The sequence below is a fragment of the Armigeres subalbatus genome, chromosome 2 (genome assembly GCF_024139115.2).
Source record: "Armigeres subalbatus isolate Guangzhou_Male chromosome 2, GZ_Asu_2, whole genome shotgun sequence".
In the NCBI taxonomy this organism is placed as follows: Eukaryota; Metazoa; Arthropoda; class Insecta; order Diptera; family Culicidae; genus Armigeres; species Armigeres subalbatus.
Window position 1 is genome coordinate 52656252 of NC_085140.1, and position 72089 is coordinate 52728340.

The 72089-nt window shown below is 39.0% G+C and overlaps 4 protein-coding genes and 2 long non-coding RNA genes across 9 annotated transcripts; 2 read left to right on the forward strand and 4 right to left on the reverse strand.

Annotated features, from left to right (window-relative positions):
• Window positions 1-2622: 2622 nt before the first annotated feature.
• Window positions 2623-12962, forward strand: LOC134214395 (uncharacterized). Its single transcript, XR_009979768.1, has 5 exons — window positions 2623-2776; window positions 2849-3279; window positions 3365-3592; window positions 3984-4182; window positions 12573-12962. It is a non-coding gene; the product is annotated as an uncharacterized LOC134214395 (long non-coding RNA).
• Window positions 12963-13564: 602 nt separating this feature from the next.
• LOC134208658 (uncharacterized) lies at window positions 13565-47012 on the forward strand. Its single transcript, XM_062684421.1, has 4 exons — window positions 13565-14204; window positions 15246-16312; window positions 46275-46407; window positions 46471-47012. Exons 1-4 carry the CDS (start codon window positions 13898-13900, stop codon window positions 46827-46829), a joined length of 1866 nt encoding a protein of 621 aa, XP_062540405.1. The 5' UTR covers window positions 13565-13897; the 3' UTR covers window positions 46830-47012.
• Window positions 27055-39067, reverse strand: LOC134214397 (uncharacterized). 4 transcript variants are annotated; one of them, XR_009979772.1, is made up of 3 exons: window positions 39005-39067; window positions 30403-30507; window positions 27055-27598 (listed from the first exon to the last, which is right to left on the reverse strand). XR_009979772.1 is itself a non-coding variant. In XM_062693776.1 (2 exons), the coding sequence occupies exons 1-2, from the start codon at window positions 29732-29734 to the stop codon at window positions 27555-27557; spliced, it is 798 nt and encodes a 265-aa protein (XP_062549760.1). In that variant the 5' UTR covers window positions 29735-29750; the 3' UTR covers window positions 27055-27554. The 4 variants fall into 4 exon arrangements, 1 of the variants encoding a protein (XP_062549760.1); XR_009979771.1 differs by lacking the exon at window positions 39005-39067 and adding an exon at window positions 30853-30968; XR_009979770.1 differs by lacking the exon at window positions 39005-39067 and having other exon boundaries at window positions 30403-30962.
• On the reverse strand, window positions 41259-41687 carry LOC134214396 (uncharacterized). Its single transcript, XR_009979769.1, has 3 exons — window positions 41567-41687; window positions 41419-41483; window positions 41259-41321 (listed from the first exon to the last, which is right to left on the reverse strand). It is a non-coding gene; the product is annotated as an uncharacterized LOC134214396 (long non-coding RNA).
• Window positions 46818-52278, reverse strand: LOC134208656 (enhanced level of genomic instability 1). The gene is made up of 4 exons (XM_062684420.1): window positions 51605-52278; window positions 50825-51522; window positions 47773-50168; window positions 46818-47418 (listed from the first exon to the last, which is right to left on the reverse strand). Exons 1-4 carry the CDS (start codon window positions 51939-51941, stop codon window positions 47103-47105), a joined length of 3747 nt encoding a protein of 1248 aa, XP_062540404.1. The 5' UTR covers window positions 51942-52278; the 3' UTR covers window positions 46818-47102.
• Window positions 52279-69386: 17108 nt separating this feature from the next.
• LOC134208979 (uncharacterized) lies at window positions 69387-70754 on the reverse strand. Its single transcript, XM_062684952.1, has one exon. It carries the CDS (start codon window positions 70752-70754, stop codon window positions 69387-69389), a length of 1368 nt encoding a protein of 455 aa, XP_062540936.1.
• Window positions 70755-72089: the final 1335 nt, after the last annotated feature.

Here is a 72089-nt window from a genome sequence, read left to right on the forward strand (position 1 = left end):
TTTGACGTTTGGCTTGTGTCGTTTGACATCGCAGCAATCATCATCATCGTGATTCAATCATTTTGATGATGGAAACTTATCGTTTTTGTGTCAAACGACACAAGCCAAACTTCAAACTGTTTCCACCCTACCAAAAACTGAGCTTGATTGTGGCGGCCATTAGCGCTCGTAAAATGCTGGATATATATAGCGATATATGTGGACAAACAATCAGAAGGAATACATTTTGGCTGTTACGCCCTTTTCAAATGTTGGTCTAGAACTGTCACTTTTAAGTTGAATTTGATTTTAATTCCCGAATCGGACCAAAGCCTAAACCGCCCTACACGGATAACTTCGTAAACTCATTTATGAGTAAAAATTTAACCATTTCTGGATCTTGTATTGAGCTGTCAGAAAATGGGGAAAATTTGACAACTTCAAGTGGGTGAAAAAACACCCATTTTGGGAATATTGACCGACATTAAAAACGTTTATTTGTAAACCCATAAATGGGTGAAAAAATACTTGTGAATTTTCGTATCGTATACGCTCTGCCATCAGTTGCATGTTGCGACATTGTAGAAGCTCAAAAAATCTTTGTGACCTGATAACCGCGGGAACCACGGATAAGCTTAAACGTAAGTAATTAAAATCTTTTTCAATTTAATATCATAAATCTTTACATTGTTTTTTGATTTATCAGGATCGAAACAGATGGAAGCAAGGATGAAAGCGAGAAGTACATCTTCAACCATACCACGATGAGAGATGTCTGGATTTTAATTAATAATATTGTATTTATAAACACATACATAATGTATAACAAAATAAATTAACAAGCTTGGGCATTTTATTTGTTATATTCTTCTTTAAACTGCAGAAAGTCCTGTTTTTATTATTTTCCATTCTAGCGCCATTCTCAAAAATGAGTGTTTTTTACCCATTTTCAAGAGAAATCGTTTTCTAAAAATGGGTAAAAATGCTACATTTTTTGACATATATTGCGTTTACTCATTTATGAGTAAAATGTGGTTTACTCATTAAATGAGTAGATCCACTTATTCCCGAAAATGCGTGAAAATTTACTCTTTAATGAGTTTACGAGGTTATCCGTGTACAGGGTTGTAAATATTCGGCAGCACTGGATGAAGGTGATGTTTTTTTATATCATTTTTTTATTTTCTTCCTGCTTTGAAATCAACCTCACATTCCCGGAGAGGCAGAAAAGTAAACAACAGAACTCACATCACCCACAGCGCCGCGAAGATGAAATTTACCACAGCAAAATGTACACATTCACCCAGCAAATTGAAAAAATTCACCACACGTTATAGATGACTTTACCCATTAATGGGTACTGTGTTATTGTTGATATTATTCCCACCGTGAAAAATTCACCCATTTTCTTGAAGTGCCACTACCCATTTTAATGAGTAGTGGCGCTTTTTGAAGAAAATGGGTGAATTTTTCACGGTGGGAATAATATCAACAATAACACAGTACCCATTAATGGGTAAAGTCATCTTACCGTGCACGCGTTTAAATGGGCCACTCACAGTCATACGGTAAGGCGCGAACTGAGCAGCATGTCAGAGCGACTTGTGAGTGGATGAATGCGAAATTGAATAGTCGGTGTTGGAAATGATTTTTCGGCTGCACCCAGTCGCATTCACTACGGCGGCGATGAAGGCGACAGCAGATTTTACTGAGATCCATGTTTTTCACTGCATTGACTGTGAAATATTTCTACCCTGTCGCCCTATAAAGCTCTCATAAGCGTCTGTGCAACAAACAACCGATTATAAATACTATAAACAGCTATAAACTATAGTCGGATGCAAAGTAGGCCGATCCAACCGACGAAAACCAACTAAGTCGAGGGGCACGGCTAAAAGGAATGCCTAGAGATGTCGCAAATTGAATTGCTGCTTACCGTTTTTAATTGCTTTTATAATTTTTGAGAAGAGTTTTGAAAACTTCTTCGTATGGTTTCCCGCGGAGATTTATTCGATTATCGTCTTTCTGCTTCTACTTCTTGATGCGACATCAAAGCGCCAATTTGAAATACACAGCAAAAAATAATGTAATATCCATCGACATAATCGAAGCAATGTACTAAATTTTCGATGTAACGTCGGAATTTGAATGCATATTATCATCCACTTCGTTGTAATATTACATCAGCTGGATATTACACTGAAATCAGATTCACCAAGTTCCATTGCATTGCAGCTGTGTAATATTCAAATGTTGAAATGGTGAATATTATTGTGCTTCCAGTTGAAAACCGAAGTGAGCTCTCGCGACGATTGAGTTTTTCCTTATTTCCTGATGTCGCAACTGCATCGCGACTAGTGCGCATCTATGCCACCGCCGTGCGCCATGATTCGCACTGGTCGCGACGTAGTTGCGACAAAAGGAAACGGGAGAAAACTCAATTGTCGCGGGAGCTCACTTCGGTTTTCAACTGGAAGTACAATACATAGAATTAGATGCAACCAGTTGATTCTAATAATTTTGTGTCATATTACACAAATTAAATGTAATATTGTGTTCGATGATGATATAATATTCAATCCAGCAACACTTCTCATTTTTCGTTTCTGCACTTTGAGGAACCGAAAGGTTCCATTTTGTTTCTGAAATTTTTGTTCGGTAGCAGAACAAAATTGTTTATATTATTGAAAAAAAATTGTTTATTTTATTGAAATTAAAGACACTGTAGCGTCTTTAATTGAAAACACTAATAGTAGTGAGTTTTTAAAAGCCCTTTGTGATATTTTCTGAAAAATGGGTAAGTATATTTTGGATATTTTGTGAATTTTGTATTTGGCAATGACATCTAACTTCCATTAACATCCTGTAGATCGAGATCGTATATTTGCGTCTGATCCTGTTTTACACCAATCCTTCCACCCGAGAAAAAGGAATCCACAGACAATAGTGCACATGAGAATTTGTAGCGCATCAGCTATTCCCGTTCAGGCGACTTAAAACCGTAAAACTACGCACAAGCTTCCGGACAAGGATTCAGAATTGGAGGAAGGTAAACCAGACATTGATCCACTACCTGCCAAACAACCTGTGGTCTCCCAAAAACACAGTAACTCAGGAAGAGGTCGTAGATGACGGGGAAACGCAAGAAACCGACAACAGTAAACTGACGATGGAAAGCAGATACATCCTAGGCGGCCGTAACGTTCATCGGGCTGACAATCCCGCGACAAGCTCGTTGATGGTACGTGGGCTATATTTCGTTCGATGTCACCCAGCAGTTAGGGGCCGTACATTAATTACGTAAGCATTTTTTTCGGGGTTTTTCAACCCCCCTCCCCCCCATGTAAGATTTCTCCCATACAAATTATTTTTTATTTATATGGAGCGTAAGAAACTGGCAGACCCCCCCTCCCCCCCTAAGTGCTTACGTAATTAGTGTACGACCCCTTAACGAGTACCCGCCCGGTTCTGGCCTGCCAAATCAATCTGAAGCAATGGCATTCGATAACATCAACTTCAAAGGGCAAAGTTTGAAGATTAGACCGCACGATTACCAGCTCATCCCTGCAGGGATGCCGAGGCATGACCCACTCCGCTCTGTCAGCCTTATCACGTGAGTACCCACTTTTTGGTGCAACAGGGTTGATTTCGTTGCAAATATTAAATAAACGTCGTTTAAATCGGCAAAAAAAAATTGATGAAAGGGGATTCAATGGATCCGGTTTGACAAGAAGGAATAGATTAAGTATATCAAAGGCTGAAAATGGAATTATTCTATACTTATTTTCTCTTGAGATCCGGAACTTGAGTTGAGTTTCGTAATAGCTGAAAGAACTGAGATCACCCTTCAGGCGAGATGATGCTTTTTGCTCGTTTGTCTTCCCAATAACTACCGTTTGTTTTTGTGTTAGCTTTAGACTTTATGTAAATTGTATTTCCGCTTGATATATTGCTAAAATAGTTGCAGTTTAATGTAAATATTTATAATGTTTCTTTAATTTTAGCATCGTTCTGGATGTTCCGCTATTCAGCTGCTGTCTGCTAGCCAGGCGTTGTTCGAACCGCTTCTCATCGCAGAACAGAACCAATCGGGTTTTATGAGGTCGAGGCAAGGACATCAATCAACATATTTGCGTTTTTGGCATGGCACTCAAACTGAGAACCAGCGGTTATTATTTGACCGCTGTGCCAGTGGGGCACTTGGTATGTAAGACATATTTTTTTTATAAATAAGTTATTATTCTAGTTATTACTAGATCTATAGAATTGAATTGGCATATTTCGTTGAATTGACTGTGTTTTTTGGCATGATCACCTTGTATTTTATATTTTACCATTTTGGGATTCCGAAGAGCTTAAAAAATCCCCGAAAGAGGTTTCGCAAGGAATATTTTTAAAATTTTGTAAGGAATCCTGCGAGTTCAAAACGAATCCTATCGGGATACCGCAAAGAATTTTATTATAATTCCGAAAGTAATCCTTTCATAATATTTTTAGGATTCATAAAGCTAATCGTTCTTATATTTAGAAGCGAGTCCTTATTTAATTCCGAAAGGATTTCTTTCGGGATTTCGAATCCTTTCGGAAACGCATAAAGCTTTTGTTCGGAATCCCACAAGGATGCCGTTCGAAATCTCACAAGGATTCCGAAAAGAATGTCAGAAGGATACCGTTTAGAATCTCGAGAATTTCATTTAAAAAATAACAGAAACATAGAAGGATTCCCTTTCGAAATATGTATCAAACGAAATCAAAGGTTCTTGTCAGAATTTCAAAATTTTGAGAATTTTGTTTTCACCAGTGGTTTTCGTTCGTAACATGAGGAAAATTTATTTCAGAATCGTTGAAGGATTCCTATCGGAATCAAAGTATTAGATTCCGTTCGGAATCAAAGTAAGTATCGGAATCACAGCAAGACCCGCAGAAGATTTTAGTTAGGAATCCCAATAGGAAGCGGTTTGGAATTGCATTCTCTTACTTTGTAGGGGTGATCGGGGCAATATGGGCCACCTAAGAAAATCGTTCCGAAAAGCGTTGAAAAACTCAAAAAAACACCGTTCAAATGTACTTGTACTAGAGAATTTTACCTTTCATATTACGTCGATGAATGACGAAAAATGCGTTTGGAAATTGTTGGAATGCACTTTTGAAAATGTATTGATGTCAATGTGTGTTCCCGACTATACGGGGCAATATGAGCCACCATTTGGGGCAGTATGGGCCACCCTTCCAAAACCTTTATTTAGGCGAAAAAAGTATAGTAATATGGAAGAATATGATATTCCTACAACAGTTGTGAGTATTCCATACCAAATAAAATGAAAAAACTGCACAACAGCGGACTGAACTGATTTGCCACTCTTCACCGTTTGAACAGCCACATTTCAATTGGTCAATGGTCATTTTTTATGTTTCTATCGCAGTAATGCGCTGTTGTAATTTTTCCGTAATGAATCTTACATCTATATATATTAAAATGAGTTAGTCTGTGTTCGTATCCGCATAACTCGAAAACGGCTGGACGGATTTTCTTCATTCCTTCGGCAAATATTTTCGTTATCGTTTCCGACGGGTTTATATGATATTTCCTAATAAGAAAATCACGAGTTAGGTTGAGTAAATCGTGAAAAACTAAAATTAGGATTCGTATGGAAATTTCATATGGCCAGTTCACAAGGCAGTTCGCATTTACGCCTACTATGCAGGACAGGTTTATATGATATTTCCTAAAGGGAAAATTACGAATAAGGTTGAGTAAATCGTGAAATACTAAAATTAAGATTCATATGGAAATTTCGCATGGGCATTTACGCCTACTATGCAGGACAACGTCTGCCGGGTCGTCTTGTATTTGAATACTGAAATTTGAACTTGTTCGCATTTTAAGGCCTGATATCTTGTTATATGCAGGAATGCCCATATTGCCCCATAGAGACTGGTTTGGGAAAAAAAAGCTTTATGATAAATTCAGATTTGTATCAATATAAACATGTGTGCACAATATTCAATTTTAATATATCTTTTGATTGTGGTGTATTTTTAACCTGTATCTTAATCAGTTTTGTGTCGAAACCTTATTTATAAACTTGAAATCTTATAATAATTTTGCTTATGCAGCGAAAATTTACATTTTCAAGTGTATTTTCATGCTTGAATTGAATTTTAATGCGGTTTTCACGTTGATGCATATGTGGGGCTTCCTCTTAAAGATCATAAAACTTTTACATGATAAAACTTGTCAATAAGCTCAAAATGAGGGTGGCTTATATTGCCCCGTATGTTCATATTGCCCCTATCTTTCTAATGTTCTAGCAATCGCTAGAACTGGAAATTCCTGGAAGTCCCTTCAAGAAGTCCTTCGGAATTTCTTCCAAGAATTCATCCGGAAGTTTCTCCAGGAATTCTGCTGGAAGTTGCAACAGGAGTTCCTCTAAAAATTCCTTAAGGAACTGCTCTGTAAGTTCCTCCAAGAATTCCCCTGGAAGTTCCTGCAGGAATTACACCGAAAGTTTCTGCAGGAATTGCTCCGGAAGTTCCTCCAGAAATTCCTTCGAAAGTTCCTCTAGGAATTGCTTCGAAAGTTTTCGGAGGAACTCGTCGTCCAAGAAATACTCCGGAAGTTCTTCCGGGAATTCCTTCGGAAGTTCTTCCAGGAATTCCTCCGGAAATTCTTCTAGGGATTCCTCCAGAGATTCCTTCGAAAGTTCCTTCAGGAATTCCTCTGAAAGCTCCTACAGGAATTTTTCCGGAAGTTCCTCCGGAAATTTCATCAGAACTTCCTCCGGAAATTTCTTCAAAACTTTCTCCGGAAGTTCGTTCGTGAACTCCTCCGAAAGTTTCTCCAGGAATTCCTCCGGAAGTTCCTCCAGGAATTCCTCCGGAAGTTCCTCCGGAAATTCCATCAAAACTTCCTCCGGGAATTCCTTCTAAACTTCCTCCGGAAGTTCGTTCGAGAATTCCTCCGAAATTTTCTCCAGGTATTCCTCCGGAAGTTCCTCTAGGAATTCCACTGGAAGTTCCTCCAGGAATTCCTCCGGAAGTTCCTCCAGGAATTCCTCCGGAAGTTCCTCCAGGAATTCCTCCGGAAGTTCCTCCAGGAATTCCCCCGGAAGTTCCTCCAGGAATTCCCCCGGAAATTCCTCCAGGAATTCCTCCGGAAGTTCCTCCAGGAATTCCCCCGGAAGTTCCTCCAGGAATTCCTCCGGAAGTTCCTCCATGAATTCCTCCGAAAGTTTCTCCAGGAATTCTTCTGGAAATTCCTCCAGGAGTTCCTCCAGGAGCTCCTCCAGGATTTCCTCCAGGATTTCCTCCAGGAATTCCTCCGGAAGCTCCTACAGGATTTTTTCCTGAAATTCCATCAAAACTTCCTCCGGAAATTCCATCAAAACTTCCTCCGGAAATTCCTTCAAAATTTCCTCCGGAAGTTCGTTCGAGAATTCCTCCGAAAGTTTCTCTAGGAATTGGATCCCCACGAATTCCTTCGAAAGTTCCTCCAGGAATTCCTTCAAAAGTTCCTCTAGAAATTCCTCCGAAAGTTTCTCCAGGAAACACTCCGGAAGTTCTTCCGGGAATTTATCTTGAAGTTCCTCCAGGAATTCCTCCGGAAGTTCCTCCAGGAATTCCTCCGAAAGTTCCTCTAGAAATTCCTACGAAAGTTTCTCCAGTAAACACTCCGGAAGTTCTTCCGGGAATTTCTCTTGAAGTTCCTCCAGGAATTCCTCCGAAAGTTCCTCCAGGAATTCCACCCGGATGTCTGCCCAGTAATTCCTCAGGAATGTTCTTCTAGAAATGCCTTTAAAAGTTCCTCCAGGAATTCCTCCTTGATTTTCTAAAGAAACTCCTCCGAAAGTTCCTTCTAGAATTCGTTTGGGAGTTCCTTCAGAAATTTCTCCGGAAGTTACTCTAGGAATACTTCCGGAGGCTCTTCCAGGAATTTCTCCCAAAATTCTTTCAGTAGTTCTTCCGGAAGTTTTCCTAAAATTCCTCCTTACTCATCCAAGAATTTCTCCGGTAGCTTCTCTAAGAATTCTTCCGTTTGGTCTTCAGGAATTTCTCTGAAACTCCTCAAAATTTCCCTGAATTTTCTCCAGGATATCTTCCGAATGTTCGACCGGGAATTCTTCCGGAAGTTACTTCGAGAATTCCCTTGAAAATTCCTCCAGGAATCATTTCGGAAGTTCCTCTGGAAGCTCCTTCAGGTTTTCCTCCGGTATAACTTCAAACAATCTGTTGGTGTTCATAAACTTCCCTTCAAGCTATTTCAGAAATTTTTTTTGGGGCATTCCCCAAGCCCCCCCCCCCCCTGAAATAGGAGGAACTTCCGGAGATCCTTTGAGGAATTTCCAGAGGAATTCCTGGAAAAACTAAGCCCGTTAAAAATTCAGAGGGAATTTCTGGAGGGACTTTCTGGTGAATTCCTGAAGGACTTTGCAGAGGAATTAATGGATAAATTTCCGAAGGAATTCCTGGATGAACTTCCGGAGGAATTCCATAAGGAACTTCCAGAGGAATTTCTGAAGGAACTTCCAAAGAACTCCTGAAGAACCTCCAGAGGAATTCCTGGAGGGACCTCCGGAGGAAAATTCCTGAAGCAACTTGCGGAGCAATTTCTGGAGGAACTTCCAAAGGTATTCCTGGCGGAACTTGAAGGAACTGCGGGAGAAAAAGAACTTTCGAAGGATCTTTCAGAGAAACTTCTGGAGCAACTTCCGGAGGAAGTCTTGAAAGTATTTCTGCAGGAATTCGTGAAAGAACTTTCTGAGGAATTGCCTTAGGAACTTGCGAAAGAATTTCTGGACGAATTCATGGAGGAACTCCTGAAAGAACTTCCGGGGACACTCCTGGAGGAACTTTCGAAGAAATTCCTGAAAGAACTTCCGAAGGAATTCGGTGTTGAACTTAATCTATAGATTAAAAAAAAACATTAATAAAGATTTAAAAAATCCGAAGGAATTCCTGAAGGAACTTCTGGAGGAATTCATATAGAAACTTCGGGATGAATTCCTTAAAGAGCTTCTGGAAGAACCTTGAAAGAACTTTTGAAGGAATTCCCGGAAGAACTTTTGGAGGAATTGCTGAACGGACTTCCGAAGGAATACCTGGACAAAATTTTGGAGAATTCCTGAAAGAATTTCTGGAGGAATTCCTGCAGGAGCTTCCGGAGGAATTCATGGAGGGATTTCCGGAGGAATATCTGAAGTAAGTCCTTTAGGAACTTCTGGTGAATTCCTAAAAGATCTTCCGGAGTACCACAGGAAAAAAATTTCGGGAGTAATTCTGGAGGAATTCTTGTAGGAACTTCCGAAGGAATTCATGGAGGAACTTTCGGAGAAAATCATGAAGGAACTTCCGGATGAGTTCCTGAAATGACTGCCGGAGGAATTCCTGGAGGAATTTATGGAGAAACTTCCGCCGAATTCCTTAAAGAACTTCTGGAGAAACTTCTGGAAGAAGTTCTGGGGGAATTCCTGAAAGAACTTACGGAGGAACTTCTGGACGAATTAATGGAGGAACATCCGGATGGATTCCTGAAAAAAAACTTTTGGAAGAACTTCCGGAGGGACTCCTGGAGGAACTTCCGGAGGAATTGCTGGACAATCTCCGAAGGAATTCCTGGAGGAACTTCTGCAGGAATTCATATAGAAACTTCCGGACGAAATCATTAAAGAGCTTCTGGAAGAACCTTGAAAGAACTTTTGGAGGAATTCCCGGAAGAGCTTCCGGAGGAATTGCTGAACGTACTTCCGAAGGATATCCTGGACGAAATTCTGGAGAATTCCTGAAAGAACTTCAGGAGGAATTCTTGCAGAAGTTTCCGGAGGAATTCATGGAGGGACTTTCGGGGAAACTGAAAGAGAGGCACGGAGGAATTCCTGGAGAAACTTCCGGAGGAATTCCTGGATAAACTTCCGGAGGAATTCCTGGAGGAATATTTGGTAGAAGTCCTTAGCGAACTTCTGTTGAATTTCTGAAAGAACTTCCGAGCGAGCTCATGAAAGACCTTCCGAAGAAATTCCTGGAGGAATTCTTGAAAGAACTTCTGGAGGAAATCCTGGAGGAAGTTTCGGAGAAATTCCTGGAGGAACTTCGAAGAATTTCCGGAAAGAACTTCCGGAGGAATTCTTGGAAGAAGTTCCAAAGGAATTCGTGGAAGAACTTGCGAAGGAACCTCTGGATTAATTCATGGAGGAACTTCCGGACGGATTCCTGAAAAAAAAAACTTCTGGAAGAACTCCTGAAAAAAACTTCTGGGGAACTCGTGGAGGAATTTCTGAAAGAACTTCCGAAGGAATTGCTGGATGATCCTCTGAAGGAATATCTGGAATAAGTCCTTTATGATCTTTTGGTGAATTCCTTCCGGAGGAACACAAGAAAAAACTTCAGGGGATATTCCAGAGGAATTCTTGGAGGAACTTCCAAGTAATTCCTGGAGGAAATTTCGAGAAAATCTTGGAGGAATTCATGGAGAAACTTCCGGAGAAAGTCCTAAAGGAACTTCCGGATGAGTTCCTCGAAGGACTGCCGGAGGAATTCCTGGAAGAACTTCCGATAATATTTGTAGACAAACCTGGAATACGTCCTGAAAGAACTTTCGGAAGAAATCCTGAAAGAACTTCTGGAGGAATTGCTGGCTGAACTTCTGGAGGATTTATGAAGGAACTTCCGCCGAAAGCATTTCTGTAGGAATTACTGGATCTTACGGAGGAATTACTGGACGAATTTCCGAAGGAATTCCGTGCGGAACTTGAAAGAACTTCCAGAGGAACTTATGAAAGATCATCCGGAGGAATTTCTGGAGAAACTGGAGAGGAATGCCTGGAGGAGCTTTCGGATCAATTTCTGGAAGAAGTCCTTAAGGAACTTCTGGTGAATTTCTGAAAGAACTTTCGGAGGAACTCATGAAAGACCTTCCAGAGTAATTTCTGGAATACGTCCTGAAGGAACTTCCAGAAGAATTCCTGAAAGAACTTCTGGAGGAAGTCCTGAAAGAACTTTCGGAGGAATTGCTGGACGAACCTTCAAAGGAATTCTCGGATAAATTCATGGAGGAACATCCGGACGAATTCCTGAAAGAACTTCTGGAGGAACTTCTGAAAGAAGTTTTGGAAGAATTCGTGGAGGAACTTACGAAGGAATTGCTGGACGATTTTCCGAGAGAATTGGTGGAGGAACTTTTGGAGGAATTCTTGAAAGAAATACCGAAGGAAGGTAAGGAATTCTTGTAGGAATTCACAGAAGAGTTCCTGTAGGAACTTTAGGAGGAACTTCTGGAGGGATTCATGGAGGAGCTTCCGGAGGAAGTCCTAAAAGAACTTCTGGAGGAAAATGCGAAAAATGGGTTCCAGGAGAAACTTGATGAGGAATTTCTGAAGGAACTTCCCCAAGTAACCAAAAGCTCCTTTAAGAGTACGTTTTTCGCTTAATCAGCTTCACTGAGCTGCTTAAGCGAAAAACGTACTCTTAAAAGAACTTTTGGTTACTTGGGTCTTAAAGTTCTGAAAGAAAATTGTTCCTGAAATTTCTGAAATCCCTGAAAGAATTCTGAAGGAACTGTCGGAGGATTTTCCAGATGAATTTATGGACGAACTTCTGTAGGAATTCTTGAAAGAACTTCCAGAGGAACTTCTGAATGACTTTCGGAGGAACTCCTGAAAGAACTTGTAGAGGAATTCCTGAAATAATTTCCGGAGGAATTACTTCCCGAAAATTGCTGGAGGATCTTCGGAGTAAATTGCTGGAGGAACTTCGGAGGGAATTGCTGGATAACAGGGGATTTGCTGACCTTCGGGACGAATTCCTTGATAAATTTCTGGAGGAACTTCCGGAGAAATTACTGGGGGATCTTCCGGTGGAACCGCTGGAAGAACTTCCGAAGGAATTTCTGGAGAAACTTCTGGAGGAACTTTAGAGGAGCTGTGGTGAACTTTCGAAGAATTTTTGCTGCATGCATTTATTTCACGCTAACCCACGCCGCCAATCACCAATGGCGTGACGACGGCACGCCGCCGCAGCTGCCTGAAAATGATCTATCACACCACCGCTGATTAAATTTCAATCGGCACACAGGTCTATTGGAAGTTTGTTGCCATTTGACCATACGTTGCAAGGTTAGTATGTACTTACTCCTGCCATCGCATTCGTGATTCCTGTGACAGTTGTTGAATAAAATCCCACTGTGAAATCGAAGAAATTCTATTTTACAAGAGAATAATTTCACGTTCTATTTTTAGGGCATACCGAGGAGGATTCTCTGCGGCATCCGGTGAGGATTCCTTTCGAAATCTGGGAAGGATACCCTTCGAATTCAGGAGGATTCCTTCGGAATCCGGGAAGGATTCGACCTTCTGAACTATGTACTTCATTTGGAAATAATTTCATATAAAAAATCTTCCAGGAAATCCTTCCCTTGAAAATCCTCCTAATAGTACCTCCAAGCATCTCTAGAAATCTTATGAATTCTGAGAAATCTTACATAGCGTTCTGGATGTTTTCTTGGAACAAAACATACTATATAAATTATCTTCAATAAATTATCTTAATATCAATTGGAAGCGATCAACTAGCCCAACTGAATTTTTTTTTTTGTATTTTAGCATCTGAAGTTTGAAAGACCATCGACTTTTGTGCTGTGATCTGCGTGTTTCAAGTGAGAAGATGCTCACATGTCACCATGCCATTTCACCGGATCGGCTTCCGTGTTTACGATTACTCGCGAACCCCCGGCCATCCCAGGTAATTGCCGCGGATAGACCGAACAGTGCAACGAATCATACGGACTGATACTAGCGGCTCCTATTAAATCGACGTGCAATGCCACCGGTCTATGAGTGATGGTCACCGGCAGTGAAATCCAATCTAAAAATCTGCTGTATTGGAATAACCCGATCTGTGAACATAAAATAAATTTTCTTCAGGAACTGTGAAATAGATAACAAAAAAATAAGAATAAATAAATATTACTACATGTGCAATATCAATAAAAATTAAGTCATAATTAAAAACCGAAAATACCAATATGGGAAACCCATACATACGTCGGACGGTTCTACATCACATTAATTTACATCGCTTCGTTTACGTAGTTTTATTTATTACATCGAAAGAAATTACATCGCTTCTGCTTATTACACAGCAAGCTCTCGAGTACATCGCGCAGTGTAATATTCAACAAGCGATGGATTTAGCTGGTTGCAGCGATTTCGATGTAATATTCAACAACTTTTTTTGCTGTGTATATACACATTTTTGCAGCTCACAAACTGTCATAAAACATAGATTCCCCTCCCCCTCAAATCTTTGACGTAATTTTTGAACGACCCCTTATGTCGACAAAAGCATTCAGTGCATGACCAACCCTAATTTTGTTTTGACGTTTCCCGTTATTCTCAGAATCGCTTATCTCCATTTCTTGTTTTGCCACGGGTTTCCGCAGAATTTTCTTATCAAACTCGGTGTACCCAGAGTGTATGTAATTAAGAGTGGCGACATGTGCCGCATTTGACAGGTCTCCTGCTCGTTTGGAACACGATGTTGTATGGGAATGACAGATGAATTTTGTTCCAATTTTGACAGTGTCGCCACTCTTAATTACATACACTCTGGGTGTACCAATACGTAGTTCAGATCACGAATTTATTCTGTACAACAGTTATTTAATTCGAGCTCTGGAAATTGTGACATCACGAAAAGCAAAAACTCTTATCAATCACGCGAATCGCGGAATGGTCTGGTCAGTCATCTAATCAATTAAGCAGTGTGTAGCGTACCTGCTGATAAAGACAGAGTGTTTCAATCCGGAGCTGGTGCGCACTTTTTTCCATCAAGAAGTTTGTATTATCATTATCAGTTCAATTCAAGTGTTAGCAACTCTGTGAAAGATGTTCGTCGCTGCAGCAGGAAACATTGATCATCTCAGACAATGGAAGCTCTGGTGAAACACGAACCACAGGAAGACATGGATGGTCCTTCCATAACTTCAGACATGTTGATAATGAATAGTGCTTCGGTCGTGGACAGCATTCGTCAGCGACAGCAGCAGGAAGAACTGCCGAGTCATCGGCAGCAAGACGGGGCTCTGGAACGGCGGCGAGATCAACAGGTGGGAGCCGGTGACGATAAGCTACAAATGATGCAAACCGACGAAGATCCGCTGCTGCAGGAAACGATCAATGCTCTGATGAGTGGCGCCGGGGGGATTGAAGCCGTTTCCGGTAGCGGAGTGACAGGTAATTAGATTACAGGGCTGGCACAGCGAATCGATCACAAATTACGTAACCGAAGTAATCCGTACAAATCTCAATCATTAAAAATGTTCATGAGATGAAAAAATGCAAGTCATGCTTTTACGTAATTTGTAAAAGAACATATTTGCTTCTATCTTGCAATAAAGCTATGATAAGGGCATGATTGATAATATTCTTCAACAATAATTTCTAGTAGAATTTCTACGCCAACCAGACTCTATAAATTGAGTCTATATTTTTATGTGAATGCACTTATGCGCAAACATTAGCTATTCTGAAAGTCATCATTACCAGTCAGTTTTATGTTCAGATTAAAATTAAAATCCGGAGATGGCGAGTTGGATTATTGGTCCGGTCTATGATGTTTTCGGGTTGGAAATCTTCTCGACATCCTGGGCATAGTATATCCATTGTACTTGCCATACAAGTTACATACTCATGCAATAACGGGCATAAAAAAGCTTTCAATTAATAACTGAAAATGCCAATAGAATACTAAACAACAAGCAAGCCAAGTTCCAGTTGTAATGTAGAACAATTGAAGAAGAAGAAGGCTTAGAAACCTAACAGTGGCAGTGCTTAATAAACATTAAGCTGCGAGGCGGCAATTTGCGAGTGGAGATTCAATGTCATCAGAATCAATGCTACCATTAAAACAACAATATAACTGGTTATCTATAAAGCACTTGTGAACTAATTTACTCACCTTCCTCTGTATATAATAAGGCAGTGAGGATCATATCAATAAGATAACCAACCACTTCCTTTTGACTAAGAAACTCTTAATTTGAGTAGGATGTTGTGGAGAAGGCTAATAAAGCCAATTAATTTGGACAATGCAGAAGATCACGTGAAAAAGAAAATATCACCAGAGAAAGCTTGACTTTAAATATATTCACCATGCATTATCCACATCATCGTAGAATACTAAGATGGATCTGACATGTAGCCAGAGTACTGGATAGCTAAATGGTTAAAAAGTGTTAAATCAGTAGAATTATTTACTTTTGCAACTGTTTTCAGCAATGGTCGCCACCAGCCCTGAGATTGATAACGAAAGGAGCTACGAATGTAATTTCTGTGGCAAAATGTTCACGCGCTCCAACACACTGTCTTATCACCTAAAGGTTCACAATGATGAAAAACCGTACAAATGTGGATGTTGCGATAAGGCTTTTCGGGAGCAATATCGCCTGGCTAAACATCAGAAAATGCATGTACGGGATTTGTCTTCTGCAAGCATGTCGCCGCCCAACGATCAGGAAGCTGAGCAATCGCAAGATTCAAACTTTCCCTCGAATTCCGGACATAGTCTGGAGGAGGAAGATTACACTACCGGTGACAGCGATCGCTTCTTCAAGAACTACGAAATGCAGGAGCATACCGCTGTAATGAAACTGGAACCGGACATATCCCTGACCGTCGACGGTGGGTCCACGAATACGGTTACACAATCTTCCAACTCTGATAATGATATGCGATATCAAATTATCGAAGAGAGAATAAAGTCACTCCAGCGGGAAGTGCACCTGGTCAACCAGAATCTGAACCGAGTCGAGACCAAACTGGACGGGTTGACTAAAATTATGGCAATTTTTATCAGCAAATTTGACGAAGTCGAAACACAATCAAACACAGTAGCGAATAATTCCAACGCCGTGATCCCCATTCCAATGATATCGCTGCCAATGGACAACATTCAAGGCATCCAACCAACTCAGCCGACCATCGCAGTTAATGTTACCCAGCCACAGGCGCAGCTATCACCAGTGGCACCGCAGATAGTTGCAACAACGGCTGCTCCGCAACCCATTCGGATGATCACCACCCAGAACCCGGTTGTACCGATGACAACGGTTACCACTGTCCAGCCGAGTCTGTCCATTCACCAACATCCCCAGACCACAACGCAGCCACAGTTTATTGGTGGCTTACAGATGATGGGAGCGGCTAACCATGGCAGTCCGGCCCTCCTACAGCACAGCAACGACACATTCCCTGAAATGCCGGAGCTACCGCTTCGTACGGTGAACGACTTCTTGGACCTGAACGATCACTGCACGGATAATGAGCAGTTCTTGCTGCAAATGGTGAGTAAGAAAATATTTCATTTCATATTCATATGTACAACAATAAATAAAATCAAAATTATGGGTGTTGCACCCGCAGAAGGGGTGACTTTTTTTCCAAGTTCGTTTATTTGCTAGGATCAGGCGTGTATAACACTTTACGGAGCCATGGTTATTTGTGATATATACATATTGCAATTTTAATTTACTGAAGTCGATTTTTATACGGGCGTTTCCTACCGTGTGAATCAAAACCACGTGAATCCAAAAGTTTGCGTTAAAATTGATTTTTTCAGTCTTTGAAAGTAGCGGTTAAGAAACACAGAGGCCTATCAAACAAAGAAAGGAAAAAAAGTTACACATCTACCACATAAAGATATTCATAAATCATTATTGTTTCTCAACAGCAACGATTTTGTCTTGAAAATTTTCTAAATGTGCAGAAGATGGTACCACTACGGTAAAACATCAAGTAGAAATTCCGTATGAGCCCCTGGTAAATTAAGTTTGTTGGCAAACTGCTATTTACCGTTAGTAAAAATCCAACGACATATTTGTACAATTATTTGATTACTTCCTCTACTTCTCTAATTACAGGGCTGTTATAAATTAACTAAATTTTAAACCGCGAAATCCGCGACTAGCAAAATAAAATCCGCGACTGCAAATGCAATACCGCGACAAACAAAAACATAACTTTATCATCCTAAAGTACGTTTTAAAGATTAATTTCAATATATTTAGTTGCTAATATATAGGCAATAGAAAAAAATGTCAGAAGTACTTCATCATACGAGAAATGAAATTAAGTCCAAGAGCATATATGCAAAGAGAAGTCATCTTCATGACTTACTACTGTTTATAAAGTTTCTCTTAATCAGTTACTATCGTTGTGCATAATTATTGGATTATTTAGAATCAAAGGCATAAAGAATAGTTTTAAAACAATCGATTTATTCCAGTTTTCAACTATTTGTTAGCTTTCAAATCGTTCAACTCGTTTTCTTCCTTCTTCTCTTCTAGTAGCAATTTGGACCTTTGATCAATCATCACCTTCAAACAAGCAATTTGAGGATTGTCGCCATTCAGTTTTTTCACCTGTTCTGTAATAATATTGATTAATTCATCATTTGCCTCGCCCTTCCGTTTTACAACATTTTCCTGTTCCTCAATTACTTTTCTTCTTCTCTTCGTTTATCCTTTTCTCCTCTTTCTTCAACTCTTGCTTTGCTGCGTGTGCTTGCCTGGTAAATCTTGCTTTGATAAGGAGATCTTCCGGAACTTCAAAATCAGACAAATTGTTGTCAAAGAACATCATTCCATTTAAGATGTTTTTCCTGTGATTGAATAACTCTTCTGACATGCTTGCTCGATTTTCAGACATGATGAGTTTTGAAGTTGAGAACCGGTGCTCAGCCTCCGCATTTGAATGTGAATTGACCACTTCTTCAAATATTGTTGATGTATTAAGTCTAAAATCTACCGATTCAGCAAGTTTCATGATATTCCTCTCACTGTCGTTAGATAAAAGCCTGATCGGTTTGAGGAAGGACAATAGCTTGAAATTGTCATGTAGTACATTGTTGTCAAGAAGATAGCTAACCAGTTTTGAAATATTCTTTTTCATTCCTGACTTCAAACTGATTACAAGTTTGTTGCTAAAGTTTTCATCTTGAATAACCTTAGGAATAATGATATCTTCGAATTACACATAAGCTGTTTTGTCAAGGCCACGCTGAATAAAAACTTGCTCGATTTGTTCAACGCGATAGATTTTCGACAACCATGCCGTTATAAACATTTTCATTTGATCATACACATCAAACAAAATCATACTATTTGTTTCAAGGAATTGAATAACCCCTGCTGCGCTTCTGCATAGATCAATGACATAAAGTAATTGTAACTTAAAATCGGCCAGCGAAAGAATTCTCACAATTACTTTTTCGTGAAATGTTAACCGCTTTGTTTTGAGTAATATTAACTGACTATAGTTTTCTCACAGATAACAGATATTGAGGCTGGCATCCGATACGTGTGTAAACATTCGCAACCGTTAATTCAAATGTATTTCAACTTTCACGCAGCGAAATTGTGTATGATTAAACTAAAGATAAATATTGTTGACTTCAACAATCGCTTAGTTGTTGATTCAAAAAGATTTTATTGTTGTTTCTACTGGAATACATAATTGGAATAACAATATTATTGTAATTTCAACAATATTCCTTTTTGTTCCGAATATGCTTAAATGTCAAGCGGTGTGTTCTTTTTTATGTGTAAAAATCTATCATAACAATTGAAAAATATGTTTTGTCAAACTAGGTGTTTTGCTGTTTCGTTAGAACCAAATTTAGAAAGTGAAACCACTCATTTCTGGAGTATTTCGGCTCGTTATCGAAGAAAACATATAACTAGGTTTGTATGATAACATTAAATTAAATCTCCTGAAAAACACATTGTTTTCTGGTTCGCAGAACAATAGAATGCCGAGCGCTGGCCAATCTTCCATCGTTAGCATGGTTTGCTTGGTTCCGCCTTCAACAAATTCAGCAACTATATGGGAAAATCAGGTAAAATGTGTGTAATTTTCATCGAACGATAAATAATTCTCAATCTTTTATTTCATTTTCAGAGCTTGCTCTCAATCAGCATTGCCATTGGAAGCAGATTTTATATGACCAATAAGTAATTGAATGAATTGGGTAATGAAACAATAAAATATCATCCGTAGTATTTACATTTATTTGTTTTTATTCATTTTCACCTAAAAACGAAAAAAAAATCTGAAAAAATATTAGCCAAAAATAAATGAAAATAATTATTATTATTTCAACAATATTATATTGTTGAATTGATATGTTTATATCATTGAAACTATAATGCACTGATGATTGTTTCAACAATAAATATTGTTGATTCTACAATAATGCGACTAAAATCATGAAACGGTTTGATTGTAGAAACAACAATATTATGGATTGACTCAAACGACAAATATTATTAGCCCTGAGTTAACAATATTTATTGTTGAATTCAATCTGAATTATTGTTGTCACTACAATATATTTCTGTGCGTGTTAGACCGCGTTTGGCAATCGATTGGAGATGGCGCAAGAATCATTGTCATTGAAAACGCAGCCCAAATGCGGCTGTCAAATATATTGGCTGCGTTCGACGGTTGCTTATCAGCTGCGTTCGTATGTATTGCCGCAATTAGTTGAGTAGATGGCAGTAGTGGGCCAACGTATATCAATTCAAAAATTTACACAGGATTTCCAATAAAATTTGTTCTAGCCTAAATATCTGTTATCTGTGGTTTTCTACTAGTACAGATGCGGCACTACCTAGCTGCACCCAGTGCGTATCTACAAACTTCACGAACTTCTTGGGCTTACACTTACTATTGGTTACAAACTGATCCCATCGAGCCGGCGCCTCAAAGTAATAGTAAACTACTTTGCCAACTCTGAAACCTCCGATCCATATTCTTTAAGTGCATACCCAACCAACATTTAATGTCAATGTAAATGCTATTTCAACTCGTCTACGGCTTCAAGCTGATTATGTGTGCTGTACATATGATCAAGAACTTCTATTCAATGCTTTTACTAGCAAATCTGGCGAATCTATTCAGCTATTTTTGACGTGCCTGCACAACTACTTTACAGCATGTTACACAATTTTTTCTCAATCCTTACTAAACCATTTAGTAATATAATTCGCTTAAATGGCGCTTATCTATATTTTTTGAATCTGTTAAATAAGTTTTATACAGCCACTGAATTCAATTTTGTTAAATATTTTTTAAGAGGAGAGTAAATTTCGGAGTTTATTTAATGTTTTTTTTTGTGAAAACTCAAATATCAATTTTGTTGCTACCTAGATTCGAACTCCTGATCTCCTGATTCAATGGCCGCTGCTCTGTCATCACCGTCACTTTGACATATGTAAATAACAAAGGAATTTATGGATGTGCTTCTTCTCATACCCTATAGGTTGTTTTACTAACGCTATTTTCAGATTCATGCTGTTTAAACGTTAGAAAGAGGCCTATACACGCTGCTTTCAGCACATAAGCTTAAAAATTACTACTTTTACTTGGAGCTTCACAAAATTCTTTGTTTTTTAAAGGTATCAATTATTTCAATTCGATGCCTACACATATCAAACGTGCAACTACATTATCACAGTTTAAGAGACTTTGTGTTTCACACGTAAAAGCTGCCTTTTAAGCAGCTACTTAGTTGACTTTTATAATTCAATAAATTTTGTATCTTGACGAAGTTTGACCTACGGATTGTTTGTTTGGACAATTGTATTTTTTATTTATTGAGCCACTGATAAACTGTTTTGTTCGCCTCGATGATGATGATGGATTTTATATATATTGACGTAATTGTAATTTGACCTTTTTGTGTAGTCTACAAAGTTTGAGTCTCGCGCGCAAAGCAGATATGGATGATTTTTAAAATTTATGTACAGACTTGCGCATTTTCAACTGTTTGAATGATTCTTCGGATTAGTAATGGGCTATCTGGTAGAGTTTTGTTCCCGTGGTTGATACCGAAACTTTTGATATCGACGGAGCGGTAACACAAGTTTTAGTTTTGTTGACGACTTAGATTATTAATTTTATTGATGCTTACGAGTGATAAACGTTAAGTGGTCTTGTATAAACATGAAACGCGATTCTTGGTGGAACTTTTGAAATCTGTGCGAGAGGTATCACAAGTTTTGCATTTTAGTATAAACTCGAAGTATCACTACCGATGCCTATGAGAATCTGTAGATGAAAATAACAGTTTTTTCTTAATTTACCTTTTTTGCTGGATAGTAATGAAAAGTTATGTAATTCATATCTGTGATGGTAATCAGATCGTTTTTGTTTTTTGCAAATCTGATTAAATTGTTATTATATCATTCAATTAATTATCTTAAAGATAAATCGTCTAGCTCAAACCTTTGTAGGGGTATGTGGCGGGACCATCATCATCTTTATCTTTAATTATGCTTTCAGCATTATTTCAACCATTGTTCAAACATCTATCAGCATGTTCTGTTGACTAACTTTTATGCATCATCAATCACTGAAATTGTTTTTAGGCAACATTTTCTCGATCTGTATAGATGCTACTCTGCTGCTAATCGTTTAACAGTAGCCATCAAAAGAAATATCGCTTCTAAATGGCTTGTTTTCTTACACTATCTGCTAGCATTAATGACAGCGCTTTGTCAGTTGCTATAAGAGCATACCTTTGTAGCTGCATTACAGAAATCAATAGCTCATACACAGCTTCGGCAACAAAACTCAAATGTAAACATTGCGGTTTTGAAGTTCCAAACTGATAAGCTATTAAAAAAAAGCAGTACACCCGATTCTGTTTTTAAACGGATTTTTTTTACACGGCCGTACAAGTTGCTCCATTTTGCATGATTCGTCGAAAAATCATAAAACTTTTTTTACACGGATTTTCAAATTTTGAACTGAATTTGTGTAAAAAAATCAGAAGGGTTATGTACAAGACACAACCGCCCAACGTAAACTACGTAAGGCAGTTTCGTTCATTGATGATTGCAGTGCCATCATGCATGAATATTTTTAGAAAATTCATTTGATTACTTATGTCACTGGTATCGAACAAAACTAGCGTATCTTAAGATATGAAAATTGTTAGATACGACAATTCTTTAAAAAATTTACTATGAAAACTGTCTAGCAGTGTCAAAATCTCAAATCTCATCAGCGATTCAAACCATGCGTGAGTCAAATCCCACCAGAATCATGGCCCAGAGATTTGCTCATGATTCGAATCGCAATTTGCATCATTGCATGATATTTATGTGTTCCTCATTGTTGAATGCATTGAATTAACTGTTTTTCGTCTAAAACAATGGCTAATAATTGAATATATAAGCAAAACATACGCCTCGATTGCGTTTTGACGCGAGAAATCATTTTGTGGTGAGTGAGCGAAGCGATGCGATGCTCCCCCTACAGAATCGCAGGCGAGTTGGCTCGTGCATGAAACCTCGATGATTCAGATTTGAGTATGATTGTACCAACATTGAGTGTCACTATGGATAAAATGGATAAAATATTCGTGCAACCATTTTATTAACATCATTGCAAGAGTTTTGAATCAGGGAGCAAGAAGGTGATAGCTCTATTGTAACTCATATAGCCCGCTTCAAGAACGTATGCGTTCTTCGAGCTTTTGTCGTGTACAATAAGTACCGCATGATTGCACCCACGTATTATAAAAATATCTTAAGTGCAGTCACACTTCCTGAATCAAATTAAATCCTTCTGATTCAGGCGCGCATTTAATTGGACAAAATATTGTTAGGCCGATATAAATATATTTTTAAAATATTCCCCCTCCCCTTCGGATTGTTTTGCTCAAAAATAACAATTTGAGGGGCAACAAAAAAAAATTCCGGTAAATTTTGAGAATTTTCAAAACATTCTTGAACAAATCCGAGTTTATTTTTTACTAGTAGACCCGACGAACTTTGTTTCGTCTAAAATTGATTTATTCTCTGATTAGTTCTCGAGTTATGCAGAAATTTTTGGTTCATTTGTATGGGAGCCCTCCTTTCCAGAAGGGGGAGGCGTTGCAAACCATCACAGAAACATATCTTTCCTTCCAAAACCTCCACACGCCAGATTTGGTTCCATTTGCTTGATCTCGAGTTATGATGATATTGTTGTTTCATTTGTATAGGAGCCAGGTTTCAAAGAGGAGAGGGGTCTCGAACCATCTTAAGAACCTTCCCCGGCCCAAAAACCTCTGCATTCAAATTTTCACGCCGCTCGATTCAGTAGAAGAAGAAGAAGATTACCCCCTCCCCCTTGACTTTGCGGAGACCAGTAGACCTTGACCTTGCGTAGACCATAATTTTTAATAAATATGTGTAACGGCCTTATTAGTTTTCAGTTTGCAAAAAAAATGCTCAACATTTTTCCAAAGTCGTTTTTTAATATAAACATGTTTGTGCAATTACATTGCGATGATTGCATTACTAGCAAGGGCATTGGCATTGATAACAATTGATCGTCTCATGCCTGCACAAACATGCCCCTATCTGCATCACTTTTTATACACCATGCACTACATTACGCATTTTTGTTACATTAAATGCAAATTTTGTTTCGACCGCGGTCACTGGTCCGGCTCCATTGTTCTACTTTTTGTGCGAAACACCGCACAAAAAGCAGAGTCCAAAAGCCAACCGCACTGAACGGCGACGGCCGAAACGAGACTCTTGCGGACAAGAAAAGAGGGTGCTGCCAAAATGATCCGATACCCTATTTTCACGTTCATAACCCAAAGTTTCAATATAATTGACAAATTGGTAGAGAATTTTCGAGTCGATTGATATATAAATCTCAAAAATCCATCGGAAGATAAAGGCGCTATTAAAGTTCAAAATCTTACATGATTTCGTGACGGTCTCGAATTTGGAAATTTTCATTTGTCACCCTGTATCCGAGTCTTCCCCTTAGACGTAGTTTACGTCAAAAGAATCGGGTGTATAAGGTTAAGCGTATAATGTAATCTTCAAAGATACAGAAGTTGCCTAAATGCTTCGTTAGTTCATTTATAGCGCCATTACGCTATAACAACAGCGAAAACGTTTTCATTGTGAATGCTACTCACCGTAATATGGGAAGTTGCTAACAAGCAACTCAGTTACATACATGAGCTCTTAACCGATAAGCTTTGTTGCTAATTCAGACAGAGCTGTTTTATGATTATATGAAAGCTGCATAAACGATAAAAGATGAAATATATTCGGCACAAACTGACTAGCTGATAGATATTTGTGTAATAGTCGAGTTGAAGTTTAAGGGATTATTTGCGGAGGCTTTTCTTTTATTCAGCATTGGCTGCTTTTATTCAAATATTATACAGCCAAAGGCTAGAAGTTGAAGCTTTTAGAACCAAAATTGTTAGTTGGGTATTTAATTCCGTTGTGCTCAATATGTGCAGGGCAAGATCCGATGTTCACCAGCTCAAATCCTCGTTCGCCTACCAGCTTACTGTTGATTTTCCGTTCCAATGATTGGTTTACTTTGGGGCCATCTCTTCCAACCATCACCAAGTTGGCCAGGGGAAGTTTGGCCTTTTCCAAGGATTGCAATATCTTTTCGAGCATTATATCCGCCGTTGCTTTTCCCAGAAAAGCAGAATCGAGGTGAAAAAACATAAGTTTTGTAGGCGTTTCGAGAAATATTTTATGGTAATTTCCAATTCCTTGCGTTTATTGTTTCCTTCCGTTTCATCAAAGAGAAACGAAAAGTATTCGCCCTTAACGTCCTTTAGGAATAGCTCCCGGAAATAGGGCCCAATGGCCTCGTTGACCATGTCAGAAAAACCTCTCAGATCGTTTGGAACAATTATTTTGAGAACATTCGAATCCTTTTCAGCTGCGTGTAACGAAGAATGCTTCATTACGCTGTGGAAAACCCTAATCTCTTCTTGCCTTTCTCGTACAACAAAGTTGTACCGAAAGGCAATCATTTCACTCCAAAATCGAACTTTTTATAGAAGGCTCAGAGCAGTGATGGGAAATGTACAGTAAAACACTGTGATTATGTGAATGTTTACATTTTATCCGGTCAAATTTCATGTACCGCACAAACCGAAACAGGTTTTCAAAAAAAAAGTTTGCATCATTGTGACATTTTTTTTGCCAATGGGGCAAACTGTTTGTTTGCTTCTGCGTGAGAGTCGAGCCGTCGGTGCGGTCAGCATTTGCATAAGATTTCTTGTTTTGGTTCGTGCGCAGCGCAAACAGAACAGAATCGAGTTTTTGCTGCGGCTGCCGTGCTTTTGTTTTTCTTTGACTGCGTGGCAGAATGAATGATAAAAAGAAATGTCAACCGTTCCCATCCCTGGCTCAGAGACCCATAGTGTTATATACCAATCGACTCAGCTTGACGAACTGAACAAATGTCTGTCTGTCCGTGTGTATGTGTGTGTGTGTGTGTGTGTGTGCACATGTGCCATAAAATACATTGTAGTAGATAAGATTAGGTCTATGGATCCAACGACCTTTTGCTGCGGTATCCCATGCTCTTGGCCATTTAAGTGACGAGGCTGCTCTCTTGACACGTTGTACTTGCACTATAGTATATTGGATTTGGATTGGATACAGATTGGATTTGGATTTATATTGGATTTGTATTGGATTTAGATTGAATTTGGATTAGATTTGGATTGAATTTGGAATGGATTGGATTTGGATTGGATTTGGATTGGATTTGGATTGGATTTGGATTGGGTTTGCATTGGATTGGATTGGATTGGATTCGGATTGGATTTGGATTGGATTTGGATTGGATATGGATTGGATTTGGATTGGATTTGGATTGGATTTGGATTTAGATTGGATTTAGATTGGATTTGTATTGGATTTAGATTGAATTTGGATTGGATTTGGATTGGATTTGGATTTGGATTGGATTTGGATTGGATTTGGATTTAATTTAAATTGGATTTGTATTGGATTTAGATTGAATTTGGATTGGATTTGGATTGGATTTGGATTTGTATTGGATTTGGATTGGATTTGGATTGGATTTGGATTGGGATTGGATTGGATTTGGATTGGAATTGGATTGGATTTAGATTGGATTTGGATTGGATTTGGATTGCATTTGGATTGGATTTGGATTGGATTTGGATTAGATTTGGATTGAATTTTGATAAGATTTGGATTGGATTTGAATTGGATTGGATTTGGATTGGATTGGATTGGGATGGGATTTGAATTGGGCTTGGATTGGATTTTGATTGGATTTGGATTGGTTTTGGAATTAGGTTTCAAATATTTTGTTTACTGAACTTCCATTTGAAAAAAGTTTCTAGATTTGAAGATGTGTTTCAGAGACCGTATAGCCGTTTGGAAAACTGGAAGCAAACTCGAAGGTAACAGTCAGGGCCGGATTTAGGTGGGGGCCGGCGGGGCCGTGGCCCCGGGCCCCCACAATTCTTATGTACCAAAACCAACCTTTTTCGTACATTTTGGGGCCCCCACAAGCTGTCGGCCCCGGGGCCCCCTTCCGGCTAAATCCGGCCCTGAACAGTAGATTGGAATTGATTTATTTTTAAATTTGAAGAATGAATATGGAAATCGCAATAAGAAGGTATTTGGAGATTGGAATAGATTCGGATTGAATTTGGATTAAATTTTGATTACATTTGGATTTCTTTTGGATAAAGTTTGGATAGTGTTTAGATTGGATTGAGATGGCTTCGGATTTGGATTCGATGGTGATAAGGTTTATGTTAAATTTGATAGAATTTTGAGGAATTTGGTTTGTTTTGAAATTAGATTGGTTTTGAATTGGGTATGAATTGGGTGAAGGTTGAATTTGGATTGGATTTGATTTAATTTGAATTAGATTTGGAATGGATTTGGATTGGACTTCAATTTGGGTTGGATTTGTATTAAACTTGAATTGGATTTGTATTGTTTTTGGATTTCAATGGGATTTGGATTGGATTTAGATTGGATTTGGATTGTATTTAAATTGTATTTGGATTGGATTTGGATTGGATTGGATTTGGATTGGATTTAGATTGGATTTTGATTGGATTTGGATTGGATTGTATTATAACCGGCAAGAGCTACTGAGGTAGACGGAACCGAACGGAGAATACTCACGGAGGAAAGATTGATTAATAGATAAGTGTAATAATACTTGATGGATTTCGGAGCTGTTGTAAAAGGAGATGTTACTCGCTTGGTGGTTCGTGTTGAAAGAGGCCGACAAACGCCGGTTCATTTATTCGATGACGCTTGACATACGTCAAGCGTTTGATATAAATATTGTTTATAATGGTTACACATTAAACTGAGGTAACTCATTTTAAGGTACATAATAATCCTTCCCTTTTTATAGATGTTCGATTATCTTTTATAATTGACAAGACATGAATTAAACATTAACAGCAATATTAACAAACTTAACTTCGATCTTTGAAAATATTTGAATTTACTTTTCAGATTGTTGCATCGCGTTTTCTTCGAACGCATTGGCAGGCCATCGAGCGCCAAATTAGTAATCATTCGTTTTCGATTCGGCTGCACCGGCAGAAGTTCGTCGTTTCTTCGTCTTAGCAAATCGCTCTCCGGGATTCCCCAGAAAGAGTCCTCGCCAATCGTACTACATGGTGGTGGTAATGGATCGGCATCATCGACATCATGATCGACATGTACCACCATCTTTCGTCGAACCCGGCCGTCCTCATCATGCACGATCTTTATTTGACTTCTGCGCGCCGTAGCTGTAGTCTGTAAAATATTTTTACAAAAACGTTTACGAAAATTAGCTTTCAACCATTTAGACAGAGGGTTACTGTTTCTGTACCATAACACATCATCAGCCATCCGGCTGCCTAAAGGATCTTTACTAGGCGTTTTGTCAATATCGTTACTATATCTCGTCGACAATTTATCATTGCGGTTATCACATTTAGTTAATGGTACATTTTTATCGTTTTTGTTTAGTATTACATTAATCATATCGATTAACAATTTAAAATAATAACATAAAACATTTCGAGAAGAAATAAATCCTTCCATCGTCATATTATTTTTAAAATGTATTAAAACTAGTCCAATTAGATCCTCCTCTGCGTATAAGTACTTTGGGTCAAGTAAAAACATTCTAATTACATCTTTAACCATTCGTACTATTCTCTCCGCCTTGCCATTAATAGCAAGATTATACGGATGACTGTTTAAACCCCATATTCCTTGCCTCTCAAAAAAGTGAGGACTTAATAGAGGACCACTACTTGACATTCTGTCTGGAAACCCATATTTAGCAAAATATGCTAACAGTAGTTTTATCAATTCTTCACATTCATTTTTATTTTTCCTCCGTTCAACTTCCATCCACTTTGAAAAGCCATCAGCGTTCAAAAACCAAATGTGATGTTTATAGTAGAAATATTCTTGGTGTATTCTATCAAAAAGTGTTGTGGAAGGAGTACATTTCAAATTATTCAACTGTTTTGGTTGCTCTGCCATAACAGCAGAAGCATCACAAGCACTAACAATCATTTCCAAATCAGCAACTGACTGCTCCAATGGGAATCGCAAACAAATATCAGCACTATTATCCCTTATTGCATCGGGAACGTCAAAAGCTTTCCTATAAATAGGTGTGTCAATTTTTAAAACCAACTCGGCTTCATTACCTTTAATAGGAGTCAAAAAATCTTTAATGAATACATCAGACAATTTAGTCCTGACATAAATCATGAAATCGTTGTTCTTGTGTATACTTATTCTGTTTCCAGTTACTTGTTTTTCAAAACTGTTACGCCAGTTGGGAAAGAAAACATCCAACCAGTTTCTCCCAAATAAAGGAATAAAATCATGATCACTATCCAATACTAGAAGTTTCAATTTTGCCTTTATATTCCGAAATACTACCGAAACAACAACTTCCCCAGCAATTTTCAAACTGGAACCGTTTACCACTATTAAATTTCTAAAACTTTTCTGTAGGGGACCATCGAAATTAGCCAAAAATAGCTTCTTACCAATCACGGAAACGTCGGAGCCACTATCAATCTCCATCTGCATATTAATGCCTTGAATAGCTAGTTCTAGTAAACATGGATGACTTTTGTTAATGGAAGAAACATGCATGCACTGTAATTCACCTTGGTCTGAGTCATCAGTCTTGTCTTCCCAACAATTTATCTCACTCGACAAATTATCGTCCGTATTTGTACTGTTTTCTTTCAAGTTGATGTTGTTGATTGGACTCCTCTTGAATTGGTTCAGCTTCAGGCACCTCCTTCTAATATGTCCTGGCACTCCGCAATAGTCGCACACTCTTCGGTCGATAACGATTCGGCTCTCATTCTTCAGTTCCCCTGGGCGAACCAGAGCATCCTGATGTCTGCGATGCTGATCCTGATGAGACCTCACTTGTTTGAACTGTGAACAATTATCGACCCGATTGTTGTGTCTATAGTATGGCTTTGCATTGCGCTCCCCAACCGCTGAGGAATATCTGTAGCCTAAACGGCGCTTCATTGGGCCACAACCATGAACTGAATCTGCCATGCGTTGCAAAAAAATATCTCGGCTTCCAACAATAGAAGCGATTTGTTCAAAAGAATGATCATGTGTTAATGTTTTTGCATTAGAAGCAGCTAACTCCCATGTCGATATAATCTTCTCAACTTGAGCTAGATTCAATTTGTCCCCATCTTCCGCTAACAACTTTTGTCTCAAAGCGTCATCCGACAAGCCAATGAGTACGCGATCAAGTATACGATCCTGTTTATCACCTTTGAAATTACAATACTCAGCTTGGAGTTTAAGCGAAAAAAGAAAATCACTGGCTGTTTCACCAGGTTGTTGTACTCGGGACCCAAATTTGAAACGTTGGATTAAGGCTGAATCCATTTTGTCCAATTTTCGCTTAAGTTTTCGATTAGCTCTTCAAGTGGTGCTTCATCAAGCAACCGCTCACTAAAGTACAAATTCTGAGCCACTTCAAAAAGATAATCACCTCCAAGAAGGAACATGTGGTCTTTCTTGTCGGCATCTGCTACTTTGTTGATACGAAAATGGTACCCTAACCGCTTAAACCATGATGCAAAAGATTGTCCCTTACGGTACGGATCGATGTTTGATGCTACGTACGACATGATTTCTATAGCTATTAAAACCAACCAATAATTCAAATTTAATAAAATAATAAACCCAAAATAATTCGGATAAATGTTTCAAAATAATTTGTTAATGGTACCATATAAGCACCCTAAATTAAATATCTCAATTGGTTTTAAATCATTTGCGCACAATTTATTAAAGCAACATACTTCCAATGATCATAAAAAAAACCGAAAAATTTCACAAAAAAGGGAGAAAAAAAAACAAATTAATTAAATAAAACCGTTTCAATTTAAGGCGTATCCGCCATTCATACCAAAAGCGGCCTTTTGTCTAATTGTTACTCAACACAATGCACTTTTTCACGAACAATGTATTCCAAAATCACTTTTTTCACTAATTAAATATAAATTTCAAATGAAAGAAGCAATACCACTGTAAAAACAAAAACGACTTACCACAATCCACCAATTACCAAACCCAAAAATTTTCTTGTGCTCCGGTACTTTCCACGGACTTTAATTCCAAAGGGGAAAAATCTATCCGTCGACAATCGCCGCTATCTGTATGGAATATAAAGAAGGACACTTATTAATCACTACCTAAATAGTTTCAAAAAACTTTTCACTTTTCTTTTGTTGTTCCAACCTTCTGTTAAAATAATAAAACAATAGGCGTATTTTCAATTTAGCATAATTATTACCGACTAAACACAATAAAGGAAAAATAAATCCTTTATGCAAACAAAAAAATCTTTTTCAAAAGTTTTTCTTCTCCGTGTTCCCGTGTTTGTTTTGTTTCGATGAAATGAAATCACTATCAATCATACACCTCTTACACCACAAAATGGTGTTTCACTAGCACAAAAACGTGCTTTCACTAGCTTTTTCAATCCCTTTATACTTTACCAATACCGCTTCTCCGGGAAAGTCCCAGTCGGAAATGTTCCGATATCTACCACCTGCTCTGCAACCAGTCTAAACGTTTTGTACCGCTGCTGTTTAAATCGCGCTCCGCCCCAGAGCACAGTGATTTCGCGATGGCAAAAACCCAAAAAAAAATTTTTTCTGGTATCACAATTATTTCATATTTCCCGACTTCTATAATACTTCGAGAATCATCAGAAAAAATTTCAAAAATATTGGATGAAAAATGAGATTACCACGATCTTTCTAAGTTGAGCTGTTTTGATGTGTTTTTTATTGTCCCATAGAAAATGTATGGAAATTAATAATAAAATTCAATTTGATTTTTAACTAGGAAGGAAAGGGCTAAAATGGCCGTTCACTATATCATTTTGTAGCATTTTTTGCCTAGTTTCAGGATATCACATTGACGACTTGCGCAAATCTGCGCCCGGTCATTGGATTCGATGTTTAGCCGTTTCTATAACTAAGTTTTACTGAAATGTTCTTATTTGACACCAGAACCTATTTTCCGTCAGATGTGTTGTGGTATACAAACTCAAATACAATTCGACTCAGCTCGAGTAGTTGAATCGGTCTGATCGTGTGTTTTTAGCAGATACCCGTGTTTGTAAATGTGTATTTGTGTATGTGTGGGTGCACTAAAAGGTATGTAGTGAAAAATAGCCTGTTTTCGAGCAGTTATGTTAAACCGATCTCGATACAATCACTTTTATTAGAATGTGAACAACAAGTAAGGCTTGCACAAATACTTCAATAAGGTGAATGTAAACAGGTTCTGCGTGATGTGCCTGAATAAGTTTTGCATAGGAATAGACAAATAAGCATTTATTCTATAAAACGTGTTAAAAATATTAGTTTGTGCAACTAGTTGCAAAAAGATGATTTTTCCAGCACGAGTTGTATGTTTATCCAACGAGGCTTGCCGAGTTGCATAAATACCCCACTTTAGTATTTCATCAATATTTGGTAATATTTTAGCATAAACATCTTAAAAATACATGATAATGTATTTTGATATGACAGTACGGGCCATTCTCTAGAATTACTTCAAAATACGAAAACGAAAACGAAATTTTATCATATTTATGTTTTCGAATCGTTTACCTTTTTATAACACCAACGAGCAAAGTTTTCTAAGGAATGATGGCCCGGAGAACAGGCGAATCTCTCAAAACTCTCTAGATTTTCTCTAAAACCTTGTTTTAGTCACTACTCACACCAATAAAATATTTACCCGAAATTCTCATAATTATCATTACTTTTCACAAAGGTTTCGGCTAATTATGACCTCCAGTCCGTCGGTCGTCGGTCGCACGTTCACAAAATAGTATTGTCATTCACCAAAACCATCAAGAGTAAGCTTATCGACTGAAAGAAGTACATTCATCAATTTGTTTGGGCAGGTAATGTGCATCTCAACAAAATTGAGGCTATTATGTTTCTGTCGCCTTATAAAAGAGTGATGTGAATGAATTTAATGGTTATTTAAGTTAAAATATTTTCGACAATTTCTAAAAAACGCTTTGCGCCCTTAAGGGTTGAATGCAAGTGGTCCACATTAATATCAATGTAATGCACTGAAAAGTTGTGAAACAGAATGTTACATTCTTAACTGGAATTACGATTATTTCTAGGAACTTTTTTCAAATAGGCGTAACTGTGTTTGACCTTGAAATTTGAAATGGCTAATACTCTCTCAATTCAGCATGTTTCGTTGAGCTAACGGTACTATCAGATAGATCGGAATCTATTCCTTCTGTTAGGCACATAAGTTCACCAAATAGTTTAATTAATGAGCACAGTCGCCGTTCCAAAAATCAAGCTTAGAATCATGTACGCCCATTTGAAAAAAGTTCCTAGATGTGTTTATAATTTCAATTATTAAGCTGAAAATGTTTATATAAAACTTGGTGGTGCTATTTTTATTTGATTTTTATATGATAATTTAATTCAAAACTGTTATTGCTCTGAGAAAATTTTATTCAAATGTTCTATTAAGTTACGGAATGGCTTTCCAAGAAATGCCCAAAGGATAACTTTGCTTACCGAATACGTTTGACTGAATAGTTGAAATTAGTTTTCTTTAATAAGTGAAACGAGAAGTGAATAGTGAAATATGAGAACTTAGAAGTCATGATGTGAGTACAGAGTTGAGAAAATGAGTAATGAGAAGTAATAAATGATTTGTTTGAAATAAGTAATGGAGAAAGAGAAGACGCAAGACGCAAGTGGTGAAAGTGAGACGCAAGTGGTGAGACGTGAGTTGTGATAGTTTAGAAATGAGAAGTAAGAGAGTGTAGTGAGAAAAACAGCAGAAGGGGTGAGATGATAATTGGAAAGTGAGAAGCGTAATGTCTAGAAGTGAAGGAAGAAGGAGGATAAGAGAAGAAAGAAGAAAGAAGGGAGAATGAAGAAGGAAGAAGGAAGAAAATAGAAGAAAGAGGAAGAAGATAGAAGGAAGTAAGATAATGGCAGAAGGGAGAAGTAAAAAGATTAAGAAATAAGGAAAAAAATATGAAAGAAGATGAAAGAAGGAAAAGAAAGGTGAAGGAAGGAAAATTGAAGAAGGGTAGAGGAAGAAGAAATAAGCTAGAAGAACAAGAAAGAAAGATGAAGAGAAGTATATGATGGAAGTAAAGAACAAGGAAGCAGTAGGAAAATGAAAAAGAAGGAAGGAAAAAGGAGGGACAAAAGAAGGAAGAAAGAAAAGAAGAAGGATAAAGGAAGAAGGAAGATGAAAAAGAAGAATGAAAAAAGAAGTTGGAAAAGAAAAAGAAAGATGGAGAAAGAAAAAAGGAAGGAGGAAAAGAGAAGAAAGAATAAGAAACAGAGAAAGAGGTAGAAGGAATAAGGAAGAAGATAATAAGAAAAATATCACAATTTTCAATTCTTCTTTTTCCCTCCTCACTTTCGCACTCTTCACTTTTCATTTTTCACTTCTCATTTGTCACTTTACTGCTCACTTCCAATTATGAGATGTGAAAATGTCTCATTCCTCACTTCTCGCTTTACACTTTATGTAATTCTCACATACTTTCCATTACTCACTTGTCTTTACTCACAATCTAAGATATGTTTTTCAATCATTCGGCCAAAAGAGATATTATATCGGAACATATCGATATCTATGGGTATCGAAATAAAACCTGGAAGGCAGGGACAACACATTATCCACTTTCCCCGCAGTGTTTGGAATGGGGTAATGTATTCCCTTTTCTAGCTATGTCAGTATGGCGTATCGCTATTGGAGGTGAGTGCCATTGTTTGCACATATTACAGAACACTCTAGAATTGCGTGAACTTCCGTTGGGAATAGGGATGGCCAACTTTCGATGGGAATCGATATGTCTATCTCAGGGCCAGTAACTCCTGTTTTCACTTGGTTGTTCAGTTTTGAACCCCTGTACAGAAACGTAATTGATCCTGAGCGAAGTTTCGGTCCTCCATTTAACCATATGTATTGCGTCCAGGATCAATTACCTTGAACAGTCGATTGAAATTGTACTTTTCTCCATTCAGTATTCATTGTTTAGTACTAGGAGTTTATACTGAAGTTTTTAGAATGCTCAGATGACCCTTAAGGTCACCCCTAAGAGGTTTTTGGATCTTCTGTTCCTTAAAGCACTCTTTTCAGCTTCTAATTGTACAATTTGATGCAGAGGAAACATATACAGTAAAGCATTCAGTGCACTTGATGGTACACCATTGCCCATTGCACCTGTAATTGAGATGGTCGCTAATCGTTGAAGTTTTGAACTTCATCTGAGCATTTGGCTTACAAACCTAATAACTTTAGAAGTATTCAATGAACATTAAGCTGCAAGGCAACAATGTTTCAGTGAGGATGTATTACCAATGAAGAAGACCTGGAGGAATTTCTGAAAGTATTGCTAAAAGACCTTCTGAAAGAAAATTCGGAAGAGTTTCAAAAAAATTTAAGTGGTATTCAAAGGAATTTCTGAGGGTATTTCTAGAGTTTTCTTGCGAAGGATTTTCGAAAAAATTCATTGAGGAATTTTGTAATGAGTCACTGGATGAATTTCCGATGAATTACTTAGAAAAACTTATGATAGAATTTCTGAAGGAATTTTTGAAGGTATGCTGGATGACTAACCGAATCAATTCTTGAATTTTTTCCGGAAAATTAATAAAAAAATGAGTTAGGAAATCCTAAAGAAATTTTCGGAGAAGTTACTGACAGAAATCCCATAAGATTTCCAGCAATTTTGAATGAAATTTCTAAAGAAATTTCCTCATGAAATAACCGAAAAATTTCTGGAAGAGTTTCTTAATGATTTTCTGAAGAGATTCCCGAATGGATGATCAAAGATTTTCCAGAAGGAATCTTCGAAGGTCTAAAAGATTTTTGGAAAATTTATAAAGAAATACGGACGAATGGTCGGAAAGAACTTTCGAAAGACTTCCGTGATGAAGTTGCTTCTGGAAATTTTGAGGAAATTCAAGGAATTTCTTCAAGATTTTCCGAAGAACTTTCTTGAGAAACTTTTGGATGAGAAACTTTTGCTAGAGCAATTTCAGCAGTATTTCCAAAGAAAATTTGGTATGATTTCTTCTAAAAAATTCCGAAAGTATTTTTTAATTAAATTTCATGCAGTATTCCTGAAGGAATTCCGATTTTCTAAAAGTATTTCTGAAGATATTCTTAAAAGAATTTGGAATTTCTTATAGTTCCTTCTTTGAATATTCAAAAAATATTTAGAAGAATATCCAAAGGAATTTATGAATATATCTTCTAAGTAATTTCTTGAGGATTTTCTGAAGAAATGTCTGGAAAAAATCTTGAAGGAATGTCCAAAGCAATTCTTGCAGAAATTTAAGAATATCGAATTCCTTTAGGTTTGGATTTGAAAATTCCGTTCGGAAATTCCTTCACGAATTCTTGAATACCTTTGGAAATTCCTTTCGAAATACCTAAGGAAAATTTCTGGAAGGAATTCCTTCAGAACACCTACGGATATTGTTTTAGGATTTTTTGGAAAAACCATTTTCTTCAGATATTCCTTTGAAAACTCATCTGAGCAATCCTTGAGAATTGCTCTAAGAATTCTTTTAGAAATTTCTTCGGATATTCTATTAGAAATTTCTTAAGGAATTCGTTTGTAAAATCCTTTCGATATTTTTCTGGGAGAAAACCTTGCAAAAATTCATATAAAAATACCTAATTATTTTGGCGATTACAATACAACATTTGAGTTCATTTGGATTAAAACTGATTTAGCAGAAGCCGTTTCAAGTTTGCATGCAAATTAGTATGAGGAAATTTATTTTTTCATTATACTGTTAATGACGTTTCCCCATTAAGCGCAGGTTAAAAGAAAACCTACATAGCTAAAAGGGATACTCAACAGCTTTCACCCAACGAAAACCGCATGTTGATTAATTTTTTTCACTGAGTGAAAGCTGTTGAGTATTCCTTTTAGCTATGTAGGTTTTCTTTTAACATGCGCTTGATGGGGAAGCGTCATTAACAGTATAATGAAAAAATAAATTTCCCCATACTAATTTGCATGCAAACTTGAAACGGCTTGTGCTAAATCAGTTTTAACCCAAATGAGCTCAAATTTCAGAGGACACTCAGAACATGGTAAAGAATCAGATGAGCACTGTGGAGCAAAATCGATTTTTGAACCACCCTGTTATGTATCTTGTGTAGCAAGTACAATGGATACACTATACCCAGGGAGTGAAGAATGTTTCCAACCCAAAAACATCCTAGACGGGACCGAGAATCGAACTCGCCATCTCTGGATTGGCACGCAAGGCTACTGGAGACCCCTTCCTGAGTAAACTATGACCCCAATAAAGGGCTAACAATTATCTTTGCCTCAAACCGGCGAATTCATGCTTTCTATGAAATAAATACGTCTGCATGATTCGGAATTGTGGCTGTTGTTATATCCACCATTCTGTTTTAATTTCGGCACCACTCTAAGTCAAAATCAGGCAAACCTCTGAGAGTCGATGTTCTATGACTCTATATCGACTCATGGAAGCCAATTATACCACATTAAAACTTATTTTACTGTTACTGTGATTGCCTCTTCAAACAGCTTTACAAAGATTTTCTATTCCTCATCTCTATATTTCCATGAGTCGATGGTCGCTTCAAGACCGACTCATAGAGGTGAGTACACCAAAATTACACCAAATGCCAAATGAACGTGATGTCAAACAGCCTTTATGGCAAATGATCCGATCTCGGCTTGAAAGCAAATTCTAAGAGTTTAAGTAATACTGGAGAATGCTTGAGTGGATATTTTCGGTTTAGTTCAAATGTCAAACAAATTTCAAATTTATATATTTCAAATCACTTTCATTTTGTTTATATTATTTATAAAAAAATGAAGATTGTTTTGGTAGAGAAGAAATTATAGTGTTTTTAAACCATATGATATTTAATATATAAAATAATGCTTTTATAAACTTGAAGACAATCAAGCATCCAACACAAGTGAACAAATCACTTTAATGGTTTCTTGTTTGCCTAGCGGTATAATCCCGCCTTAAGGCTAATCTAAGAATAAATGGATAGAAACTTTTAATCTGTTCATTTTATGAATTTTTGATGATCATGCGAAAAAATCACATGAGACTGATATGAGGAATGGACGAAAAATATGGCCAAACATATATATTTTTTTATTAATACATAATAAACATCCATAAGTTACCTAATTCTAAGAAGCATTATCTTATGCTTTATACCCTTTATCTATATTGCCGTCATACGCATATTTGTCTCATGTTGGCTATATGCGTATAACGACAGTATACCTAATAGCTAAACCATGGTTTCCCAAACTGTGGGTCCCGACCCCCAGGGGGGTCGCGAGTGGATTGTTGGTGGGTCGCGTAGAATAAATATTAATTGTAGCTCGAATGCCGGATCTTTTGATCATTTTTTCAGGAACATAATTCGCATTTTATTTTAAATATTCATCATCACGCTATTTTAGAAAACATTTATGCCTAAAAGCTGCCCCTTAATGAAGTAAAATAAAAACATTTTGACATACAATATCATTTTTGTCATTTTTTGCATTTGTACATGAAGGCAACGTGAATATTTTTGTAAAACTTGCCGAAACAGATGACATTCTGATTCAATTAATGCTTAATACTACTTGGTAAAATGCATTTTTTCATAGGTGGGTCGCGAGACATATAGAATTTTGCTAGGTGGGTCGCATACTCAAAAGTTTGGGAAGCTCTGTGCTAAACTAAACATCAAATATTTTGAACCACTAAAAAATCAAATCAATCAAAATAATAGAAGTATTGTTATGGAAATATCTGGAAAACAATTGATTGAAATGTTATCAACTTGCATGTAGAGACACTAAGTGCAAATAGTAATAATAATTGTGGAATGAGTCATTTGAATTGGTCAGCATATCAAAATAAAACTGCTTACTGCCATATGACGAGTTAGTATGAGACACTGAAGACGGCCTTACTGTTGAGGTCAAAATAAGTATCTGAAAAGTTACAAACAAGTGGTGGAATTAAATGGAATAGTAGTAGCTCGTCTCCTGAAAAGTGCAGATATTCCACTAAAAAGCTTTTAATAATTTTCATATGAATACTGCTGTTAATTTGCACAATTTAAACTAGAGTGTAATTTTTTGACTAGTGGGACGAAAATATTCAAACGTAGTATATAACAATTTCAACATATTTATAGCTCACTGCCAAAATTTCAGCCTAATCGGTCATCGGGAACAAAGTTACAGCTTGTCAAAGTTGACCATTTTGTATGAAAATCGCCCTCCGCTGCTAGTATTCGAAACACAGGTGTACGTACCCTCTTTTCTCCACTCCTAAAAACATGCCAGGACCTAACAAATTATCCAGCAAAGTTTATTAGACCCAAAGTTATGTAAATAAATCAAAAAAGGATCATTTACGAGCCTGTTAGAGGTTTTTGCCAACTTTTGTATGGAGTGGAATCACTGTGCAGAGGCAAACCTGCACACTGCCTTTCCGGCAATCGCCCGGGGAACAGAACTTTTTTTTTTCACACGCGCACTTTTCGTAGATTTTCCTCGTCGCCAATATTATAACCGGCAAGAGCGACTGAGGTAGACGGAACCGAACGGAGAATACTCACGGAGGAACGATTGATTAATAGATAAGTGTAATAATACTTGATGGGTTTCGGAGCTGTTGTAAATTAGGTGTTACTCGTATGGTGGTTCGTGTTGAAAGAGGCCGACAAACGCCGGTTCATTTATTCGATGACGCTTGACATACGTCAAGCGTTTGATATAAATATTGTTTATAATGGTTACACATTAAACTGAGGTAACTCATTTTAAGGTACATAATAGATTGGATTTGGATTGGTTTTTGATTGGATTTGAATTGGATTTGGATTGGATTTGGATTGGATTTGGATTGGATTTGGATTGGATTTGGATTGGATTTGGATTGGATTTGGATTGGATTTGGATTGGATTTGGATTAGATTTGGATTGGATTTGGATTGTATTTATTTTGGATTTGGATTGGATTTGGATTTGGATTGGATTTGGATTAGATTTGGATTGGATTTGGATTAGATTTGGATTGGATTTGGATTGGATTTGGATTGGATTTGGATTGGAATTGGATTGGATTTGGATTGGAATTGGATTGGATTTAGATTGGATTTAGATTGGATTTGGATTAGATTTGGATTGCATTTGGATTGGATTTGGATTGGATTTGGATTAGATTTGGATTGAATTTTGATAAGATTTGGATTGGATTGGATTGGATTTGGATTGGATTAGATTGGATTGGATTGGATTTAGATTGGATTGGGATGGGATTTGAATTGGACTTGGATTGGATTTGGATTGGATTTTGATTGGATTTGGATTGGATTGGATTGGATTTGGATTGGATTTGGATTAGATTTGGATTGGATTTTTATTGGATTGGATTTTAAAATTGTTATTTATATAACAAAAAAAAGAAAAGGTTCAAGGACTAACAATATATAACTATAAAGTCATTTTACGTCTATTACACATCGGAGAGTAGAGGAGGAGAAGAATGTGGTAGATAAGATTAGGTCTATGAAGTATCGAAAAAAGTGGTCCACTCTACTGAATTGTGATGTTAGCAATCAGTAAATTTCTTATTATAGTATACTCTCTTGTTGTGTGTTTATTTTTAATGTGTAGCGAGCTACCTTGGTTTTGGAATGATCGTGTCAAAAAACGAAGTGCGAATCAGTTTGCTGAGTATTGTTGCGACGAACGGACGAGTCTAGAAACCTCGTCTGGGTCACGACATACATGAGCCAATTTTTCACATAGTAATTCTTAACCGATTCTCTCGCAGCAAGTTGCAATCGACAAAGAAGTAAGCGTTGTTGATCACTATTGAATTTCAAAACGATTGCACATTCCAAAAAATTCTAAATATTCAAATAGTTTTGATATATCGTGAAAAAGTCATAACATGCTATAAAATGCCTTGTAGAATCAACCCATGCAATCTCTTCTTCTCGCTTTAGTACAATACTTGAGTACAACAAATGCAACACAAGTTTTGATAGCATGCAAGTTACGTTCATAAGGCCATAACGCTTCTGTAGCTTTGAAGCATAAAAAAGGCTTGAAAAAACGCACACGCTAATAATATTTTACTTAGAACTTTTGAAAATACACTCACAAATAACTCGACATTTCAACTAATTTACCGGGTTGGATTGTTCAATTATGTACGAGAAAGGCACAATCACTGCTAGGTGGATCAATCTGGGTTTTTAATAATATCTCCATCAGTGATATGTAGACGAAGTTGTGCTTGCTGGGTTTCTTTAGAAGAAGACGGTTTCGTACTAATGGTAATAATTCGTCCTGCCCGCATAATCTTGAACCATAATTGGACCATTTCACAGATAGGTCATAACAGTAAATTATATTAAACTCACTATTCTGTTTGTTGTTCATATGTATGATAAACTAACATCAACATATACCGTTTTCACAATATGTCATGCTATTATTGGCAATTGTACCATATGAGTAATAGGCGGTTAAGTATAATTAACATACAAAAAAGGAAATTTTTCGGTACATTTTTTTCGCTACACAGTATGTGTTACTGTTCAGGTATAATATGTTTTTCGGACAAAAACGGTATGGTATGCAGTTTAAAAACAGTAGAACGATATGAAGCAAAACCACGCACCGTATCCCGTATCTTCACTAGTTGAACGAGCATAATTGGTTATTTTTCTAGCTTCATAAATAACAAACACAACAGTTATATTTAATTTTGTTTATTGATAAGAGCCACTTTTAAATATTGCCGAATGTTTGCATTAGATAATACACATATTTCGCACACACAAAATCGAAAAACTTCACTTTATTTTCTCGGTACAGAAGCTCATAATGGGTGTTGAATATCGGGAGAAGCCGCATCGGTAACTGCAAAAAATGGAAAAGAAAAACTACTTAAATAAAAGCTACCTACCTTTATAAAGCTTAAAAACTTAAAGCATTGAATAATGCTCGTAGTACATACCAATAATCAGCCATTAAACTATTCGCTTGGTTTGAAAATCTGAGCTGCCGATATGTGCGGAGAAACTGAAAATAGATATTAAATACATATATGTATTTTGATTATTTCAATTCAATTCAATTTGATATGAATAAATTTTATGACTAACCTTTGTTTTTTATGCAGAACTATTATATTTTTAACACAAATCACAATCAAAACTAACTAATCCAACCATCAGTAAATATATCAGGCCTCAGAAATCAAACACACGGAAAACCTTTTTTTTTGGTTTTATAAAAAATAAACACACATTCATCACAGAACTCCAACGATTATTGCATTTTTATCATTGGAAGATATTAATTTTCACGGCAGTGTGAAGTAGCAAGCTAGACTTGAACAGTACATGATAATTTCAAAGCTATATTATAGCTATATTATATTGTTACAATATTAATTGTAAGTCATTTACAGTTATCTATCGTTTCCTTTGTCATGATGGACCATAAGAAATTGTTAAGATGCAATATGCTTTGAAATTATTGCATATGATATTGAAGATTAACAATTATGTATAATACTGTTTTCGGGTAAACATATAATAACATTGTAAACCAATGGTAATGTAAATCGTAACAATATCGTTTATTTCATGTGAATAGTGACAACAACACAGCAAATCGTTTTCAATTATGCGGGTGGTTACTCACATTATTTTGTGAAGACTTTGAGAGGATCTGAAACATTAGAATTGTATAATTGATTAAATACTACAGAAAATTCATTTGTTTATTACCTTACTTGACTCTGATGAAGTCAAACGCAGCTGCTTGGTGTCATCGAACAATTTCAATAAATCTTGATGTTTAGTTGACTTTGCGTGATCCTTTAATGCGATAAAACCCCGATTCTCGAAGCATATACCATTGGCATCAGTTTGTTGAAGCCAGTTTTTATCAAACTGTGTTTTTTCCTGATATTGTATTAAGGTCACTCCTGACGGAATCCAAGTTTCAAAGTGCTCGCGTTTTCGGGGGCACATCACTCGATACGGAGGCGGCGTCGCAGGATGCGTGAAAAAATAAAAATGACAGTTGTGCGTTGCTTCCGTATCGACTGGTGTGCCCCCGAAAACGCGAGCACTTTGAAACTTGGATTCCGTCAGGAGTGACCTTAAGAAAAAGCGGTTGTACTGCATGTAATAAAAACGTAAGCTATGCCAATAATTTGGTAAAGGAAATTTTGAAGAGGATAATTTAGACCATAGACTTTATGTGCATTTTCAAACTCAAAACCATTAACGTGAAAAAATTCAGGATAACTAGCACAGTGTCCTGGTTCTACTTTTGACCAGTGGTGATGAAGATCAAATGAAAGCGTTTGGTACTTTTATTTTGTAGACATGAAATCAATGAAATGGTAAGCCCAGTAGGATTTTGAAGAGGTTTATTCCAGCAAGAGCTCGAAATGTTATTCAGCATACAACTGGTCTACGAATTCCACCTATTCTGTACTTTTGGAATTTTGAATGTCACACCTTGTTTCCTTATGTCTCAACAAACTATTTTACTCTTCACTTGTCATTCTTAAAAAAAACTATTTTAAGATTGTATATTAGACTACACATTCGCCATATTCAGTTTCAGATGTACTTTGAATGTAAGAAGATCCGAAAAGTTTGGTTATGTTAACCATGTTTTCCATAGCTCTAGTTTTGCAAATTATCTCTTTAAAATTTAGTTTCTATACTTACCCATATTTGATGAAGGCGAGAACAACTGTTTAGTGGAGAGCACTTGAATTGATTTATTATACAATCACATTTTACACAAGAAAATTACAATAAACAACGCACGCAGTTCGATGTGATGCTAAAAGACCGAAGAAATGTAAAAACCGTTTTTTCGCAGCAAACGTAAACAAGCTGTCTTTGTCAACAAGGAATCATTAAAAAACAATAGTGCTGTCCAATGAGAGCTTGAAGTAGCTCGAAGTTTCTCCCTGTCCTGCTCATGCCCATTTTTTGACAAAAAAGAACGAGCAGGACGGGAACAACTTCGAGCTACTTCGAGCTGCTCATTGGACAGCACTAATCAGTTCCATGATGGAGCCTAGATATGTCTCTTTCTAGCACACGATGTAATGTTTTGTTTTCATGTGGATAATCTTTCTACACGCTTCTATGAATAAATGAGATGAGTAGAAGACAATAATCTTCTACACAACCGATGAACATATCGCCCTCTTTTTTGAATCATGATACACGCTTAAAAAAATATAATTATTTTGATTTTAGCCTTTCTCGTACAACTAAGTTGTACCGAAAGGCTATCATTTCACTCCGAAAACGAACTTTTTATAGAAGCCACTGAGACCCATAGTATCAAATACCAATCGACTCAGCTTGACGAGCTGAGCACATGTCTGTCTGTCCGTGTGTATGTGTGTGTATGTGTGGTGTGTGCACAAAAACTATAAAAAACATTAGACAACTTTTCGTATAGTAATCCTTAACCGATTTTCTCGAAACAAGTTTCATTCGACAGGGGATAAAGCCTTGTTGATCACTATTAAATTTTATAACGATCGGTCATTGCGTTTAAAAGTTATGAAGAAAATTGTACATTGGACCATGTAAACCCCATATAAGGTTGGTCTTCTTCTTCTTCTTATTGGCATTACATCCCCACACTGGAACAGATCCGCCTCGCAGCTTAGTGTTCGTTAAGCACTTCCACAGTTATTAACTACGAGGTTTCTAAGCCAGGTTACCATTTTTGCATTCGTATATCATGAGGCTAGCACGATGATACTTTTATGCCCAGGGAAGTCGAGACAATTTCCAATCCGAAAATTGCCTAGACCGGCACCGGGAATCGAACCCAGCCACCCTCAGCATGGTCTTGCTTTGTAGCCGCGCGTCTTACCGCACGGCTAAGGAGGGCCCCACGGCTAATAGCCTGTTCAGATTACGCCATTAATGACATAATAATTGGCGTTTCAGGGTAAATACGCTTTATGATGTCATTATTTACGTAATATTCCATACATTTTGCGCTGTCAAAAGATACCCACTAAAAAGAATTTATTACGAACAATTATTACGAGAGAGCTTTCGTTCTAACTGGAATGCAGGGAGAAATTCAACAAAACAAAACTGACAAGCGTCACGCTCTCTTTGCCAGAGAGAAAATTCTCTCTGTTTTCATTTCGTTTCGTAGTTGACAGTCATGCTCTTTCTGTCGCAGCAGGGTCGAATGCATGTTAGATGGAAATCTTCTGAGCGCTGAAGAATAACTCGGATTGTGATGGTTTTGAGGAAAGCATTTTATATGATGAAAAATAATGATGATAATTATTTATTCTCCACTTATTCAACCTGAATTGTTTAAAAACAGATGCTCTCTAGAATTAACATGAAGTATTTAACTTAAACCTAGATTTAATAGAACAAATCGAATAAATTTTCAAAGTTCAAGGGCTAATGCGGAAGACAATTTAAAACGTAGGAATGGTTGTAAAACGAATATATTTGATGAATAAACATGATTTCATAAATTGTATCAATTCTGCTCCTAATTAATATACTTTGGATTTCAACATTTTACATGTGGGACAACTGTACGATTTGAATGGGATGTATATATGAAGTAGAATAACCTTAAATAAAACATGGATTGGTAATGCATTAATTCATCCAAAATTCAGTTTAAATTATATCACATTCACACGATTCGATTTTGTTAGAAGCTGTATCATTGATTGTCGAGTAGAACGCAATGGTTCAGTTTCCATTTTTGAAAAAAATTAAATTGCTGAGTTGCCCTTCATACATGGAGATACTGGTGGAAATACATTTTAGTTCGATAATATTTCTTGAAAGTTGGTCCAATCGTCCTTTTTTTTATTTATTTGTGAGAATTCCAAACAGTATCTAAATTTTTCTATCAAATATCAGTCCGATCCTAGTACAGACTCAAAATACTTTTTAAACTTAACAATAAATTGAGGAATAGTCTGATTCCCAGAAGAACGGCGCACCCAACTACTGAATTATCATTATCCTTAATGAGAGCTTCAAATATTCTTCGAAAATTCCTTTTCATATTTTTTTATATTTTTTCGTAGAAACTTTGTTCAGAAAAAATGTTCGATTGTCGCCACACAAATGCTTGATTTCGCAAATTAAATTTTAAAACTCTCCTTGAATTCAACCCTGTATTAGCGTGCAAATGAGCAAACATGGAAACGTCAAGATATATTATCTTGCTGCAGTCTGAACACTTCGTAATAATTGGATACCCTCTCACTTAACAAAGTCATAAATAGCCCAATCTGAATAGGCTATAAGGTTGGTGTCTTAACTAAATGAGAGAAAGGCACCACCAACGCTAGGTGGATTGATCTGGGTTTTTTATTCCCTAATAAATTTAAAAACTGCGAACCTTACAATAAATCCGCGATTTTCGCGACACAATTTTAGAGAACCGCAATTTTCGCGAATGGAAAGGCAAATCCGCGAAAAACGCGAAAATCGCGAAATCCGCGACTGTTGTAACAGCCCTGTAATTATTAATACACTTTTGGAAAAGATATTTTAGTTACAAGATAAACATTGTCGCTGTCGTCGCTGTCCGAAACATCTTTTGCTGGCAAGGATAGGGGATCTAAATGTCAATGAAGGAAAAATACATATGATTTAGGTACGACACATGTTTCGAACAGCAGAACAAAGGGAACCGAAGCGATAATATTTATCTGGTTACTAAAATATCTTTTAGTTTTGGTCATATGATCGTATAACAATAATTCAACTCGCGTTCAGTTTGACCTGCATTATTTATAATTATTCCTTATTTTAATCACTTTTCTAGATGATCCGTCTGCATCAGGAAGTCGACAACTCGCAACCCCATCAACGAAATGTCAAGAAAATGATGGAAGCCCTCGTCACCTACGAAGTTTTGTGTCAGTTCAGTTGGAGCGGAAAATCTGCCATCAATGGGCGTAAGTATTGTCTAACCTTGTTCGGTGCTAAAGCTCAGGTAATCAACTTCCATCATCTTTCAGAGTATACCAAGTACGTGTTCGGAAACAGCGTTGGCATCATCGATCTGCTTACGAAAACCCTCAATCTGGGCAAGAGTGCCGAAGAGGCCGAAGCCAACCAGAAACCAATTTTCACCGCCATACAGAGCTTCATCAAACACTCCCGACAGAATATGCTGCGAGACAGCCGGAAACGTCGAGACTCCGGCGGTGGGATCACCTCGGCTGGTTGTTACAGCAAGTGGGACATGGGAGGAGCCGTGCACTGTGGAGTCGATCGACTGTTGAAACCTCTGGCGCCAATGGCGCATCAGCAATCACCGCAGCTAATTAAACTCGAAAAGCAGGACATAATCAATGGTCAGCAGTTTTACGATTAATGTTGCTTTTATTAATCACAAACAATAGGGGATGTCTGGGGTGCTAATAATAACTAAGGTATCGATAACATCGTGTAACACCACAGCTGTAAAGAATATTATTATCGAAGAAGAAAACGTTTTTGTGACGCAAGTCGAGTAAGTTTACTGTGGAATAAATATGCCTATCTAGTACTAAAGAAACGTGCGTCCGAAACGAAAGTCGAATCGAAATGCGATTGTGAGCTACTTTTGTCCTAAATTAAAAGAAACTTAATTGCCCTGCGGTCTTATCTAGCGACTTCCGTCGGATGATTCCGCCTGTTCAGCTGGGTTCGCTATCGTGTGCTCCTGCTCGAAGCGAGTACTCAGCGCGTCAAAGTGGTCCACACTGAAGCTCGTCGGCGTGAATGAGCTGGCACTGCTCAAACTGGGCACCGGGTTGCAATTGATGAAGTTCCGGAAATAGTGATAAAAACGACTGCCTCGTCGCTCCACCCGAGACCGTTCGCGTTCGCAACGGCAGATTGTTCGCAGGAAGGGCTCGTAGTCACAGTACGTGGAACGGTTCTGGATGGGGTTGATGCCGATGAAGGAGGATATAGTTTGACTGAAAAAATAGAGAGGCTTTTAGATGGAATGCTTCTGTCAACATTCATTGATTGACACTTTTTTGCCCAGAAGAATCAATCGGTTTTTGTTTGGAAGACTCAGTATAAGCATCATAAGCTGCCAAAATGATTTTACAATCGGTACATGGTTGCCATAAAAATTTAAATTCAATGTCAGTCATATACAAAACTTTCAAATAAACTGAGAAAAATATTTAACATTAAGATAGTTTTAATTCCAATATGGAGGTAAAGCTTCATTCAATTTCCAAAGAACATTTCAAGTTGAAATTTTCAACTTGCGTCGGTGCAGCATAACGGTGTAGAATTGAAAATATTCCGATCAAGCTTACCAATCGTCTCCGTCGAATTGCTTCAAGCTGTCATAGCACATGGCGCCCACCCCGCTCCGCCTTCTCTCGGTCGGCGTTGGTTCCGGCTCGAACCATCGTTCCCAGGAGCTTTCCACCAGTTCATGCGCTATCTCCTCCTCTAAATGGTTTTCCAAACGGTCCTCGTGAGTCCTTGAATCCCTCTGAATCAAAGTTGCGGTCGAGATGTTCTCATAGAAGAAAACCAGTTCTTCTAGTTCCAAGGAAATGTTATCGTTGATTGACGGCGCCTTTGCCGTTGCTGTTTGTCGCTTTGTACCTCGTTTCCTCTTGGGAGTACCGGCGGCCGACACCGGAAGCGGTACGGAGGGACGAGGTTGTCTCAACACCCGTTCCATATTGCACCACAAATTATCGAAATTGATCGGAAACCTGATCAGTTGCAGCTCGTTCTGATTCCGACTAAACAGCCGGAAAAGGGCGGTATGCTTCCGCGCTGGAGGAGCGTCTGAGTTGGTGGAGGAAGCATTAGATTGCCGCGAAGCTTCATCGTCCAGTAGCGATTGTGGCTGTTTGTCTTCACGGATTCGAAGTTCCGGTTCTTCGACGCGGGAAGGTTGGTCGGCGAGACTGCGGTCGCCCCCACTTAGAACAAAGAATTGTAGCTCGTTAATAGTTTTCCTAATGTCTTTGCGGTTCAGCGCGTACAGCCGAGCCAATTCCGATTCATCGAGGTGGACTTTCTCGACAATGGACATTATGGTGAGCAACTTAGCGACGTGGGCAATTCCTGGGGCTACATAACGGATCACATTATTGGCGATGTATCGGGAGAGATGGGAGCAGTTCCGATCGGTAGTGGTTAGTACGATGGGGCGTTTGGAAGTAGCAATGAGCTGATTGATGGCCGAGATGAAACCCTCGTCCTGTTCAAACACTATGTCGGCGTCTTCTATAAGAATCAACGAAAGTTTTTTTGATCCAGAAGAGCCGTCCGAATCCAGAGACGCATGTCGAGCTTCGGTTTTTAAATGCTTCCGGGATTTCTTAAAAATATCCACGGTTTCGTCCTTCCTGCGGACCTGGTGACTTTGAGTAGCTTCTTGAAGTTCCTGAAGGATTATTTTACCTTTCCGACGGCTGCTGGCATTCAGTTCCAACACGTTGAAATTCATTTCGTTGGCCACGGCATAGACATTGCTGGTTTTGCCACATCCGGGTGGTCCGATCAGAACAATATGATTAAGGATTTGAGTTGAATTGGACGAAGCACTGGAGTTGGACGTTTCAAAATCATCGCCCGAATCGTAAGAATTCACTACGCGATCATCCTTCCAACTAGAGAGGAATTTTTTCAATGCGATCGCTGGTTGACAGTTTACCAAAATGTGATCCGGAACAAGGGGTTTGTATTTTTCGGTGAAAAGCAACTCTCCATTCCGATAGCTTAATTTAGACTCAACAATTTCCACACTATTCTCCAAGACTGTGTCCTCTTGGAATTTTCGTCCACTTTGCAGCATCGGTGGAGGATCTTCTTCTTCCTGGTGCTCATCAAAACTAGCTTTGAACTGCTTGTAGCATTTAAACACCGGAAAATGTTTGTAGCTCTGTTTCCATTCTCGTACGATCTCCTTCACATTACCGATTTTGGGCAATTCATAGCCATAGGCGTCTTCGAAATCCCCGTAGCCAATCAGTTTGGCCAGAATGTCCTCCACCGCCGAGTCGTCACAATCGTTCAATGTAGCAAACTCGAATTCTTCCTCTTTCTTTGGATCTATGCTGACCTCTGGAGAAACCGGTTTGATTTTGATCCTACACTTTCGCAAAGGAGAAATATCACATACTCTACCGGAAATCACAAGCTGCTGGACATGGCTAACCAATGGAAATACCGGCGATTCATTCAGAATCGATTCCTCGAAAGACCGCTGCTTCTCAATCTCCAGTCGCATTTTTTCTGGAATTCCAGACATCAGAAATGCCTGTCGAGCGCGAACCTTCTCCGGATCTTCGGTCGGTTTCTTCACAAATAGTGGAGCCAACTTGACGTTCCGCGCTGACTTCGGTGTGCCATCCGGATCGAGTTCGAAATTTCTCAACGAGGGCGATTTGACTACCTTCATTCCGTCAGACGGCGAGTTGACATTGACGATTTTCAGGGGCGTTACTATGGGTTTTTTACCCCCACGTCTCCCGGACGATTCTTTCTCCGGACTGATTCCATTCATTGCGGCATAGTCAACGACCTTTCCTGCGCATGCTCGCCGAGGACGTCCGCTAGCATTCATGGGACTTTGGTTTTCGTTTTGAAGCTCCTCCTGGATTTCGGCGGCGGTCGCTACTTTAGATTGAACGTCTTGCTCAATCACCGGAGTCCTTTGAGAGCGGCTGCGTCTCGGTATGGGAGGGGTCTGGAAAACGAAGTACGTTTACTCACTAGAATAAATGTGCATTCAAGGCTTAATTGTCACAATAAAAACGTTAGGATTTTTTTTAACTGTTTCTTTCCTGTACGTCCTTACGCAATTAGAATGACTTCTCTACAGTCATCCTATCTGAATGGAGAACTCTACGGCATAAGATCGTTTTGTTATAAATAGTCGAGAGTTTTGATTCGAAGCAGATTTTTCATTCAACTAAGCTCTATCTGGATTAAGGACAAATGTCGCAAGAGAGAGTTCATCGACTTGCCTTTTTTTTAATAGAAATGACAAGAGGAGGATTCATTTACGGTTCATATAGAAAACAATGAGAACTTTTGAGATGATGATGGCAAAGAAATCCCCTGCTTGTCTTTTTTATTTATAGGGAGCAAGTCGACGAACAGAATTCTTCCTTACGACATTCGCCCTTTTTACCAGAGAGAACTTGTTATGTCAGAACAAAATTTGTCTGGATTTTTAATTTCCCAGTTCCATGGAGTTACATACTATCAGATACAAACTAGTAGCAACGTTTGGTTTAAAATACTTCTATATTAGATAAATACATTATTCTAACACTTCATTAATTACAGATTCTACAGTTACTTGTTCATAACTTGTTGCCTACATTTATTGCCTCTTACCTCGTTCGGTGATTTTGTGTCTTCCGGTGTTTTATCCACCTTGTTGAAATATCCAAGCAGACTGTCCTTCTTCTTCAACGGTGAATTTAATTTACAAACAAACTCATCCGCTTCACTCGTTTTTTGTGGAGACGTTTCTACTATTTCTTCCGGAACAGGCGTCGAAGGTTTCGAATCATTGGATGACAATCTCCGAGAACCTCGCTTCTCAGTCAGTTTCAAGTCCAACTTCCGAGGAGAAGATCCCTTTTTCGTCGATCCCCTTCTTCTTTTAGGAGATTCTTTTGGTGGATCTACCACCACCTCCTCCACAACATCATCATCTTCTACATCCTCCGGAATTTCCATATTGCGAACAAGCTTTTTGAACCGTTTGGCTCTTCGTTTCATCTGATGCGAAATGAACTCCTCCTCTGCTTCTTGCTGAAGTTTACGCTTTCCAGCACCCTTCCGTTCTGCCCATTCTTCAAGCTTCAACTTTCGCTTAACTTTTTCATCTCGCTTAATTGCCTCTTCGGGGTTTAATACACCCGATCCGTTACTATCGTCCTTGCCGGGTGAATTGGAACCAATAGCTTTGTTCCTGGAGCTCATCATCAACTGGAAAGCGTTCATCTTCTTGCCAGAAGTTTCTTGCTTAGGCTGATCCTGCTCCGGTTCGGTTTTGTGCGTTTTTCGAGGTGATCGTCTGGGCGGTTCTGCAAACACAAAACATGTCAGATTTGATTAGCTAATGATGTTTTATCAACAAAAATGTGTTTTCTATCTCATCATTCTTACCTTTTGTATCGTCAGCCTCAGCTCCTTTGGATTCATCTCGATGGTCTTTCGATTGCTGTTCTTTCTCCTCTACGCGGTCCTCGTTTCTTTTTCTCTTACTGCACTTATGATGACTGCGTTTCTTTTTCAGCGACTTCAGCACCGATGCCATATTTTCGGCAATCATTCGATCGACGTCACTTTTAGATGGTGGAGCCTCATCCGCCTTACCAGCGGATACCCCTGCCTGTTCCGAATCCCCGTGCTCCTCAACCTTCTGTTGTGCTGCACCATCTCCAGTTTTCTCCTGACCATTTTCTTTTGGAGATTTAAAGTACTTTGCTATATTTCCATTCATTTCACCGCGATTTATCACAAAACGCGTAATTGATTTAACCCTCCTGCACTGTTGCACCACCTTTCTGCAATCCCCCAAAACACAACACTGTTCACGCAATACGCATCATTGCCACATCCAAACTGGAATCGATCGAAAAATCGAAATGTCCGAATTCCCGTCAGTGAACCAAGTTGCCACTCATACGGCTTAACACTCCGAAAGCGAATTTCGTCGAATTTCTGCTCCGAAACTGTTTATGTTCCGATTTTTTCTCCAACCAGCCAAAAAACAGCAAACCCGATGACGAAAATTTGACAGAGCGCACTGCACTTTTGGGCGCGAACGAGAAACTGTCAAAGGGGGAGGGCGCAAGATAAATACATTTGTGACGACAGGTACTTCAAAATTCTTGTATTCGGTTGTATTTGTGAAAACATTTTACACAGTGAGAAAAATGTGCACTCTGAGAAAAATCTATACTAAATAGATTAAAAGTCATTCTAACAGATTCTAATGGGCCAAACACAATTGGTACGTTTGCGTACGTTTTGACAGTTTTCCCATGGGAAAACTGTCAAAACGCACGCAAACGTATCAATTGTGTTTGGCCCATAACTGGCTATTCGCCTGGTTGACCCCGTATTAGTATAGATGCAACATAAACGAGCATAGTATAAATTTGAATTATTTAGGCAATGTACACGTAAAAAAATAACCTTATATGTTATGGCAAAAAACATTCGAAAATACTTATACTCTTCATTATGCCACCTAATGAATGATCCCATATCAAAAAGCTAATAACATTCATAAGTTAATGAAAAGTATAAGTTTTGGAATGTATGTGACTAATGCGATGTATAAGTTTTTTCTTATACATCTCATTAAGCGCCTTCTTTAGCAAAAAAGTATAAGAAATCTTAATAATAAATAACATTAATTTTTTTTACGTGTATACTCTAGGGCAATCCTCATACTTTAGGTGGATTCTGCTGTAGGGTTTCTGCTGAGTAAATGAAAACTTAAGGTGATTATAGAATGAAGCCCGTGGTGAATTTCAAATTCACCACACGTTTATCTACATACATTTCAAAAAGCCCAAATCTGGCGGAATAGTTTTCGTACAGTGCCGAAACTCAAATTATGATTGATCAGCATAACTAAGCAAACGATCTAACATTATTTCAGCCCCAAACGCGTTATGGTTCTTTCATCTCGTGCGCTTGAAAAAAATATTGGAAAAGCACGTGGTTTACAAAATGGCCGATTTCTGGCTTCATTCTATAATCACCTTAACGAAAACACATATCAAACAAATACTTTATTTTCCGATTTAGTTTAAGGCTCCGTCAGACGTTGCAAGCAAATCACTCGTGCGAGCGAATGATTTCTGAGAGCACTCGCAATTGCAGTCACACGTAGCAGTTTTTTACTTTAAGCAAATGACAGATTTACTCTCATGCAAATATAAACAAAAACGAAAAACTTGTTTTTCGGCCACAAAATCTAATTTCATTCCTATTTTTGCAGTGCAACACTGCGACCTGAAAACGTTTTCACTTTTGCGAGCGAAAAATTTGCTAGTGCTGCACTAGCAAGCGCAATTTCATTTCTGCGAGTTCAAAAATTTTAACGCTTAGCAGTCACACATTGCAAGCGAGCGTTTGCTTACGAGTTATCATTTGTTTGCATGCAATCACTTTCAGTGTAGTCAGACAGGCAAATTTTTGACAGTTGTCACTTTCTGCGAGCAAAATGCTCGTTGCGAGTGATTTGCTTGCAACGTCTGAGGGCACCTTTATACATTATAAGAGATTATTGTAAATCAACTAATAATTTAGAGGTAACAAATGCAGAGAACGTAGAGATGATGTACAATAACTGTTGATTTGGAGCTGGCTAGCTTACACCAAAAATCATGCAGGGGTAAACTATCTGCCACCGAACCATTGGGGGTCAAACCGGTATCGCCATAAGTTCCTCTAATCCAGCTTTCCACGCTCGGTAATGGCGGCTTGTCGGTGTGTAAAAATCAATCGGTCACTGTACTGTTTGACACTAGCTGGAGGAAAGCCCACTGGCGTTCCTGGGTGAGGGGAAGGGAAAAAAAGGCCTTTTCGCCAGTGAGTTTTCCTCCAGCTATTGTCTATCCGGATTAAATTTTTACCGCTTTTTATACCGAAGTTGGATTTTTCTCCAGATACAGGCAACTTTCCCAACTTCGGAAGTAGTACGCTGGATTCGCCTAAAGATGCGCTAAACAACGCATCAATTAAATAGTTTGACAAATAAAACTTCGGAAGAAAGTTCGGTTCGGAAGTCCCGACTTCCGAATTCTAACTTGGTGCTACGCCGACAATAGTGTCAAAAAGTACAGTGACCGATTGATTTTTGCACACCGACAAGCCGCCATTACTGAGCGTGGAAAGCTGGATAATATCAGGCGTGGCCTCTCAGAAATCGCATGAACATCTTTCGTCTAAAAGTTAAGAAGTATTTTCATTAGGTATAAAATTATTATTTATTTGTTGCCAGTTATACATACCAGCTTAGCAAAATGATAGTCCATGGCATACGGTGATTCTGTCATCTTTTCCGCTTCCTGAGGACGTTCGATTCATGAGGTTGTTGATCGCCATTTTTGACGAATAGGCGGAAAATGCAGAAAGAGAACAGCTTTCACCATTAATTAATTGGATTAAAGATTAGTTGAAAGAGTTACCTTTTTAGCGATACAATTATCCGGCGGCTTCATGCTTTTCGCGTTCTTTAAAGTTTTCGTACAAGGAAATCTTATTTTCATAATTCCATCTGGAACAACTGAAGTTAGCCCAAAATTATTGTTTTCAACCCAGGAACCATTAAGCACTTTAATAAGCCGTATTCATACCATATAACAGCTTTTCAGTGCCTATAAGCTCTATATATGTTTCTCAACTGCTTATTGGCAGTATAAGCCTCAAGCAGCAGAAGAAGCCGTTTATCGGTATAAAACGCTTAGATGTAAAGCTGTAGATATACAAGCCGAATAAGAGAACCTTCATTACCAATTTAGAGCTATCATCCATGACGTTTGGGTGAAATCATAAACAATAACGCCCATAATTTTATAAGCTGTCTCTTTCACTCGCATTTGAAACAGATAGTTTTGAAAATCAGCTATGTACAATAACAATGTTATTGATAATGTTTATCATTTACGTATAGGAAATGCATGATTCTTGTTTCAGGAGCTGTGGATTTGTTTTATATTTAGCTTATATTAATCGCCACCTGAAAGGCTCGCTGAAGGGAACTTTCAAATAGGCTTTATTTGAAAAGTGTAGTGTGGTTCATTATATTCAATAGTAAATAAGTCGTACACGAATTGCACTTTTTTTAACATTTCCCTCGCCATTGACATGGAAGCAGATAGAATCGTTGAGGCGAATAGAATCCTTATGTTGATTAACCCTTCCCAGCAATAGATCCACTCAGTTTGGAGATGGATCAGATGGCACGGCGACCAACTAAAACTAAATCCATCGTCCAAGCACAAGTTCAAGACCGGATTTTAATAACAAAATAACAAAAAGATCCATCGAGTCCCACCCAACGGGAAGAAAAAGATAGAATGTAAATAAATATTTTTCGTTTCATTTTTTTTTCGTTCAATTTCCAACTCGTCTAAATATTTTGACACTTACGCATAGGCATGGAAAATAGTAGGGGCAAGCACTATATTGGCCAAATAATTCGCCAAAAGCGGCTTTTGAGCAGCACTCAAGCTCAATTTAGATCTTATTAGCACTGTTACCATATCTTTAAGGTGACTATAGAACTGAATTAAAGTCATTTTTAACGGCTTAGTGGTTACTTGCCAACTAAAATATCTTTTGTATAGAATGAGGATGGAGAGATGCGGCCTCGAACCGTGTATTGTGGCGTCAAATTGTTGATTCAGTGTTATCTGTTTAGATGTAGACTAAATAAATGAATGAATAGAATGATATCAAACATAAATTATTCCAGTAATAGTCTTGTTGTCTTTCGATTACACATATAATATTTATGAATGTAACTATAGAGAGTGTCGATACGATACACCGCGCGGCTGTTTTAATGTTTCCAAAAGCGCATTTGCACAAGATTCCACGCGGCGTTTCACATTCGAAAGGAACAACCGCACTTTAGGAAACGCCACAATGTTATCTCTCCATAATGGGCCAAACACAATTGATACGTTTGCGTGCGTTTTGACAGTTTTCCCATGGAAAAACTGTCAAAACGCACGCAAACGTACCAATTGTGTTTGGCCCATAAGAATCGAGTATACGGGCAGCAAAAAGCGCGGTGCGTCGTTTCTTGTGGGAAGCACCGCGTATACTTTTGGGCAAATGCGTTAATATTGTCTGTTTCCTTAGTAACAAAACGCGCCGACCATTTTTTGGGCACTATCAAAATCGTCGCTAACATCTTTTTTCTAAAATTATGTTAGTTTTATTAGAAAATAATGTCAATCTGCATTAAAACAGGGCTCAATTTTGGGAAATAATGTGATTATTGAGTACATAAAATTTTGTTCACAGTTGATTTGACAGATCTTATGGCCATTTCTGCTGGCGACGGTTTTGGCGTCAATTTGTTTTGCGACGATTTCAAATCGTCGCGGCCGATAAGGTGGGAAATTGATAATATATTTAGATGAGTGAAGATAAATCCTCTGTCAAACGTATCTCGTGGTATCTCCATAAACGAGCATGACTTCACACTGATAAAAATATATACGTTCGATTCATGTTTTTCGGAATATGGACGATTCCAATCGGCTTACATGCTCAACTCTAGTGGATTTCACATCGCTGAAATGTTCTTCTCACACAATAAGTTATGATTTACAACATTTGTTTCATTTGATCTTATTGCTCATCCCGAATGCGCGCACCTTTCTTTTTTGTACAATCGGGTTTTCCTATATTTTTGTTGTTTTTTCCCCAAATTTTCTTCAACTTCAGCTATGTTTTCATAATTTTAGGATGTTTTTGAAGTTGCGTCTTCACAATTGCCCAGAATTTTTCATTTGAGCGAAGTTCCGGTGAGTTTTGTGGGTTCATATTTAGCACAAATATGAACGGCACAAATTTAGCTCCATTTGCTCGGTACCACTGCAATACGTTACGAGCGTAGTTGCAAGAGGCCAGATCAGGCCAAAACAGTGTTGATACTTTGTGTTTTCTTATGAAAGTCAAAAGATCCTTTTTGAGACACTATTCGGTGTAAATCGTAATGTTGAATCTTCCGGAAGTAATGAAGGGAGCGCTTACTTCACCACATCCGCAAATCGCCGGACTTCTTAGCAAATTTTAATAACTTCTTTGTTCGGACATCCTCCGGAATATCGAACTTGGACTTGGCAACGAAATATTCATGTCCAGGAAGTTGACGGAAGTCAGCCTTGACTTAGGTTTCATCATCCATCACGATGCAATAGAATTTGGTGAACAACTTCGTGTAAAGTTTCCGGGCGCGGGTTTTTGCAGTGGTGTTATGCTTTTCATTTTGGTTTGGGGCTTTTTGCACCTTGTAAGTTGTAAACATGTAACCTAGCACGTTTCATGGTTTTTGTGCACGAAACCAACCGACACCTCGGACTTCATTTGGAAACTTATTGAGCTGTTCTACCAATCCTGGTCATTTTACTGTCCATTGGACCGCTTCTAGGACCACTCCCTTCCTTCCTTCCTTTGAACACTCAGATGCTCTTTGAAAGTTTTTTATTACACGGGATACAGTTGAATTAGCATTCCTAAGTGTTTTGCTATCGATCGGTGGGACGCCTCCGGATTTTGATTGTAGGTGCACCAAATTTTTTCACTGGCAATTTCTTGCTCCGACGATATAATTGGAACCACTGTATGAATAAATGAAACTCTGCAGATGTAAACAATACACTATGAATAAGATTTGGTCAAATTTTCATTTATATACTTAGAATATTACTCATACGGTTTAAAAGTTATAGGAGATTTCCGGTGTGCCATTTTTATCGAATACACCCTTTAATAACATGATCACCGATATTTTGTTGAAAAGGCTAAGTTGACTAATCCAGAAGGTAGCTAAAGCCGGAAGGGTACGATGGGCAGGACATGTTGCAAGAATGCCGGACAGCAACCCTGCAAAGATGGTGTTTGCGTCCGATTCGGTAGGTATGAGACGGCGTGGAGCGCAGCGAGCGAGGTGAGCAGACCAGGTGCAAAACGACTTGGCAAGCGTGGGGCCCATTCAAGGATGGAGAGATGCGGCCTCGAACCGTGTATTGTGGCGTCAAATTGTTGATTCAGTGTTATCTGTTTAGATTATAGATAGTGGAATATATAGATGAGCGAAGATAAATCCTCTGTCTCCAAACGAGCTGTCAAACGTGTCTCCAAACGAGCATGACGTCACGATTTCAATGGAAACGTTAAGGGCTGTGACGTCATATGCGCATGTGCACGGGCAAAAAAAAAAACGACTCAGCCATGCTTTCGCTCATCTGTAGATAGATTCTACTATCTATACGCTCATCTATAGATTCTACTATCTATAGTTTAGATGTAAACTAAATAAATGAATGAAGTTGAGTAATAAATAAAGTAGCTATACGCTGATGCATTGAACCAATAATAAAATCTATTTGTCACAGCCATAAATTAGCATATCTATGTTTAATGCTCATTAATATATGCTAAAATTATGTACCGACGTTGCATAATTCCCTGCCCATGATCTCACGTGCGGTAGCGATAGACACTTCCTCATAAAGCGCAAACCGCCAAGAAATGATCCAATCAATCTATCGTTCCTCGTTCCCTTGATTGGCGGTAGTCTCGATTTTTATTTTTTCGTTTTTGTTTTTTAATGCTCCACTAATCCAATACATTGCTGCATTCTGAGCCCGGGCACGGACAAGTGATGGATATGTAATATTAACTGGCGTGTACATGAGAAGGTGTATGCGATGGAAACTGGCGGTACTTAGGTCTCGGAAGCTCATTTATAATATATTACTCATGTAGGTATTTATAGTTTGCACCAGTTATTATACTTTTTGCTTTCATTATGCTCATACAGTTCAATTCATTGTTTTTCCTTATTTTTATCGAGCTCACTGCCAGAACACCAGCCTCAATACAATAATTTGACTGAAGCATTGCGAACCCACCTGACTCGTTCGAAGTTTTCCTTGTCTATACGCTTTATGATGAAGGTAATGATGATAATGCTCCCTAATTAGTTTCTTTTCGTGTGTAGGCCCCGATCGCGTTTGATAGTCCCCTGGCGTCGCAAAAGCCCAGGCAGGTCGTCGCTGATAAGTGCAGGGTAATTACAAAAATGCCATTTCTTCCATCTTTATGGACTGGTGGGTTGGCGAATCACCGCGCCAATCTATAGGTATCGACCGATCATCGGCTTGATAGTTCACTCGAGCGGAAAGCAGGAAATTATACTTATATTGGAAAGATGCCAACTTCCGATAGTCTCGATTCAAGTGATCGATTATCGCATTTGAGCGCGCGCCAGTTACAGGAATTGGCGGTAGTGAAGACGAAAACTGAGCATGAGTACACCCAACTAAAAGATATAGCCACGATAAGTATTTTTTCCACAATAAAGCTGTTCGCAACCATTTCGTGAAAAGTGCCCTCCCATGATCGTGAAGCTCTGTTGAAATAGGTGTCAGAGAAAAATGCGATCTCTTGGTGATCTCTTATGTCCCCATCACCATTTATGCAATTATTTACCTATTGATTCTTGGACAAAAATCGAGCCTATCGAGTTATTGAGATTCGCTGAGCATTCGTTTCATTACTTATGTTCAATTGGCGCTTTGGTGTTGCATGAATAATAAGAAGCAGAAAGCGAGGCAGAAAGATGATATTTAAAAATATTCGCACAGGAAAGCATACGAAGACATTCTTGAAGCTATTCCTAAAAAATCTAAGCGTAATTCAATTAAAAACGGTTAGCAGTACGTTGTTGGACTTATCTTCTACTTGGTGATAAACACAACTTTTCTATTTATTTTATTTCATACTTACTTGATACTTGATTGGCTATAGCTCTTCGATGAACCTACGCCGAATGGAGTACATTTTTGCAATTCTCGATCCTGGGCTAATGGCTTCCAGTCGCCCTGAACATTAAGCGCCTCCAGGTCCTTTTTAAGCTGCCAAAAGCAATCGTGTACGCGGCTTTCCACGAACCCTACGGCATTTTCCGGGTTCTCTACTAAATATTATCTTTACTCAACGTTCTTCCGTCATACGAACAACGTGTCCAGCCCACCGTAGTCTGTCGTGTTGTATAAACTTAACAATATCCAGCCCTTTATACACCTGGTACAACTCGTGATTCATGTGACGCCGCCAGATACCATTCTCCTGTTTAGCGCCGAATATTGTCCGCAGCACCTTACGCTCAAACACTTCGAAAGCCTTCTTTAACGCATAATCAGCTTAAATTCTTTGTTGAGGGTTGTGTGTTAGTGAGTAGCCATCGGGAAAGTAAAGTACAATGCGTGTGTTATTTGTCGCGAGCAGAAGAAAAACTATCTGTTTTATAATCGGTTGATCATGCGCTTGTATTGCGCTTTGCTACGCTTGAGACAAGTGCGATCTTCTATAGCCTGCGTAGGTTCGGTCGTCCAAAACGCGATCCTCCACAGTTGGTGAATAGTGTCCATGCTCGGTCCATAGACACGTCGAACGATCTGGTATCGTTGTACTTTCTGCGGTCGAGAAGTAAATCAATTGACATGCGTTTGATCGTGTTAGTTTGTTCTGATTTGGGCTGCTGTTAGTTAAAATCATTGTGTGACTAGAATGGCACGGTCGTATCGCTTATCAGAGTGAATCCAGGTCAAACGATGCCTACCGACTAAATAGCAAACATCATCAACTAATATTCCTTTACTCTTCCTAACTAACTAGAAAGACGTGGCCGGTGCTGTTATTGATCATTTGAATATTTGAGTCACTGAAACTTGCACACTGAGAATGCTTGAGCAATCCCAGTCAATCATTCAGTTGATTCTTTGTGCAATTTCACTGATTCGGGTCAATCACGGAGTAGCAACCATATATATGTGTAGTCAGTAGGGTGGCTCAAATTAGTATGGAAAAAACTTTTTTAATTTTTTTTGATGGGCCGATCTTATTCGGTTCTATTTGATATCCTGATGGTCTGGACAAAATTTCAATTAAATCGGTCAACGTTTAGGCGGTGCTTAACTAATGGCCAGAATTTCAGCCAAATCGGTCAACGTTTGGGCGATGCTAAACTCGGGGCCCTCCTTAGCCGTGCGGTAAGACGCGCGGCTACAAAGCAAAACCATGCTGAGGGTGGCTGGGTTCGATTCCCGGTGCCGGTCTAGGCAATTTTCGGATTGGGAATTGTCTCGAATTCCCTGGGCATAAAAGTATCATCGTGCTAGCCTCATGATATACGAATGCAAAAATGGTAACCTGGCTTAGAAACCTCGCAGTTAATAACTGTGGAAGTGCTTAATGAAAACTAAGCTGCGAGGCGGCTCTGTCCCAGTGTGGGGATGTAATGCCAATAAGAAGAAGAAGAAACTCGTTGGAACTTTATATGCAAAAATCTATGCAGAAACATCTGAAAACAGTGATTTGCAGTTAGGCGACACAATTTACTATGAAGAACTATGATACCCATTCAGATCTTGTAGATTTTAATACATAATGTTATGCTGAAAACCACAAGAAGATCTTCTCGCGGTTTTCAGCATAACATTTTGTATTTAATTCTAAACTGAATGAGTATCATAGTTCTTCATCGTAAATTGTGCCGTCCAACTGCAAATCACTGTTTTCGGATGTTTCTGCATACAAACTTCCAACGAGTTTAGCATCGCCCAAACGTTGACCGATTTGGCTGAAATTCTGTCCAGAGCATCAGGGCATCAAATATCGAATAAGAGGGCGGCCCATCAAAAAAATTGAAAAAGTATTTTTTGAGCCACCTTAGTAGTCAGTCAAAAATAAGCTAGCCAAGCTAAGCTAAGCTCACCCTTCACGCACAATTTGAGACTAACTTGGATGCTCAGCTCACTCTGCCACCTGATTCATGCTCTAACACACCGATTTGAGACTTATTTGGGTGCTCACTCTGACGCTCAGACATGTGATGCTGACTTGGACGCTCACTCTACACTCCTCTGTCATGCCACGAGGTGTCGATAACGATAGGTACCAACCAGTAGCGTTGCCAGAAAATTGGTCCGAGGGGGGGGGGGTTATGATTTTTTTGGAGGAGCAATTTCAATGTTACTAGTTAATCTCTTGGTTTTCGAATAAAAAGGATCTATGTATGTACTCTAACCCCAAGAAGCTTCAAACTCCGCTTTGATGCGATCGGGACTTCACCCATGAATCACTGTATGTTGAACCGACTTGTGGTTGTTGAAGATAACCACCTTTGTGTTCTGTTGAGCGAGCTCCAATCTTCTAGCGCTTATCCAATCTGCCACCGTGCTGATCGCGTGTGTTGCGGTCAGTTCTACTTCAGGAATTGAGACCCCGTAGACCTCAAAGGTTATGTCATCGACGAAGCAGACGATCTTGACTTTAACTTTAGTTTCAGAGCCCCGTCGTACTAAATGTTCTATAATACCGTGCGCAGTATTGAACCTTGCGGAACTCCTGCAGTAATAGGAACGCTTCTCTGACCGGCATCAGTCTCGTATAATGGTACACGGCTCTGGAAATAGCTTTCCAAAATCCGTCACAGGCCCACCGGCAGACTAAGCCGGTATAACGAAAACGTGATGGCATACCAGCGCTGTGGAGTGCGTTCTTCACATCAAGTGTGACTAACGCACAGTATCGAATACCTCGCCTTTTCTGTTGGATCGCTGTTTCGGCGGTTAATAGCGTCCAACGCGGAATTACCCTTACGAAAACCAAACTTGACAGGCCGTCCGTACCCTCTGCGTACGGGGTCAGCCTGTTGAGGATGATCCTCTCTAGCAACTTGCCCGTCATGTCTATAAGACAGATTGGTCTGTACGCCGATGGGTTGCCCAGCGGCAACAACACCAATTTCTGCTTTTTCCATCCTTCGGGAAATCTACACTCATCAAGGCATCTCTGCATAGCTAGCCTGAACATGTTCGGGTTCACTATAATTGCTGCCTTGAGAGCGCTGTTCGGAACTCTATCAGGCCCTGGAGCTTTGTTCGTTACCAGAGATTTGGCCACCGCGAGTAGCTCTTCGTTCGTCACCGGAGCCACCATTTCGGCCGCACCTATATTGCCTTCTTTGCCAACCTATCCAGGGACCGTTCGGGGGGTGAAGAGCCCTCTTGACCATTACTATCATGTAGGCGTCACCCCACGGATTCGCCATTGTTGATCTTAAAGCGAATTGCTAGATGATCACTATGGGTATAACCCTCATCCATTGTCTCGAAGGGCAAGTATGAACACCATGGGTTGCTATTGGTATTGTATTGAGCCCAGTTAACTTGGTAGAGTTGGTCTTGGTAGAACTTAGAAAATCCTGTTTGAACATATCAAAATCACGCACATGGCTTCAAAAGGTCTGGGTGGACACCATAGATTGCTATTGACTTTAAATTGAGTCCAGTTGACTTGGTAGACCAATTGGTTTGAGCTCCAGAATGATTTGGAGAGCTTAGAACATCCGGGTTGGGCATATCTAAATCGTAAATCACGTACATGGCCTCTAAGGGCCAACCAACCAGACGTTCAGGTTGTATTTAAATTTGTTCCTAACCGAACCAATTGGTTCACCTTTGGTTCACATTCAGCTACAAGCTCCTAAATGGAACTTCAAAGTTCACTTTTGTGCTCCAACAAAACAAAAAAATACCCAAAATGAGTTTAATTGAGGTCGAAATACGTATCTGTAAAGATAACAAAACGTTGTGGAAATAAATGGAGAGTTCCAAATTTGTTAGTACTTAGACAGACAGTTAGTACTTAGACTTAAACAGTTGAATACATAAAATTGTTAGCTGGTTTTTGGAATTCGTCTAAGCAAGGGCCTCATTCAGTCGGGCACCTAAACTTGTAGGTTTTATTATTATTATTATTATTATTTTATTTGTGACATTTTACCATTTGGGTGGCATTCATGTCAGGTAATTCATGCTTAAAAAGTAACTTGGTTACAATATGAAGAATAGATTAAATTTCCTTGAACAAATCACTTTCTTTTAAAAATCGTATCACTGCTGTTTCTTTGTCGGTGTCGAAAGCCAGTATTTCCGACAGTGATCCGCCTATACCACACATCTTCCTTCTTTGCTCTAATCCTCTGCATTCTACTAGTATGTGGTGTACTGTGAGCTGCACTCCGCAAAATGTGCATATCGGCGGTGCATTACGGTTCATCAAATGTGCGTGGGTAAGTCGTGTGTGTCCAATTCGGATACGTGTTAAGACACGTTGTTCGGAGGGACATTTCCGGTCCAGGTATTTATATGTCGTTTGTTTGATTTGTCGCAGCCGTGTTCTACTTTGGTACCATTCTTGTTCCCAAGCTTCCCAAATCTTGCTTTTTATGGATTGTACTGCATCTTGGGCTGGTATTGGGATGTCCTGTTACGTAAGGTTACCTCCAATTCTGGCTAGCTGGTCCGCTTTCTCGTTGCCTTCAATCCCGGAGTGACCAGGTATCCAAATAAACGTTATGTCCTTGTTCGCGATGGTGGCTTCGATCGACTGTATCCAAGGATGCTTTGATCGACCGCCGCTTAATGCATCAATGCAGCTGGCAGAGTCAGTCATTATTATTGCCTTCACACGCCCGTGAAGTTTAGAAACCGCTGTTTTCAAAGCAAAGGCTTCGGCTGAAAATACGCTGCATTGATCTGGAAGTCGAATGCTCAGGTAGTCGCTGAGCATGACCACTCCCGCGCCGATTTTGTTGTTGTACTTGGAGCCATCAGTAAATATTTGGTCGTGAGTACTGTATCGGCTCGCGATAAGCTCTTTGTACTTTGGCAGCACAATGCTTTTGTTCGTGCCAGCTTTGATACTGCTCCTGAGAGAACTGTCGATTTTGGGGGATGCAGTGCACCATGATCTGTCCGTGGGTCTGAGTGTTCTACATACGTTTGGAAGAGCCCATGCAGTTGTTTCCAGAAGGAGTGATTTCGCTCTTTTTATTATGGGATACTCAGCTACGTTTTCTCCTTTTTCCAGTAATCGAACGGCTATTTGACATAGGCGCTGGATTAACGCATGTCTGAAAGGAACACTTCCAGCTTCGGCTATAACGGAGGGTAGAGGGCTGGATGGAAATGCACCAGAGGCTTGTCGATGTACGCCGTTGTAGATGGGCCCCAAAATTCTCTCCATTGCTTCAGCGTTGTTGCTTGTTAAACCTAGGCCGAAGAAGATCTTTGATATGATTAAGGAGAAACCTATTTGCATCAAAGTAATTCTACTGCTCCTTTTCAAGCGATGTCCGAGAATTCGCATGATTTGAGTTTTTTTCTGACAGCTTTGCTTTATGAGCGCGAAGTGCTTTAAGAAGTTAAGCTTAGAGTCAAGAAGGATTCCAAGCACTTTCAAACTACGTACTAAAGGAATAGGTACATTGCTAATTTTAATGGCTCTCCCTTTTTTGCGGTGTTTAATGTTACAGACGTGTAGATGCTTGGATTTTTCGGGTGCTATGGAGAAGCCTACTCCGGTTGCCCAGTTTACAGCTGCGGAAACTGCTTTTCGTAGGATTGCCCGAATCGTTCCGTGGTTTCTCCCTTTGACTATTATTATGACGTCATCAGCGTATAGTAAGATTTCTGCCCCAGGTGGGATAACTTCTAGAATAGGTTGAATAGCAACAATGAACAACGTCACAGAGAGGATGGAACCTTGAGGCACTCCATTCTCTGCTCGTCTCAGTGAAGAAAGAGTGCCATTGGCAGCTACTTGGAAGTACCTTTCAGAGAGAAAGCTGGAGATGATGTTTAGCATTCGACCAGAGAGTCGCCATTCCGTCAACGTGCGTAAAATAGAAGGCCTGTGCGTTGTGTCATACGCCTTCGAAATATCGAGGGATATTATTTCTGTGTGTTCGTCTTCCTTAAGATTGATGACAGATTCTAACTTAGCGAAGTGGGTGTCGACGCCTTTTCCTGCGCGAAACGCGTGCTGACGCGGATCAAGTTTTCCAGTAGTCTCCAACTCTGTAACTAATCTTCGGTTGATCATTCTTTCGAAAATCTTTCCAAGACAGCTTAGAAGCGATATAGGTCTATATCCTTCGGGCTTACTGCGATCTGCTCCAGGTTTTGGGATAGGGATTATAGTACTCACTTTCCATTGTGATGGAAAGCTACCACTTTCCCACACATGGTTAAAGAGTTGCAGCATCACGATTTTTGCTGAGTAAGGTAGACGTTGCAGCAGTACATAACTCACGTTGTCGGTGCCGGTAGCGTTTCCTCCTTGGCGGTTAAGAGCCCACATCAGTTCATCTAAAGCGAATTCCCTGTTGTATGTTTTGTGAAGGTTTTGACGTTGACTTCTGAAGGACTCACAGTTTCTGTTTCTGAGTAGTTTGTGTTGGATGTTTTGTATTGATACTCATCCGCAAGTGCATTCGCTACTTCTTGTCCATCGTTAGTGTGTCCTGCCGGTAGATGTAATGTAATTGTGTTGTTTGTCCTTTTCCCTTGAAGCCTGTTTATATTGTTCCACATCAGACTGGTTGGCGTATCTGGATTGATGCTTGCAACAAAGTTCTCCCAGCTTGTTTGCTTCGCGTCGTTGATTATTTTGCGGCATGCCGATCGAGCCTCCTGGAATTGTTTTAGTGCATCTGCTTTGCGTGGGTCTCCATCTTTTAAACGGCGCAGAGCACGCAGGTGTTTTCGCCTTACTTTAACTGCTAGTTTCACCTCATCGTTCCACCATGCGACACATTTTTGGCCCACATTTCTTTTAGATTTTGGGATGCTAGCTTCTGCAGCAGCTATGATCGTGTTGGTGAATTCGTCAAGTTCCCAGTTTGCCTTATCGAAAATCCATTTAGCTCTTTTAGTCGGTTCAGTCATGTTGTGTTGCGTATCAATTAGTATAGGGAAGTGGTCGCTACTAGAGTACTCAAGAAGGGTTTTCCAACTGAAATTAGGTGCGTGTGATGTAGAACAGATGGACACGTCGAGGGCCTGCGATGCTCCACTGGAAGGATCGATACGCGTGTGAGTGCCATTGTTGAGAATAACCATATCGTGTTTCACTACTGTCTCAAGAATGGCTTCCCCTCGTTTCCTAGTTTCAGATGCAGCACTTGAGATTCTGCTTCCCCATGCTGTGTGATGAGCATTCAAGTCGCCTAGTATTAGTAGTGGTTTTGGCAGCTCTTCCAGAAGCTTTTCGAATAGGCTGGAGGCTTGTTTGTCTCTAGGTGGGAGGTATACGGAAACGATCGTTATTGCAATTGGAGTGTATAATTGAACTGCTACACAGATAGAAAAATCCACTGAACTTTACGCTAAAAATCATGCACATAAATGGAACGCTATTATTAGCGTAATTCCTCACAGGATATAGCCTAAATGTATACAATATTTGACGTGAATCATCAATATTGCATACAAGTTGTAAGCAATCTTGTTAGGAAGAGGACCATTTCAGCGAAGAATAGCGTAAATTTCCGCATTTCAAGTTTTACGCGCTGTTTATTTTTCATAATTTTTTTCTGTGTACTGCTTGAATATTGGTTCTGAAGTGGATTTGTTGGAAATAATTCCCGTGTTTGATTGCCATTCCAGCTCCTTGTCTGCAGTGCGTAGAGCAGCTACTGAACAGAAGATTGTAGTTGAGTCCGAGGAAATTTGGTCCAAGTTTACGGTTGTCGGCGTTGGTTTCTTGCAGGCATATTACAACCGGTTGGTATTTGGCAATAATAAGCTGCATTTCGTTGAAGTGTGTACGAAGTCCGTTTATATTCCACTGGATTGCGAAGGAAGAAGATGTTTCGGTTTCGGTTTGACTTGAAGAAGAGGATGCTCTTGATGGAGAATGCGGTGTGATGGGACTGGGGTAGAATATCCGCTCTGTTTGATTTACCAATGATATGTTAGATGCGATTGTGCAATCACATTGCACATCAATAGAGGGAGTTTCGCTGTTGCTTGGTAGATGTATCCCTGCGCTGATTCCTGGACTGGCGGATAATAGAGTGGTATACGGTTGGTCGTTTGATTGAAAAGGAGTTAAGATACTTGCCCTTTGTTGTGGGCTGCCCACGCCGACTGCCGCCAGAGGCTCATCAGATTTCTCTGGAACATCTCTGGTCAGGGTCGACGTGGGAGGCCTCGCGCTTGGCGAATCAGATTCGAGGTTGTTGTGTGCGGTGTTGGATGGATAAGTGATGATGGTGCTGTGGTGCTCTGTAGTCGATCTTCTAATGTGGGGCATCGCAATGTGCGATAGCGTCAGCTGTTTGTCCAAATTAGGTGGAAATTTGGTGTCTCGATTTACCACAGGGATGATTTTATCGTCTTGGACTACCTGTGTTGAACAGGGGAGTTTTATTGTGTCCGACTGTGCTGTGTCGGTTGAAGTGTTGGTGTTTTTCCTTATTCTTCGTAGAGTTTTATAGCGTTCTGGAACCGCAGATAGGGAGGTGGTATTTGACTGATTTAGGTATGTAAAATGAGAGAGGATACTTGCCCGAGATGCTGGGCGGCCCACGCCGACAGCCGCCAGGGGCTCATCAGATTTAACTGGGACATCCCTGGTCAGGGTCGACGTGGGAGGCCTCGCGTTCTGCGATTCAAACTCGTTGATGTTGTGTGTTTTTTTAAACGAATATATACAGTTGGAGTTGATGTGATTCGATGATTCCATAGTCAGGCTTGGTGTATGTTGCAACATTGATGTAGCGGTGATGTTATCGACCGGATTCCAGGAGGAAGACTGGGATGCAGAGCACTGGAGGCTGGCTCCATCCCATTCTCCTCAGACGTCCACTCCCAGTGTAGTAAGGGGGGAGGTTACTACATGCTCTCCCTCCCTCGTCGAGCTGTGCCGGTTGACGCATTGATGCAATGTAGTTTAGTACGGGGAAGGCGTAGTATACTGGATTTACGGGAGAGTGGGTGGTATGTAACTGTTTTTATTAACAACATGTGAGGGAATACTTGCCCGAGAAATTGGTTGGCCCACGCCGACTGCCGCCAGGGGTTCATCAGATTTTTCTGGAACGTCCCTGGTCAGGGTCGACGTGGAAGGCCTCGCGCTTGGCGAATCGAGAAGTGATGGGTTGATCGTCTTGCTGGTCGATGGTATGTTGATTAGATTGTGAATCTTGTCATATTCGGCAGCTGATAAGGGGGGTTTAAAAGTAGTTGTTCCATGATTACTTGCTTGTTGGTTGTTCGTTGCTGATTCCATTTTCAATGCTGGAGTAGTAGTATGGGTGTTTGAGTGTAGTATTTTACGATGTTCTCGGTCCTTTATTGTTTCCAGTATATATAGGTGTGCTGCCTGTGTCCAACGGCACCGGAATGCGTTTGCCCCTATCATTGATGGTTTCTGTCGGCGAGATATCCAATTGTCGTTTACCACTTCTGCTACGCGTTTGCATGTAGTGCTCGTTGTTGTTGGCTTTGCGGTTGTCTCGTCGCTTGGTTGGTGGAGAGATGAAAGATTGATCTTTCCGAGATAAACGTTCATTCTGTACGCATGCATCTTTCTGCAGAGATGAACACGGAGATAATTGAGTATGTGGTTTCGTAGTAGTGGTTGGAATTGATTGATCGCGCGGTGATCTTGTTTGACTCTGGTGACGTGATTGCATACTTTTCTTCAAAGTGATGAGCTCTTTCTTTAATACTGCCACTTGATTTTGTAAAGTTTTTATCAGTTGATCTTTCGCAATCAGATCTTGTTGAATTTGTTCCTGAACAACACTGGAAAAACTGTCCTTTTTCGCAGCTTCGGTACATAAACGCCTCGCTTCGGTGAAAGATATATTTCTATCGGTCTTCATTCGTACGATTTTTTCTTCTTCCTTGTATTTCGGACATTCCTTAGATGTTATATGATGTCCAGCCTTACAGTGCAAACACAGTGGTGCGTTAGAGCATTGTTCTCCTTGGGGTATATCGTGTGTTACCGAGCAACGTAGACATATTATTGCAGGCTGTCGGCAGAGTTTCTTGGAGTGTCCATAGAGGCCGCAGTTAAAGCAAATCATCGGTGACGGATAGTACGTACGCACCTGTGTACGCATAAGTCCGAGGTATATGTGTTTTGGGAGTACAGTGCCGTGAAAAGAGAGGACCAGCAGGGGAGTATTTTTCAGGGTGCCGTTTACGCGCTTTTTAATTCTTCGTACTGAATGTACACCTTGAGTTCTCAGGTATTCCTGGATCAGCTGCTCGTCTTTATTGATGGTGTCCGAATCATACACTAGTCCTTGAACTGTGTTGAGTGTAGGGTGGGCAACAATTTCAATCTGGGTACCGTCTGTCAGTTCAGTGATTGTCATCAAACTGTCAATTATTTTTTTTGAGCTGGTGCGTAGGATGTACCGCGATCCTCGGCCTTCGCGAGATGCATTTAACGTTCTAGTTGCTTTAGTACCAATTTTCAATTCGATCGATGTCCCCACTATAATTGAATCTGATAGGGGGGCATCTTCTGCGGGATTATTGCTGGTGCTGTTGTTGTTTGGTTTCCGACGCAGAATCAAAACCATCATTTGTGATCGGTCATCTGGACCAAGCATCCATTCTGGCACGTTGCTTTGGCATATTGGTCCTGCTGTGCCCTCGAGAGGGCCAGCGGAGCTGCCGAACATTAAACCGCGACTGTTACACCTTATAAACGTATCTTTTGAATTTGCGAATGAAATTTAAATTCCGATGGCTGTGCCGTTTTTGCACACACTTTATTACTTTCAGGCACTCGGTATACTATTCTTTATCTACACGACGCGACGACGAATATGTAGGTAGAATTGTCAATGGCGGCGAGGCCGCGTGATGTTTATAGCACTTGTTTTCCCCTCGAATTACTACCGACACATAAATGTTTCGAATGAACTTCACTTCACCGGACTAGACCTCAGAGTCGTCTGTAGTGTAACCACCGAAAAGGACTTTTCAGGGCGCGAAATCAGCATGAAACGTAAGATCTAGATTTGGATAGCTCTCCCGTGTCGATAAATCAACGTATCCCGAACACGAATTGCTAAACTTGTAGGTGATTCGTAAAATATGTTTGTTGTGGCACATAAGCTTTTGTGTAAAATCAACCAAGCCAGTTTTCTTTGTTTGTTGATTTGTGTTACCAGTTGACTTATTTGGAAAATTTTAGCAAAATAATCAAATCCCTACCGAAAATATATTTCGTGTTTTATGTCCCGTTGTTGTTTTGAAATTAATTTTTGAATATGATTGACAAAACCACTTGGTATATTGCGAGCATCAGTTGAAAACGCTTCTTCTTTTATTTTTAACTGCAACTGTAACCCAACACTGGGATGTTGACGCCTCGCCGCTTAGTATTTAGTTAAATTATTTAGTTGAAACGTCAGGCAGTTTCAAACAAATTTTATTTTATTTTATTGTCTTGAGATTGTTTAATATTGTATTATAAAAGCTCTAGAAAATGTTTCTTCAAAAACTTCCAACTCCTGAGAATATTCGAAGAAGTATCTGTAGGAAATAGTACAATATCATTTAGTAGCATCCGCTTCTGTTCAAGACAATATTAGTTTAAAACAATCGTGTCATACACGCATTCTAGTACTTCATACTTTGAAATTTGTACGACAAATTATTAGTGTGTAAGAAAACAAACATGCCGTGAACGCGACATATGGAGATCCCCTAGGACAACAAATAATTCTATACGAGCGGAGAGCGGAAAGAGTAATCCCCTGTTGGGCTTTCAGTCAGTTTTGTGACGAATGTTGCTGATAACGGATGTAAAAGTGAAGAAAAAATGAACCAATATCAAAAGAAAAATATAAATTATAATATCGATTAGTTGTTTGTCAGTGTTATTTAATTATTAGTTAAAGAAACCCGACAATGGCGCAGTCGGTAGGATTCAACATTCATTTAAGATTTCCTTCGGAAAATATTCCAGAAATCACTTCGGAAATAAATCATAAAATTTCTTTGGAAAT

Excerpts from the sequence above, each read along its gene's own strand:
- LOC134208656 (XM_062684420.1), bottom strand. The coding sequence starts at position 51,941 with ATGAATGGAAATATAGCAAAGTACTTTAAATCTCCAAAAGAAAATGGT. Across the intron at positions 51,523-51,604 it reads TGAGGCTGACGATACAAAAG|AACCGCCCAGACGATCACCT; the intron begins GTAAGAATGATG and ends TTGTGTTTGCAG. Across the intron at positions 50,169-50,824 it reads ACACAAAATCACCGAACGAG|ACCCCTCCCATACCGAGACG; the intron begins GTAAGAGGCAAT and ends TTCGTTTTCCAG.
- LOC134214397 (XM_062693776.1), bottom strand. The coding sequence starts at position 29,734 with ATGGATTCAGCCTTAATCCAACGTTTCAAATTTGGGTCCCGAGTACAA. Across the intron at positions 27,599-28,980 it reads GACTGATGACTCAGACCAAG|ACTACAGCTACGGCGCGCAG; the intron begins GTGAATTACAGT and ends AATATTTTACAG.
- LOC134208658 (XM_062684421.1), top strand. The coding sequence starts at position 13,898 with ATGGAAGCTCTGGTGAAACACGAACCACAGGAAGACATGGATGGTCCT. Across the intron at positions 14,205-15,245 it reads TTCCGGTAGCGGAGTGACAG|CAATGGTCGCCACCAGCCCT; the intron begins GTAATTAGATTA and ends AACTGTTTTCAG. Across the intron at positions 16,313-46,274 it reads AGCAGTTCTTGCTGCAAATG|ATGATCCGTCTGCATCAGGA; the intron begins GTGAGTAAGAAA and ends TCACTTTTCTAG.
- LOC134208979 (XM_062684952.1), bottom strand. The coding sequence starts at position 70,754 with ATGTTCGGCAGCTCCGCTGGCCCTCTCGAGGGCACAGCAGGACCAATA.